This window comes from Oncorhynchus tshawytscha, linkage group LG06 (genome assembly GCF_018296145.1).
Source record: "Oncorhynchus tshawytscha isolate Ot180627B linkage group LG06, Otsh_v2.0, whole genome shotgun sequence".
In the NCBI taxonomy this organism is placed as follows: domain Eukaryota; kingdom Metazoa; phylum Chordata; class Actinopteri; order Salmoniformes; family Salmonidae; genus Oncorhynchus; species Oncorhynchus tshawytscha.
Window position 1 is genome coordinate 7995220 of NC_056434.1, and position 70724 is coordinate 8065943.

Below are 70724 nucleotides of genomic sequence, written 5' to 3' on the forward strand. Positions count from 1 at the left end.
TGAAATGCTGAATACAACAGGTGTAGTAGACCTCACAGTGAAATGCTGAATACAACAGGTATAGTAGACCTCACAATGAAATGCTGAATAGAACAGGTGTAGTAGACCTCACAGTGAAATGCTGAATACAACAGGTGTAGTAGACCTCACAGTGAAATGCTGAATACAACAGGTGTAGTAGACCTCACAGTGAAATGCTGAATACAACAGGTGTAGTAGACCTCACAGTGAAATGCTGAATACAACAGGTGTAGTAGACCTCACAGTGAAATGCTGAATACAACAGGTGTAGTAGACCTCACAGTGAAATGCTGAATACAACAGGTGTAGTAGACCTCACAGTGAAATGCTGAATACAACAGGTGTAGTAGACCTCACAGTGAAATGCTGAATACAACAGGTGTAGTAGACCTCACAGTGAAATGCTGAATACAACAGGTGTAGTAGACCTCACAATGAAATGCTGAATACAACAGGTGTAGTAGACCTCACAGTGAAATGCTGAATACAACAGGTGTAGTAGACCTCACAGTGAAATGCTGAATACAACAGGTGTAGTAGACCTCACAGTGAAATGCTGAATACAACAGGTGTAGTAGACCTCACAGTGAAATGCTGAATACAACAGGTGTAGTAGACCTCACAGTGAAATGCTGAATACAACAGGTGTAGTAGACCTCACAGTGAAATGCTGAATACAACAGGTGTAGTAGACCTTACAGTGAAATGCTGAATACAACAGGTGCAGACCTCACAGTGAAATGCTGAATACAACAGGTGTAGACCTCACAGTGAAATGCTGAATACAACAGGTGTAGTAGACCTCACAGTGAAATGCCGAACACAGCAGGTGTAGTAGACCTCACAGTGAAATGCCGAACACAGCAGGTGTAGTAGACCTCACAGTGAAATGCTGAATACAACAGGTGTAGTAGACCTCACAGTGAAATGATGAATACAACAGGTGTAGTAGACCTCACAGTGAAATGATGAATACAACAGGTGTAGTAGACCTCACAGTGAAATGCTGAATACAACAGGTGTAGTAGACCTCACAGTGAAATGCTGAATACAACAGGTGTAGTAGACCTCACAGTGAAATGCTGAATAGAACAGGTGTAGTAGACCTCACAGTGAAATGCTGAATACAACAGGTGTAGTAGACCTCACAGTGAAATGCTGAATACAACAGGTGTAGTAGACCTCACAGTGAAATGCTGAATACAACAGGTGTAGTAGACCTCACAGTGAAATGCTGAATACAACAGGTGTAGTAGACCTCACAGTGAAATGCTGAATACAACAGGTGTAGTAGACCTCACAGTGAAATGCTGAATACAACAGGTGTAGTAGACCTCACAGTGAAATGCTGAATACAACAGGTGTAGTAGACCTTACAGTGAAATGCTGAATACAACAGGTGTAGTAGACCTCACAGTGAAATGCTGAATACAACAGGTGTAGTAGACCTCACAGTGAAATGCTGAATACAACAGGTGTAGTAGACCTCACAGTGAAATGCTGAATACAACAGGTGTAGTAGACCTCACAGTGAAATGCTGAATACAACAGGTGTAGTAGACCTCACAGTGAAATGCTGAATACAACAGGTGTAGTAGACCTCACAGTGAAATGCTGAATACAACAGGTGTAGTAGACCTCACAGTGAAATGCTGAATACAACAGGTGTAGTAGACCTCACAGTGAAATGCTGAATACAACAGGTGTAGTAGACCTCACAGTGAAATGCTGAATACAACAGGTGTAGTAGACCTCACAGTGAAATGCTGAATACAACAGGTGTAGTAGACCTCACAGTGAAATGCTGAATACAACAGGTGTAGTAGACCTCACAGTGAAATGCTGAATACAACAGGTGTAGTAGACCTCACAGTGAAATGCTGAATACAACAGGTGTAGTAGACCTCACAGTGAAATGCTGAATACAACAGGTGTAGTAGACCTCACAGTGAAATGCTGAATACAACAGGTGTAGTAGACCTCACAGTGAAATGCTGAATACAACAGGTGTAGTAGACCTCACAGTGAAATGCTGAATACAACAGGTGTAGTAGACCTCACAGTGAAATGCTGAATACAACAGGTGTAGTAGACCTCACAGTGAAATGCTGAATACAACAGGTGTAGTAGACCTCACAGTGAAATGCTGAATACAACAGGTGTAGTAGACCTCACAGTGAAATGCTGAATACAACAGGTGTAGTAGACCTCACAGTGAAATACTGAATACAACAGGTGTAGTAGACCTCACAGTGAAATGCTGAATACAACAGGTGTAGTAGACCTCACAGTGAAATGCTGAATACAACAGGTGTAGTAGACCTCACAGTGAAATGCTGAATACAGCAGGTGTAGTAGACCTCACAGTGAAATGCTGAATACAACAGGTGTAGTAGACCTCACAGTGAAATGCTGAATACAACAGGTGTGGTAGACCTCACAGTGAAATACTGAATACAACAGGTGTAGTAGACCTCACAGTGAAATGCTGAATACAACAGGTGTGGTAGACCTCACAGTGAAATACTGAATACAACAGGTGTAGTAGACCTCACAGTGAAATGCTGAATACAACAGGTGTGGTAGACCTCACAGTGAAATGCTGAATACAACGGGTGTAGTAGACCTCACAGTGAAATGCTGAATACAACGGGTGTAGTAGACCTCACAGTGAAATGCTGAATACAACGGGTGTAGTAGACCTCACAGTGAAATGCTGAATACAACGGGTGTAGTAGACCTCACAGTGAAATGCTGAATACAACAGGTGTAGTAGACCTCACAGTGAAATGCTGAATACAACAGGTGTAGTAGACCTCACAGTGAAATGCTGAATACAACAGGTGTAGTAGACCTCACAGTGAAATGCTGAATACAACAAGTGTAGTAGACCTCACAGTGAAATGCTGAATACAACAGGTGTAGTAGACCTCACAGTGAAATGCTGAATACAACAGGTGTAGTAGACCTCACAGTGAAATGCTGAATACAACAGGTGTAGTAGACCTCACAGTGAAATGCTGAATACAACAGGTGTAGTAGACCTCACAGTGAAATGCTGAATACAACAGGTGTCGTAGACCTCACAGTGAAATGCTGAATACAACAGGTGTAGTAGACCTCACAGTGAAATGCTGAATACAACAGGTGTAGTAGACCTCACAGTGAAATGCTGAATACAACAGGTGTAGTAGACCTCACAGTGAAATGCTGAATACAACAGGTGTAGTAGACCTCACAGTGAAATGCTGAATACAACAGGTGTAGTAGACCTCACAGTGAAATGCTGAATACAACAGGTGTAGTAGACCTCACAGTGAAATGCTGAATACAACAGGTGTAGTAGACCTCACAGTGAAATGCTGAATACAACAGGTGTAGTAGACCTCACAGTGAAATGCTGAATACAACAGGTGTAGTAGACCTCACAGTGAAATGATGAATACAACAGGTGTAGTAGACCTCACAGTGAAATGCTGAATACAACAGGTGTAGTAGACCTCACAGTGAAATGCTGAATACAACAGGTGTAGTAGACCTCACAGTGAAATGCTGAACACAACAGGTGTAGTAGACCTCACAGTGAAATGCTGAATACAACAGGTGTAGTAGACCTCACAGTGAAATGCTGAATACAACAGGTGTAGTAGACCTCACAGTGAAATGCTGAATACAACAGGTGTAGTAGACCTCACAGTGAAATGCTGAATACAACAGGTGTAGTAGACCTTACAGTGAAATGCTGAATACAACAGGTGTAGGAGACCTCACAGTGAAATGCTGAATACAACAGGTGTAGTAGACCTCACAGCGAAATGCTGAATACAACAGGTGTAGTAGACCTCACAGTGAAATGCTGAATACAACAGGTGTAGTAGACCTCACAGTGAAATGCTGAATACAACAGGTGTAGTAGACCTCACAGTGAAATGCTGAATACAACAGGTGTAGTGACCTCACAGTGAAATGCTGAATACAACAGGTGTAGTAGACCTCACAGTGAAATGCTGAATACAACAGGTGTAGTAGACCTCACAGTGAAATGCTGAATACAGCAGGTGTAGTAGACCTCACAGTGAAATGCTGAATACAGCAGGTGTAGTAGACCTCACAGTGAAATGCTGAATACAGCAGGTGTAGTAGACCTCACAGTGAAATGCTGAATACAGCAGGTGTAGTAGACCTCACAGTGAAATGCTGAATACAACAGGTGTAGTAGACCTCACAGTGAAATGCTGAATACAACAGGTGTAGTAGACCTCACAGTGAAATGCTGAATACAACAGGTGTAGTAGACCTCACAGTGAAATGCTGAATACAACAGGTGTAGTAGACCTCACAGTGAAATGCTGAATACAACAGGTGTAGTAGACCTCACAGTGAAATGCTGAATACAACAGGTGTAGTAGACCTCACAGTGAAATGCTGAATACAACAGGTGTAGTAGACCTCACAGTGAAATGCTGAATACAACAGGTGTAGTAGACCTCACAGTGAAATGCTGAATACAACAGGTGTAGTAGACCTCACAGTGAAATGCTGAATACAACAGGTGTAGTAGACCTCACAGTGAAATGCTGAATACAACAGGTGTAGTAGACCTCACAGTGAAATGCTGAATACAACAGGTGTAGTAGACCTCACAGTGAAATGCTGAATACAACAGGTGTAGTAGACCTCACAGTGAAATGCTGAATACAACAGGTGTAGTAGACCTCACAGTGAAATGCTGAATACAACAGGTGTAGTAGACCTCACAGTGAAATGATGAATACAACAGGTGTAGTACACCTCACAATGAAATGCTGAATACAACAGGTGTAGGCCTTACAGTGAAATGCTGAATACAACAGGTGTAGTAGACCTCACAGTGAAATGCTGAATACAACAGGTGTAGTAGACCTCACAGTGAAATGCTGAATACAACAGGTGTAGTAGACCTCACAGTGAAATGCTGAATACAACAGGTGTAGTAGACCTCACAGTGAAATGCTGAATACAACAGGTGTGGTAGACCTTACAGTGAAATGCTGAATACAACAGGTGTGGTAGACCTTACAGTGAAATGCTGAATACAACAGGTGTAGTAGACCTTACAGTGAAATGCTGAATACAACAGGTGTAGTAGACCTCACAGTGAAATGCTGAATACAACAGGTGTAGTAGACCTCACAGTGAAATGATGAATACAACGGGTGTAGTAGACCTCACAGTGAAATTATGAATACAACGGGTGTAGTAGACCTCACAGTGAAATGCTGAATACAACAGGTGTAGTAGACCTCACAGTGAAATGCTGAATACAACAGGTGTAGTAGACCTCACAGTGAAATGCTGAATACAACAGGTGTAGTAGACCTCACAGTGAAATGCTGAATACAACAGGTGTAGTAGACCTCACAGTGAAATGCTGAATACAACAGGTGTAGTAGACCTCACAGTGAAATGCTGAATACAACAGGTGTAGTAGACCTCACAGTGAAATGCTGAATACAACAGGTGTAGTAGACCTCACAGTGAAATGCTGAATACAACAGGTGTAGTAGACCTCACAGTGAAATGCTGAATACAACAGGTGTAGTAGACCTCACAGTGAAATGCTGAATACAACAGGTGTAGTAGACCTCACAGTGAAATGCTGAATACAACAGGTGTAGCCCTCACAGTGAAATGCTGAATACAACAGGTGTAGTAGACCTCACAGTGAAATGCTGAATACAACAGGTGTAGTAGACCTCACAGTGAAATGCTGAATACAACAGGTGTAGTAGACCTCACAGTGAAATGCTGAATACAACAGGTGTAGTAGACCTCACAGTGAAATGCTGAATACAACAGTTGTAGTAGACCTCACAGTGAAATGCTGAATACAACAGGTGTAGTAGACCTCACAGTGAAATGCTGAATACAACAGGTGTAGTAGACCTCACAGTGAAATGCTGAATACAACAGGTGTAGTAGCCCTCACAGTGAAATGCTGAATACAACAGGTGTAGTAGACCTCACAGTGAAATGCTGAATACAACAGGTGTAGTAGACCTCACAGTGAAATGCTGAATACAACAGGTGTAGTAGACCTCACAGTGAAATGCTGAATACAACAGGTGTAGTAGACCTCACAGTGAAATGCTGAATACAACAGGTGTAGTAGACCTCACAGTGAAATGCTGAATACAACAGGTGTAGTAGACCTCACAGTGAAATGCTGAATACAACAGGTGTAGTAGACCTCACAGTGAAATGCTGAATACAACAGGTGTAGTAGACCTCACAGTGAAATGCTGAATACAACAGGTGTAGTCACCTCACAGTGAAATGCTGAATACAACAGGTGTAGGCCTTACAGTGAAATGCTGAATACAACAGGTGTAGTAGACCTTACAGTGAAATGCTGAATACAACAGGTGTAGTAGACCTCACAGTGAAATGCTGAATACAACAGGTGTAGTAGACCTCACAGTGAAATGATGAATACAACAGGTGTAGTAGACCTCACAGTGAAATGCTGAATACAACAAGTGTAGTAGACCTCACAGTGAAATGATGAATACAACAGGTGTAGTAGACCTCACAGTGAAATGCTGAATACAACAAGTGTAGAAAGACCTCACAGTGAAATGCTGAATACAACAGGTGTAGTAGACCTCACAGTGAAATGCTGAATACAACAGGTGTAGTAGACCTCACAGTGAAATGCTGAATACAACAGGTGTAGTAGACCTCACAGTGAAATGCTGAATACAACAGGTGTAGTAGACCTCACAGTGAAATGCTGAATACAACAGGTGTAGTAGACCTCACAGTGAAATGCTGAATACAACAGGTGTAGTAGACCTCACAGTGAAATGCTGAATACAACAGGTGTAGTAGACCTCACAGTGAAATGCTGAATACAACAGGTGTGGTAGACCTTACAGTGAAATGCTGAATACAACAGGTGTAGTAGACCTCACAGTGAAATGCTGAATACAACAGGTGTAGTAGACCTTACAGTGAAATGCTGAATACAACAGGTGTAGTAGACCTCACAGTGAAATGCTGAATACAACGGGTGTAGTAGACCTCACAGTGAAATGATGAATACAACGGGTGTAGTAGACCTCACAGTGAAATGATGAATACAACGGGTGTAGTAGACCTCACAGTGAAATGCTGAATACAACGGGTGTAGTAGACCTCACAGTGAAATGCTGAATACAACAGGTGTAGTAGACCTCACAGTGAAATGCTGAATACAACAGGTGTAGTAGACCTCACAGTGAAATGCTGAATACAACAGGTGTAGTAGACCTCACAGTGAAATGCTGAATACAACAGGAGTAGTAGACCTCACAGTGAAATGCTGAATACAACAAGTGTAGTAGACCTCACAGTGAAATGCTGAATACAACAGGTGTAGTAGACCTCACAGTGAAATGCTGAATACAACAGGTGTAGTAGACCTCACAGTGAAATGCTGAATACAACAGGTGTAGTAGACCTCACAGTGAAATGCTGAATACAACAGGTGTAGTAGACCTCACAGTGAAATGCTGAATACAACAGGTGTAGTAGACCTCACAGTGAAATGCTGAATACAACAGGTGTAGTAGACCTCACAGTGAAATGCTGAATACAACAGGTGTAGTAGACCTCACAGTGAAATGCTGAATACAACAGGTGTAGTAGACCTCACAGTGAAATGCTGAATACAACAGGTGTAGTCACCTCACAGTGAAATGCTGAATACAGCAGGTGTAGTAGACCTCACAGTGAAATGCTGAATACAACAGTTGTAGTAGACCTCACAGTGAAATGCTGAATACAACAGGTGTAGTAGACCTCACAGTGAAATGCTGAATACAACAGGTGTAGTAGACCTCACAGTGAAATGCTGAATACAACAGGTGTAGTAGACCTCACAGTGAAATGCTGAATACAACAGGTGTAGGCTTTACAGTGAAATGCTGAATACAGCAGGTGTAGTAGACCTTACAGTGAAATGCTGAATACAACAGGTCTAGTAGACCTCACAGTGAAATGCTGAATACAACAGGTGTAGTAGACCTCACAGTGAAATGCTGAATACAACAGGTGTAGTAGACCTCACAGTGAAATGCTGAATACAACAGGTGTAGGCTTTACAGTGAAATGCTGAATACAGCAGGTGTAGTAGACCTTACAGTGAAATGCTGAATACAACAGGTCTAGTAGACCTCACAGTGAAATGCTGAATACAACAGGTGTAGTAGACCTCACAGTGAAATGCTGAATACAACAGGTGTAGTAGACCTCACAGTGAAATGCTGAATACAACAGGTGTAGTAGACCTTACAGTGAAATGCTGAATACAACAGGTGTAGTAGACCTCACAGTGAAATGCTGAATACAACAGGTGTAGTAGACCTCACAGTGAAATGCTGAATACAACAGGTGTAGTCACCTCACAGTGAAATGCTGAATACAACAGGTGTAGTAGACCTCACAGTGAAATGCTGAATACAACAGGTGTAGTGACCTCACAGTGAAATGCTGAATACAACAGGTGTAGTCACCTCACAGTGAAATGCTGAATACAACAGGTGTAGTCACCTCACAGTGAAATGCTGAATACAACAGGTCTAGTAGACCTCACAGTGAAATGCTGAATACAACAGGTGTAGTAGACCTCACAGTGAAATGCTGAATACAACAGGTGTAGTAGACCTTACAGTGAAATGCTGAATACAACAGGTGTAGTAGACCTCACAGTGAAATGCTGAATACAACAGGTGTAGTCACCTCACAGTGAAATGCTGAATACAACAGGTGTAGGCCTTACAGTGAAATGCTGAATACAACAGGTGTAGTAGACCTCACAGTGAAATGCTGAATACAACAGGTGTAGTAGACCTCACAGTGAAATGATGAATACAATAGGTGTAGTAGACCTCACAGTGAAATGATGAATACAACAGGTGTAGTAGACCTCACAGTGAAATGCTGAATACAACAAGTGTAGTAGACCTCACAGTGAAATGCTGAATACAACAGGTGTAGTAGACCTCACAGTGAAATGCTGAATACAACAGGTGTAGTAGACCTCACAGTGAAATGCTGAATACAGCAGGTGTAGTAGACCTCACAGTGAAATGCTGAATACAACAGGTGTAGTAGACCTCACAGTGAAATGCTGAATACAGCAGGTGTAGTAGACCTCACAGTGAAATGCTGAATACAGCAGGTGTAGTAGACCTCACAGTGAAATGCTGAATACAACAGGTGTAGTAGACCTCACAGTGAAATGCTGAATACAACAGGTGTAGTAGACCTCACAGTGAAATGCTGAATACAACAGGTGTAGTAGACCTCACAGTGAAATGCTGAATACAACAGGTGTAGTAGACCTCACAGTGAAATGCTGAATACAACAGGTGTAGTAGACCTCACAGTGAAATGCTGAATACAACAGGTGTAGTAGACCTCACAGTGAAATGCTGAATACAACAGGTGTAGTAGACCTCACAGTGAAATGCTGAATACAACAGGTGTAGTAGACCTCACAATGAAATGCTGAATACAACAGGTGTAGGCCTTACAGTGAAATGCTGAATACAACAGGTGTAGTAGACCTCACAGTGAAATGCTGAATACAACAGGTGTAGTAGACCTCACAGTGAAATGCTGAATACAACAGGTGTAGTAGACCTCACAGTGAAATGCTGAATACAACAGGTGTAGTAGACCTCACAATGAAATGCTGAATACAACAGGTGTAGGCCTTACAGTGAAATGCTGAATACAACAAGTGTAGTAGACCTCACAGTGAAATCCTGAATACAACAGGTGTAGTAGACCTTACAGTGAAATGCTGAATACAACAGGTGTAGTAGACCTTACAGTGAAATGCTGAATACAACAGGTGTAGTAGACCTTACAGTGAAATGCTGAATACAACAGGTGTAGTAGACCTCACAGTGAAATGCTGAATACAACAGGTGTAGTGACCTCACAGTGAAATGCTGAATACAACAGGTGTAGTAGACCTCACAGTGAAATGCTGAATACAACAGGTGTAGTAGACCTCACAGTGAAATGCTGAATACAACAGGTGTAGTCACCTCACAGTGAAATGCTGAATACAGCAGGTGTAGTAGACCTCACAGTGAAATGCTGAATACAACAGTTGTAGTAGACCTCACAGTGAAATGCTGAATACAACAGGTGTAGTAGACCTCACAGTGAAATGCTGAATACAACAGGTGTAGTAGACCTCACAGTGAAATGCTGAATACAACAGGTGTAGTAGACCTCACAGTGAAATGCTGAATACAACAGGTGTAGGCTTTACAGTGAAATGCTGAATACAGCAGGTGTAGTAGACCTTACAGTGAAATGCTGAATACAACAGGTCTAGTAGACCTCACAGTGAAATGCTGAATACAACAGGTGTAGTAGACCTCACAGTGAAATGCTGAATACAACAGGTGTAGTAGACCTCACAGTGAAATGCTGAATACAACAGGTGTAGGCTTTACAGTGAAATGCTGAATACAGCAGGTGTAGTAGACCTTACAGTGAAATGCTGAATACAACAGGTCTACTAGACCTCACAGTGAAATGCTGAATACAACAGGTGTAGTAGACCTCACAGTGAAATGCTGAATACAACAGGTGTAGTAGACCTCACAGTGAAATGCTGAATACAACAGGTGTAGTAGACCTTACAGTGAAATGCTGAATACAACAGGTGTAGTAGACCTTACAGTGAAATGCTGAATACAACAGGTGTAGTAGACCTCACAGTGAAATGCTGAATACAACAGGTGTAGTCACCTCACAGTGAAATGCTGAATACAACAGGTGTAGTGACCTCACAGTGAAATGCTGAATACAACAGGTGTAGTCACCTCACAGTGAAATGCTGAATACAACAGGTGTAGTCACCTCACAGTGAAATGCTGAATACAACAGGTGTAGTGACCTCACAGTGAAATGCTGAATACAACAGGTCTAGTAGACCTCACAGTGAAATGCTGAATACAACAGGTGTAGTAGACCTCACAGTGAAATGCTGAATACAACAGGTGTAGTAGACCTTACAGTGAAATGCTGAATACAACAGGTGTAGTAGACCTCACAGTGAAATGCTGAATACAACAGGTGTAGTCACCTCACAGTGAAATGCTGAATACAACAGGTGTAGGCCTTACAGTGAAATGCTGAATACAACAGGTGTAGTAGACCTCACAGTGAAATGCTGAATACAACAGGTGTAGTAGACCTCACAGTGAAATGATGAATACAATAGGTGTAGTAGACCTCACAGTGAAATGATGAATACAACAGGTGTAGTAGACCTCACAGTGAAATGCTGAATACAACAAGTGTAGTAGACCTCACAGTGAAATGCTGAATACAACAGGTGTAGTAGACCTCACAGTGAAATGCTGAATACAACAGGTGTAGTAGACCTTACAGTAAAATGCTGAATACAGCAGGTGTAGACCTCACAGTGAAATGCTGAATACAACAGGTGTAGTAGACCTTACAGTGAAATGCTGAATACAACAGGTGTAGACCTCACAGTGAAATGCTGAATACAGCAGGTGTAGACCTCACAGTGAAATGCTGAATACAACAGGTGTAGTAGACCTTACTGTGAAATGCTGAATACAACAGGTGTAGTAGACCTCACAGTGAAATGCTGAATACAACAGGTGTAGTAGACCTCACAGTGAAATGCTGAATACAACAGGTGTAGTAGACCTCACAGTGAAATGCTGAATACAACAGGTGTAGTAGACCTCACAGTGAAATGCTGAATACAACAGGTGTAGTAGACCTCACAGTGAAATGCTGAATACAACAGGTGTAGTAGACCTCACAGTGAAATGCTGAATACAACAGGTGTAGGCCTTACAGTGAAATGCTGAATACAACAGGTGTAGTAGACCTCACAGTGAAATGCTGAATACAACAGGTGTAGTAGACCTCACAGTGAAATGCTGAATACAACAGGTGTAGTAGACCTCACAGTGAAATGCTGAATACAACAGGTGTAGTAGACCTCACAGTGAAATGCTGAATACAACAGGTGTAGGCCTTACAGTGAAATGCTGAATACAACAGGTGTAGTAGACCTCACAGTGAAATGCTGAATACAACAGGTGTAGTAGACCTTACAGTGAAATGCTGAATACAACAGGTGTAGTAGACCTTACAGTGAAATGCTGAATACAACAGGTGTAGTAGACCTTACAGTGAAATGCTGAATACAACAGGTGTAGTAGACCTCACAGTGAAATGCTGAATACAACAGGTGTAGTCACCTCACAGTGAAATGCTGAATACAACAGGTGTAGTCACCTCACAGTGAAATGATGAATACAACAGGTGTAGTAGACCTCACAGTGAAATGCTGAATACAACAGGTGTAGTAGACCTCACAGTGAAATGCTGAATACAACAGGTGTAGTAGACCTCACAGTGAAATGCTGAATACAACAGGTGTAGTCACCTCACAGTGAAATGCTGAATACAACAGGTGTAGTAGACCTCACAGTGAAATGCTGAATACAACAGGTGTAGTAGATGTAACGATGCGGTGACCTTATCAAATTCCCAGGTGTATATTGAAGATGTTAGAATTACTGCAAAAATCACTAGTCTATGTCAATCTGCTATCCCCCATGGTACAATAGTTGACCTATTCTATTGTTGAGCTTGTCCTTCTGTGCGAGAAATAAATATTCCAAATATCCTCTGGGACAGTTGTGGGACATCGATCCCTAATGAACACACCCACTCGCTGTACATAAGAATAAAAAAATGTTTAAAAGCAAATGAGGCTGATGCAACAGATTAGAATGTTTAGCTGAAACTGTTGACAAACTATTAGGCTATTTCTTCACATTATACTCGCAGCAATGAGCACCGTGCTCACGCACATTGCTCACGCAGTACGATATAAAAGCAAATATTCTAAAATGCAATAAGCGGGAAAACACCATTTGTATGGGTTGTTAACAAGACCAGGATAGTGTCTTTGGCTGCTTAAAGCCCTGCTACAGAGCTATCTGAATATGCTATAGAGCCCTGCTACAGCACTAACTGAATATGCTATAGAGCTAACTGAATGTGCTATAGGGCGCTGCTATAGAGCTAACTGAATATGCTATAGAGCCCTGCTACAGTGCTAACTGAATATGCTATAGAGCTAACTGAATATGCTATAGAGGTAACTGAATATGCTATAGAGCTAACTGAATATGCTATAGAGCGCTGCTATAGAGCTAACTGAATATGCTATAGAGCTAACTGAATATGCTATAGAGCTAACTGAATATGCTATAGAGGTAACTGAATATGCTATAGAGCTAACTGAATATGCTATAGAGCGCTGCTATAGAGCTAACTGAATATGCTATAGAGCCCTGCTACAGCGCTAACTGAATATGCTATAGAGCTAACTGAATATGCTATAGAGTGCTGCTATAGAGCTAACTGAATATGCTATAGAGCCTTGCTACAGCGCTAACTGAATATGCTATAGAGCTAACTGAATATGCTATAGAGCCCTGCTACAGCGCTAACTGAATATGCTATAGAGCTAACTGAATATGCTATAGAGCCCTGCTACAGCGCTAACTGAATATGCTATAGAGCTAACTGAATATGCTATAGAGCTAACTGAATATGCTATAGAGCTAACTGAATATGCTATAGAGCCCTGCTACAGCGCTAACTGAATATGCTATAGAGCTAACTGAATATGCTATAGAGCGCTGCTATAGAGCTAACTGAATATGCTATAGAGCCCTGCTACAGCGCTAACTGAATATGCTATAGAGCCCTGCTACAGCGCTAACTGAATATGCTATAGAGCTAACTGAATATGCTATAGAGCAAACTGAATATGCTATAGAGCAAACTGAATATGCTATAGAGCTAACTGAATATGCTATAGAGCATTGCTATCAGGCCTGGAATTTCGAGATTTTAGAGGGAAGGCCATTTGCCTTCAAGAGGTACCCGCTCTGCCAGGCCACGAAGGTCATCTGCCAGGGAACCAAGGTCACCTGCCAGGGCACCAAGGTCATCTGCCAGGGCACCAAGGTCATCTGCCAGGGCACCAAGGTCATCTGCCAGGGAACCAAGGTCACCTGCCAGGGCACCAAGGTCATCTGCCAGGGCACCAAGGTCATCTGCCAGGGAACCAAGGTCACCTGCCAGGGCACCAAGGTCATCTGCCAGGAAACTACGGCCAATAACCAAAATAGCCCATTTAAATTGATTTGAAAACTGAAAGGATTATGAGACATGTCTTACCTATTCCGACTAATCACATTAGCACACGTTAGCTCAACCGTCCCGCGGGTGGGGACACCGAACCTGTAGAGGACCACTAGGCTACCTGCCATATTCAGTTAGCTCTATAGCAGGACTTACCGGAGAAACTCGGAGGAAGTTGTGTTTCAACTGTACTGTGAAAGTGACAGCCATCTACAGTAGCTAACGACTCCATCCCAACTAATAGCCCTGCTATAGAGCTAACTGAGTCTGCATGAATTATTGTTGTGACAAAACAATTTATTGATGTGGGAGAAACATAACTATTCACAGTTCGAGAGAGAGAGCTTTCTTAATGATCTGACTAGGGCTAAATCTCTATTGATTTCTTGTTAAATATACGGCTCAATTAAAGAGACCATTGATTAAAGATGACTACAAATTTCCAAGCAGGGATGTGAGCAGTGTGATTATTGCACACCAGGGTAGACCGCACACCAGGGTAGACTGCAATCAGAGAATAACTCTTCTCTCTCACAGCCAAGCAAGATAAATTCAGTTACACTGGAATTAAGTCCTGGGCACAATACCCGATAAAACCTAACAAAACCTAACAAAATACCTTATTTCACTGTATAAAAAATACTGAATCCAATATCAGGCTGTGGTAAATTTGACTGAAAACAGCAAATTATTCACCTAATAAAAAAATTAAAATGTATATTTTTATATCAATTATTTTCACCAACATGTATTTAATGACAAAAGAAAAAAAACAAGAACACAACTGCCAATCAAAATGCCAGCCTGTAAATGTTGTAGTATCTCATGAAACGATTTTGTACATTTGCACTTTCATTTATAAACACTAGCACCTGTTTAACACAAGCAGAGCGCTACTCATTTCCTGTCAAAGTCAACCTTGTCTCCAAGAAATACAAACGGAAACCTTGAGAGTTTGTTGCTCTCTTTCAGGGTGAGAATAAGAGAAGGTATAATGGAAAAGCTTTCTGATTTAACAGAAGAAGAAAATGGGATGTTTATGAAGTCCTTCAAAAAAAAAAAAAAAAAAATATATTATTTCCCACAAATATTGATTGCGTGTCTTTTTTTCCTCGTTTCATCTGGGAGTTTGGTTCAAACACGGCACCACATTATATTCACAAAAAAAAAACAGAGGCTGTTCAAAGAACAACAGTCTCAACTGAAACTTGAGTCAGTTCGTCTTCCATTGGTGACTAGTGGTCTTGCAATCCCTGTAAATTCTCCAATCAACATCCACAACACAGTTTGTACCTCTACTGGGTAGGCTTCCATTGAAATAGGCCTATAGTGAATAATCACACAGCCCAATACAGCCATTCTCGTATAACACATTGAAAGAGGTGGTGTTCTCAGTGAACGAGAGTGCAGAGGGGGAGAGGAAAAGAAAGACAAAAATATATAGGAGAAAGAGAGAGAATGACGGGGTGCAGAGAGAGAGAAAAGAGAGAGGGAGAGTGGAGAAGGAGTGAAATATCAACTGAAAGAGAGAATGGAAGAAAGAGAGAGAATGACGGGGTGCAGAGAGAGAGAAAAGAGAGAGGGAGAGCGGAGAAGGAGTGAAATATCAACTGAAAGAGAGAATGGAAGAAAGACAGAAAGAGAGAGAATGACGGGGTGCAGAGAGAGAGAAAAGAGAGAGGGAGAGTGGAGAAGGAGTGAAATATCAACTGAAAGAGAGAATGGAAGAAAGAGAGAGAATGACGGGGTGCAGAGAGAGAGAAAAGAGAGAGGGAGAGTGGAGAAGGAGTGAAATATCAACTGAAAGAGAGAATGGAAGAAAGAGAGAGAATGACGGGGTGCAGAGAGAGAGAAAAGAGAGAGGGAGAGCGGAGAAGGAGTGAAATAACAACTGAAAGAGAGAGAATGGAAGAAAGTGAGAAAGAGAACAGAGTGAGAGAAAGACAGCGAGAAGGAAGTCACGTTTTTTTTAGATTAGAGTATGTGGCGGCCCGTACACGCAGTGAGTTGAGGAGGATGAAGACATAGGCCATGCCTCAGGAGAAGGGCACCAGGATGAGACAGAGCCAGTTCAGGCCCAGGATTGGCAGTAGCACCAGCAACGCTTTCACAGCAGTCCTGAGAGAAAGCAAACACAAGCCACTTGACACAAAATGAAGGACTGGGCACCCTGCTAGGACACATAGCTTCCCCATTACCCACCCAACCCAAGCACCTCACACGGAAACTCCCTGTCCATCACTCCTTAATTCTGTTTACGATGAAATTAACTTCCAGTTCAGGTGGCCGCTAAACCGCACCAGCTGTGGGGTGGGCAAGGGCTCTAGTTTATTCAGCGGAGGAATGTGTTTTAGTTACCACCCGGACTGCCATCGGGAGTCAACGCCAACATACCCCTCCACAGAGTTCCTATTGTGACCCGTGCAGCCGAGTTGCTGCGTTTCTGCGTCGAAATGATTTCCCCTCTGATCGATAGTAAACAGCACTTCAGGGAATAGATAATATACTGTATTTACTTACTGTAGGTATCATTCAAACTCATGTCACAAAATCAAAATGGCAACAAGGTGTTAAGTGACAACGACCAGTCTATAAAAATGATTGAAGCAGCCTTGGACAGAGTACACTCATATTTCACTGTATTATATATTGTATTATATACAGTGAAACAAAAACAACGTAGGGAAAAACCACCAACCCTTACACACTATCCACTAAGCCTACATTTTAAAAGATATAAAATATTCTGTAGAAGGACAGAGCAAATACTGGAACAGAACTGGGATACCAAATTCTATTTCATCGGAATGCTCAAATACTTATTTAAAATGCTGTTTTCAAATACCTAGGTTAAATGGGAGTGTATTTGAGTTTTTCAAAATACTTTCACAACTCTATTTCCAAATGCATAAAAATATTGAACTACTTTGTCTTTTCAAAAAAAACCTCTCTCTATATATATCCGCATATATATATATATATATTTATATATATATATATATATTTATATATAATATATATATATATATATATATATATGAATACTTACTTTAAATGTATGTGAAAGTAACTGTCTAAGTATTGTAACAGCATTAATAGTAATGGTAGTGAAATGGTGCCCCTGTGTGGTGACTACCTGATCTGCACGTAGGCCAGTTCCACAGGACCGCAGTCCGTCATGGGCAGCATTATAGACCTCCTCTTCAATGTGGAGATGGTAATGACCACCACACATGGTCAGAACCATGATGCTTACATGACCAGAGAACACAAATAAACTTTATGTTAGTGCCTGAGAAATACTATGGGGATGTTGGGGGAATAATATCCGAAAATGGTTGCAGGGTACTTTGGGTAATGGTTGAGTGTTCACCATAACGGTGAAGATGATGGGAGGGACCTGCGAATTCTCAGATGACCCCGTTGTGCACACTGAGCCAACAATGGCCATCAGAAGAATTCTTCCTTAAGGCAGAGGTGATGGTGACTGTAGTGGCTTAACACTTAGTACTTATTTATGTAATAAGAAAGACTCTGAATACAAGCAATTGAACAGGAGCTTCACATTTACTCAAACGAGTTAGTACCAGAATAACATAGAACACTGCGCATGACCAAGGGTGCTCCATCCTTAAAGGGGACATCAGTAATTAACAGAACATAAGTGACTATCAGCACTGGCAGACCTGGGAGGGAGAGAGAGAAATCAATACTTCATGAGTGTATACATATACAGTAGCAGTCAAAAGTTTGGACACACCTACTCATTCAAGGGTTTTTCTTCATTTTTACTATTTTCTACGCTGTAGAATAATAGTGAAGACATCAAAACTATGAAATAACACATATGGAACCATTAGTAACCAAAAAACTGTTCAATCAAAATATATTTTAGATTCTTCAAATTAGCCACCCTTTGCCTTGATGACAGCTTTACACACTCTTGGCATTCTCTCAACCAGCTTCATGAGGAATGCTTTTCCAACAGTCTTGAAGGAGTTCCCACATATGCTGAGTACTTGTTGGCTGCTTTACCTTCACTCCGCAGTCCAACTTATCCCGAACCATCTCAATTGGGTTGAGGTTGGGTGATTGTGGAGGCCAGGTCATCTGATGCAGCACTCCATCACTATCCTTCTTGGTAAAATAGCCCTTACACAAACTGGAGGTGTGTTGGGTCATTGTCCTGTTGAAAAACAAATAACAGTCCCACTAAGAGCAAACCAGATGAGATGGCATATGGCTGCAGAATGCTATGGTAGCCATGCTGGTTAAGTGTGCTTTGAATTCTAAATAAATCACTGACAGTGTCACCAGTAAAGCACCCCCTACACCATCACACCTCCTCCTCCATGCTTCATGGTGGGAACTACACATGCTGAAATCATCCGATCACCTATATTGCATCTCACAAAGACACAGCAGTTTAAATCAAAAATCTCAAATTTGGACTATTCAGATCAAAGGACAGATTTCCACCGGTCTAACGTCCATTGCTCGTCCATTGCTCATCGGCCCAAGCAAGTCTCTTCTTCTTATTGGTGTCCTTTAGTAGTGGTTTCTTTGCAGAAATTTTGACTGACCTTCATGCCTTAAACTAATGATGGACTGTCGTTTGTCTTTGCTAATTTGAGCTGTTCTTTCCATAATATGGACTTTGTCTTTTACCAAATAGGGCCATCTTCTGTATACCACCCCTACCTTGTCACAAAACAACTGATGGGCTCAAACGCATTAAGGAATGAAATTCCACTAATTAACTTTTAACAAGGCACACCCGTCAATTGAAATGCATTCCTGGTGACTACTTCATGAAGCTGGTTGAGAGAATGACAAGAGTGTGCAAAGCTGTCAATAATGCAAAGGGAAGAATTTTGGAAGAATCTCAAATATAAAATCTATATATTTGATTACACTTTTTTGGTTACTACATGATTCCATAAGTGTTATTTCATAGTTTTGATGTCTTCACTATTATTCTACAACATAGAAAATAGTAAAAATAAAGAAAAACCCTTGAATGAGTAGGTGTGTCCAAACTTTTGGCTGGTAGTGTACATAAACTTCTTAGTAAGTAAAGAAGCAACTGCTACAATCTGAGCATATTTAATAACCACAAAACATTTATTTTATTTTATTTTACCTTCATTTAACTAGGCAAGTCAGTTGAGAACATATTCTTATTTTCAATGACGGCCTAGGAACAGTGGGTTAACTGCCCTTTTCACATATTTCCTAAATGGGATTTTCTGGTTGTAAACTGGTCATACTGTATAACCAGAATACAACAAACTGATTAAAGACGTATTTTCACGACAGCATCAAGATGTCATGGAAAATACATATTTTCATTGTTATCTGGTCACAACAAGTATTTACTTTTACAACCTGTATACACGCTGACCGTGGGATCGTTCCATAAACATAAAGATTTAAGAGATAAAGGTGCTCAAAGTTGACTTGTTGCATAGCCCACCATACCATGAGACATCCATGTTTTCATCACTGAAAAAATATATAAAAAGGTTGAGTCTTATATCATTAGGAAGCTTACAAAAACAGGGTTGTCATAATAAAAATAATGTACATTTTTTTTAGGCTATAACGTAAATGGTCAAAATGCATAAACTCAGATTTTTCGTTCATGTTCAGACGTTGTAGCTTAGGCCCTATTCACATGAAGTGTTTTTGTTGTGCCTGCCATTGGTTGAGACAAAGCATACATTTAAATATCTGATAAATGTACTAAAATGTGAATAAAGTAGCAATGTCAACTTTCAAATGTACTACAAAGATGGTTAGCGGTCCACACGTCAAAGAATGTTGACTTGAGTGGGAATATTCATTATTATATATTAAACTGTCAATCCTCCATAAGAAATAAATCAATCCATCAAATGTATTTATGAAGCCCTTTTTATATCAGCTGATATCTCAAAGTGTTGTACAGAAACCCAGCCTAAAACCCCAAACAGCAAGCAATGCAGATGTAGAAGCACGGTGGCTAGGAAAAACTCCCTAGAAAGGCCAGAACCTAGGAAGAAACCTAGAGAGGAACCAGGCTATGTGGGGTGACCAGTCCTCTTCTGGCTGTGCCGGGTGGAGATTATAACAGAACATGGCCAAGATGTTCAAATGTTCATAGATGACCAGCAGGGTCAAATATTAATAATCACAGTGGTTGTAGAGGGTGCAACAGGTCAGCACCTCAAGAGTAAATGGTAGTTGGCTTTTCTTAGCCAAGCATTCAGAGGTCGAGACAACAGGCGCGGTAGAGAGAGTTGAAAACAGCAGGTCCGGGACATGGTAGCATGTCCGGTGAACAGATCAGGGTTCCATAGCCGCAGGCAGAACAGTTGAAACTGGAGCAGCAGCACAACCAGGTGGCCAGGATCCAGTTGCAGAGGGAGGTGTTTAGTCCCAGGGTCCTTAGCTTAGTTATGTGCTTCGTGGGCACTATAGTGTTGAACGCTGAGCTGTAGTCAATGAACAGCATTCTCACATGGGTGTTCCTTTTGTCCAGGTGGGAAAGGGCAGTGTGGAGTGCGATTGAGATTGCGTCATTTGTGGATCTGCTGGGGCAGTATGCGAATTGGAGTGGGTCTAGGGTTTCTGGGATAATGGTGTTGATGTGAGCCATGACCAGCCTTTCAAAGCACCTCATGGCTACAGGCGTGAGTGCTACGGAGCGGTAGTCATTTAGGCAGGTTACCTTCGCTTCCTTGGGCACAAGGACTATTGTGGTCTGCTTGAAACATGTAGGTATTACAGACTCGGTCAGGCAGAAGTTGAAAATGTCAGTGAAGACACTTGCCAGTTGGTCGTACATGTCCCGCTAATCCGTCTGGCCCGTTGCTTTGTGAATGTTGACCTGTTGAAAAGGTCTTGCTCACGTGCAAGCTTCAGTGTTGCTTGACTCGAAGCGAGCATGAAAAACATTTAAATCCACAATATTTATTCCACGGGACAAACTAGATCCAGGGTAATGACTGTGAAAATGAGAAGGTCAGCAGACGTTGGAAAAAAACCTGTTGGCTCCGAAAGCCTTTTGGAGTGGGTCTGTGGAATTTCCATGTGAATATTGAAGTCACCAAAATGGTGAATATGGTCTGCCATGACTACAAGGTCCGATAGGAATTCAGGGAACTCAATGAGAAATGCTGTATAAGGCCAAGGAGGCCTGTAAACAGTAGCTATAAAAAGTGATTGAAAAAGCTGCATAGAATTCATGACTAGAAGCTCAAAAGGACAAAAAGTTATTTTCTTTTCTTTAAATTTGCTGTAAATGTTAGCAACACCTCCACCTTTGCTGGATGTGCAGGGGAATATAGTCACTGGTGTAACCAGGAGGAGCCATGTTTCAGTCAGGTCAATCACATCAAGATTATGATCAGTGATTAGTTCATTGACTTACAACCGTCTTGGACGTGAGGGATCTAACATTAAGTAGCCATATTTTGAGTTGTGCGATATCACAATCTCTTTCAATAATAACAAAAGGAGGTTTTTATTCCAGTGAGATGTCTAAAGCGAACACCGCCATGTATAGTTTTGCCCGACCTAGATCAAGGGCACAGACACGGTCTCAATGGTGATAGCAGAGCTACACGGACTGCTGGGAACATTTGATATCGAATGTCTATAAGGCTAAGGCAATCTAATTAAATATACATTTAAGTTGCAAAGGCATAAGCTACATGTCCAGATATGGAATTCTGACTTTACTTTTTGAGTAATTTATCTTAAACGTTAAAGTTTCCACCTACCCAAGGTTGAGTAAATGGATGGTGTCCAAAGTTTGTGCGTTTTCTTCAGCCTTCGAAGATGATTTAAATATTTATAAATTAGTCCTCCTGCGCCACATTTTTCTAAACATAAACAGGTTCATGGTGTTGTTTGTAACCCTGAAATAGTCTTCGTTCAATGTACATTTCATAGACTTGAGGGAACCTCAAGTGAAATCGGCATTTATGAAGTGATGTAGAACCTGGGAGCAGGAGAGGAGTAATGTACAGGGGTTTCTACTCTTTCTATTTCTGCTCGACAGAGAGACATAATGATCTTTACTTACTACTGTAGCTATTGCACATTTCAGGATACTAAAATACACATTTATGGAGTCCAGGAGAAAAAGATAAACACAAGTAGAGAAATATAAATGTATTGTCCTCACTCGTAATGTGACATGATTGTGAGGTATCGAAATCTTTACCAAGAGACAAAAAGTGTCATGAATGAGAAGCCAAAAATGACTTTGTGCAAGGTTTTAAGTGAATATAGTTGACGCACTGATAGCCTCCCAAGGATAGCCTGACCATAACACCTCTAACCACTGAGTGAGCTACAGTAAGTTGTGCCTTCACCTACATATGTTTTAATGCAACAATATGAAAAACAGACGTTTACACATAAAAGGAACCAAGAATGAGGAGATCTAACCGAAATGGCAAACAAATCCACTGCTGTACAATTTAATTACCAAGTACTTTACAATCTAATTAAATCTTTAATGGCCAAAATAAAGCATTCAACAGGGAACCTTGGGTTTTAGTGCAATAGGATAGACTGTTGACGTAAACATTCTCACTGTAGGTTCTTTCTATCAATGGCATTGAACCAGTATCTTTTTTTACATTGATCATCTGGGTCATGTTCATTAGGGCACACCTTAGCAAAAATGTTTTGCAACAGAAACCAAAAAAACAAGTGTTCCTTATTGGACAAGTTCAGATCTCACTACCTCCCCATTTACCAGTTTTTTTCTGCAGTTACATGCCTACAGAAACACGACCCGGATCAGCTCATCGCGCCTGTGCATCAAACATCATCATCGTTAGACGAAGACACCCCTGAAGAGAGAGAATAAACTATCTTAGGGGCTCCTCTGTTCATTCCCATGGCTGAAGCCACCATGGGCCCCTCCTCCACCAGACTCATTTCTACTAAGCTTTTCTCTGAACCAAAATACCCTGTCTTCTCCTCCTTATGTCCCTGGGGGTTGAAGACGTTACTCGGGGACTGCAGGGCAGCGTGGAGCTCATCCCGGGCCGCCATGACGGTCTGCACGCAGGGCAGACGGAGGCTGAAGTTGTTGGCGCCACTGGGGAGGCTGTTGATGACCTCGTCGATGGTCTTGGACGAGAAGACAGTTTCTCGGCAGGCGATGAGGCTGGTGTCACTTTACCTGGGCACGGAAACAACATTCTTTATATAATATATTACATTTATAGACACACACACGCATCCAACTTACTGGTCATTTCATCTGTCCGGGTCCCTACAGTCCAAAAAAAATCATCTTTCTCTTGTCTCCTTCCCTTGATGATTACTGGTTGATAAGAATATATAATTGCTCAAACCTTTCCAGCACATAAGTTGAAGTCACAATGAAATAAATACAAGGAAAATAAGGTATTTAGGTCAGTTACATCTTAGGACATTGGCCTTTATGTTTTGGGGGTAATACTGAGGAAACTGTAGCCTTTTCTCTCCTAGTCCAAACAAGGTACTTGGGAGGGAGAGAGCAGAGTGGAGCTGCCTGACGGGATCAGTATCTATTTGACTGAAGTGAGGAGCGAGCTTCCCCAAAAGGCTGGAGTGTCGGTCTTCTCACCCGCTTCAATTTCACTCCAGTAGCGCTCACGTCACCAGCTCAGGGCATTCCCGGCCCAGCATGCATTTGTAGTCCACTTGTGTGCTGCCAATAGCCCCTTGCTTTAGTTACTGTTCACAAAATATCTTCATAAACAAACTGATAAAACACACGGAGCAAGAGATGGAGCGCGGTGACGCGTCCACAACTAAAGAGCCATTGTGGATTCTGAAAATACACGTATCCTGAAAGCATGATGGTATACATACTACGTGGACATGCTAACGGAAAGGAACGAGGTGGGTAGCTAGCTAAGTGTGTCATTGAATAAATACTTTTTCTGCACAAAACTATTTGACCTCTTATTAATTTTTTAAAAAGTTGTGTTGATTTTCATTCTACTATCTATATATAATGATTTTGGCCCAATAAGCCTGGCATTTCCACTTTCAAGGTGCTTTGTGTTTTGATAGTTATTCTCCCCCCTTGTAGACTATAATGATTTAATAGAACAACATTTTTAAAATGCTGCCAAGCCCAGTGTCCCTGCCAGCTTAGTGTGTTGTGTTCGCAAATGCATTTCTTTGTAGGCTATAGCCTTGAAATAGGCTAATAATATAGCCAAAATAATTCATTTTTGTTCCTTCTTAGGTTCTCTGTCTGGCTCCTGACCCATTTAGAGTGTTTATATGCTGTTTAATATGACAAATAAAATAATATGCTCTTCTTACATTCACTGTTTCATGTTTATTCAAATACTTTTCATTCAAATCATATGGTTCAGTGTCGATACTTCAAAAACAAATGGTAGGTTCAGGTAGTCACAACAATAGATGGATGTTGGTTAAATTGTGATTTTAATGAATGGAGCAAATTTGGAGCAGAAGATGTTTTTTTTCTTCCTTTGAGCGAGGAGAGGTTTGGAAAAGACTGGAGTGAGATTTCCAACCACTAGGTTCACATACTCTGATCAGAGAGAGCGAGAGCTAAGTGGAACTGCCTGCTGGCCAGACTGAGTACGTCGGAGGGCGAGTGAGAGAGAGCGCAGCTGCCTGATTGCTAGACTGTGATTATCTCGGACGGTGAGAAAGAGAGGAGTGGAAATGCCTGATGGCCAGACTGTGCGAGTACCTCGGAGGACGAGAGAGAGAGAGAAGCAGAGTGGGGCTGCCTGATGGCCAGACTGTGCGAGTACCTCAGAGGACGAGAGAGAGAGAGAGCAGAGTGGGGCTGCCTGATGGCCAGACTGTGCGAGTACCTCGGAGGACGAGAGAGAGAGCAGAGTGGGGCTGCCTGATGGCCAGACTGTGCGAGTACCTCGGAGGACGAGAGAGAGAGCAGAGTGGGGCTGCCTGATGGCCAGACTGTGCGAGTACCTCGGAGGACGAGAGAGAGAGCAGAGTGGGGCTGCCTGATGGCCAGACTGTGCGAGTACCTCAGAGGACGAGAGAGAGAGCAGAGTGGGGCTGCCTGATGGCCAGACTGTGCGAGTACCTCAGAGGACGAGAGAGAGAGCAGAGTGGGGCTGCCTGATGGCCAGACTGTGCGAGTACCTCGGAGGACGAGAGAGAGAGAGCAGAGTGGAGCTGCCCGATGGCCTTGTTGAGCTGGAACAGTTTGGCTGCCGTGTTCTTCACTCTGTGCAGGTGTGACGGATCAAGGTCCTCACCGTTCCTCTCCTTCATCCCTCTCTTGTGTACACACACACACACACACACACACAACCTTACAGTTGATGTTATTGGAAAATGGTGCCTTTCCAAGGGGATACAATATACTTTATTGTCCATTTAGGACTAAATTCATTTTATGAAGCCACCATACAAATACACACAAATAAAACACGCTTTTTATGCCTTTGGGGGGGCTGCCTCGGTGCCTTTGGGGGCTGCCTCGGTGCCTTTTGGGGGCTGCCTCGGTGCCTTTTGGGGGCTGCCTCGGTGCCTTTTTGGGGGCTGCCTCGGTGCCTTTTGGGGGGCTGCCTCGGTGCCTTTTGGGGGCTGCCTCGGTGCCTTTGGGGGGCTGCCTCGGTGCCTTTTGGGGGGCTGCCTCGGTGCCTTTTGGGGGCTGCCTCGGTGCCTTTTGGGGGCTGCCTCGGTGCCTTTGGGCGGGCTGCCTCGGTGCCTTTTGGGGGGGCTGCCTCGGTGCCTTTTGGGGGGTCTGCCTCGGTGCCTTTGGGCGGGCTGCCTCGGTCCACAAGTTATTTTTAGACATTATCGGGATGGAAAAACAAAACGACTAAAACCAGATATAGAAAAGATCAAATGGACCTATATTGTTTTGAGAACTAACAAATCACACAATTAAGCGATACAGTCTGGGAGAATAGAAATGGAAAATTCCCAAAACAATGAATTTAGCTGTATTTATTTGTATTATGTTTGAGCAAAATAACAGCATTAGCCATGGCAAAATGCATAGAACTGCAGGAAACTAGCTTTAAAACGGCAACATTTTCTGTATAATTGCAGGAATTTGGCTTCAAAATTAAGAAATTAAAAAAATAAAATACATCTACACTGCGAAGATGAAGCCTCTAATTTTTTATTTAAGAATAAATAAATAGCCAACGGGCCGACCGCGCTCATTGCCATGCTCCACGTCACGTCCCCTGCCACCTAAGACCCTTTTCAATTCAGAGAAACCTTGCACTTTAAACCATTCAATATGGAAAACCCTGGAAAAAGATTATGATTAAGCGGTTTGCTCTGACAAACCTATTAAAGCCCTTCCTCCATCCACTACAGTGGTGCAGAAACACTCGATTCCAATCAAATAGTTTCACTGCAACGACATTATAAAACATATGACAATTTCAAGACTTCTGTCATTGTCATGAAAACAAAAATGAAAACCACCCTCTCTCTCTCTCTACAATCTCTGGAAAGAGGCCCACAGAGATTCAACGTGTCTGGTTTTTGTCCGTCCGACCCCTTTTGTTTGACGACAATGGGGAGTCGGGAGGGGAATTTAGCCCAGCCGATGATCAACACTGACAAAGGCGATAGTCTGTGCACAGCAGATAACAGCAAACAAGCACGTTAAAAAGGTTCTGACGGACGGCATTTCATTCAACGCATCCATTTACCTGAACGACTGGCCCAACGTGAGACCGTAGCGTCAAGACGATAGCTTTTTAGTAGAGCTTTCCCTTTACCGAGCTGGCTGTGGGAGGGGCTACTAATCTGAAGCTTTTAAACACGTGACTGACAGGGCTGGTTGGGTTTGTGTTGCTCAGTGCTCACTGTCATGTGGCAGTGGATATAACTCTGGAGAGGGCAGGACAGGTCGAGCATCTTTGACTTGAGGCTCTGCAAAACCTGCCAGAAACACAGGCCATATGGTATCTTGTTGGAAGACGAATGGTTGATAAGAGAAAAATAGGTGTTCTGAAGAAATAATATTGTAATCATATTCCAGATTATCTCCTATGCAAGTCATTATTGCCATTCGTGGCTTTAAAAATGTTTATTTTTATTTTTTTACATTACATTTCATTGATGATCCCTCTCAAAGTATATCAAAACAACTCCTATAGATAAATGGTGACTAGGTACCGGAGTCCTGGGGTAGGTCAGCTGAGTATCGCTCAGCTTCTCCTTGGAGATAGTCAGGCCCTCCTCCAGGAGATAGTCAGGCCCTCCTCCAGGAGATAGTCAGGCCCTCCTCCAGGAGATAGTCAGGCCCTCCTCCAGGAGATAGTTAGGCCCTCCTCCAGGAGATAGTTAGGCCCTCCTCCTGGAGATAGTTAGGCCCTCCTCCTGGAGATAGTTAGGCCCTCCTCCTGGAGATAGTTAGGCCCTCCTCCTGGAGAGAATGGCCCTCCTCCTGGAGAGAATGCACCCCTCCTGGAGAGAATGCACCCCTCCTGGAGAGAATGCACCCCTCCTGGAGAGAATGCACCCCTCCTGGAGAGAATGCACCCCTCCTGGAGAGAATGCACCCCTTTACAGGTCCCCACCCAACAGAGACAGGACCACAGACCGCTGGGGGGAAAATAGAGAGAGAGAGTGGGAAAATAGAGAGAGAGAGTGGGAAAAGAGAGACACAACCTTTAACAAAAAAAACCTTGAACTGACTAAGCCTAGTGTTCATAGAGTCAGTAGGCCTCTGCACTATCTTGAAAGCTTTTCTGGCCCGTTCTAGCCTCTACGAGCAATTTGGAGGGTGGTATCAGAATGAAACCACAACATTTGACCCCCCCACAAACAAATGTGGTAGAGCACCCAGGCATCTATACACAACTACTACACTCACCGGACAGTTTATTAGGTACACCCATCGAGTACTTCGGGACATTCTACAAGGTGTGGGAAACGGTCCATTCTGACTCGATGGCATCACGCAGTTGCTGCAGATTGGACTGTGAACAACCCGTTTCATCTCATCCCAAACTCTCTCTCTCTCTCTCTATGAGGTTGAGGTCTGGGGACTGACCAGGCTGCGCTCAAGTCAACTGAACTCGCTGTCATGTTGCAGGCGTTTTTTTCTTCCACTCAATGGTCCACTGTTGGTGACGGCGTGCCCACTGGACGCCGCTTCTTCTTCTTTATGTTTTTATCTGATCGGAACCCGTTGTGGTCGTCTGCTGCAATAGAACCATCCGTGACGAGGTTCCACCAGTTTCCCGAGGTGCTGCTCTGCACACCACTGTTGTACCGTCTGTTTATGGCCCTCCTGTTAGCTTGTACGATTCTTGCCATTCTTCTTCGACCTCTCATCAACGAGCTTTTCCACACCATTCTCCCAGGACAGTCATGCATGAAAAGCCCAGGAGGGCGTCCGTTTCTGAGATACTGGATCTGGTACGACGGCGATCATACCCACACTCAGTCACTTAGGTCACTCGCTGTGCCCATTCTAACGTTCAATAGAGCAGTAACTGAATGTCTTGATGCCTGTCTGCCTGCTTTATATAGAAAGCCACGTAACTCACTGTCTGTTGGACAGATCCTTTTTGGTGAACGGGGTGGTGTACCTAATAATCTGAGATTTACACACGTTTTTTTTGTTGTTATTTTTTGCTATTCCCACTAAAACAGCCCAGTCATTTTCAATCATTATGAAAGGCAGTAGTATATGGTGGGTGAGTGAGCGCGAGAGAGAGAGAGAGGTTGAGCGCGAGAGAGAGAGAGAGGTTGAGCGAGAGAGAGAGAGAGAGAGAGAGAGGTTGAGCGAGAGAGAGAGAGGTTGAGCACGAGAGAGAGAGAGAGAGGTTGAGCGAGAGAGAGAGAGAGAGAGAGGTTGAGCGCGAGAGAGAGAGAGAGAGAGAGAGAGGTTGAGCGAGAGAGAGAGGTTGAGCGAGAGAGAGCGAGAGAGAGAGAGGTTGAGCGCGAGAGAGAGAGAGGTTGAGCGCGAGAGAGAGAGAGGTTGAGCGCGAGAGAGAGAGAGGTTGAGCGCGAGAGAGAGAGAGGTTGAGCGCGCGAGAGAGAGAGAGAGAGGTTGAGCGCACGAGAGAGAGAGAGGTTGAGCGCGAGAGAGAGAGAGAGGTTGAGCGCGAGAGAGAGAGAGAGGTTGAGCAAGAGAGAGAGAGAGAGGTTGAGCGAGAGAGAGAGAGAGAGAGGTTGAGAGAGAGAGAGGTTGAGCGCGAGAGAGAGAGAGAGAGGTTGAGCGCGAGAGAGAGAGAGGTTGAGCGTGCGAGAGAGAGAGAGGTTGAGCGCAAGAGAGAGAGAGAGAGAGAGAGGTTGAGCGCGAGAGAGAGAGAGAGGTTGAGCGCGAGAGAGAGAGAGAGAGGTTGAGCGCGAGAGAGAGAGAGGCTGAGCGAGAGAGAGAGAGAGAGAGGATGAGCGCAAGAGAGAGAGAGAGAGAGAGAGAGAGGATGAGCGCAGAGAGAGAGAGAGAGAGGTTGAGCGCGAGAGAGAGAGAGAGAGAGAGGTTGAGCGCGCGAGAGAGAGAGAGAGAGAGAGGTTGAGCGCGCGAGAGAGAGAGAGGTTGAGCGAGGAGAGAGAGAGAGAGAGGTTGAGCGCGCGAGAGAGAGAGAGAGGTTGAGCGCGCGAGAGAGAGGTTGAGAGAGAGAGGTTGAGCGCGAGAGAGAGAGGTTGAGCGCGCGAGAGAGAGAGAGAGGTTGAGCGCGCGAGAGAGAGAGAGAGGTTGAGCGCGAGAGAGAGAGAGAGGTTGAGCGCGCGAGAGAGAGAGAGGTTGAGCGCGCGAGAGAGAGAGAGAGAGGATGAGCGGGCGAGAGAGAGAGAGAGAGGCTGAGCGCGAGAGAGAGAGAGAGAGGTTGAGCGCGCGAGAGAGAGAGGTTGAGCGCGCGAGAGAGAGGAGAGAGAGGTTGAGCGCGCGAGAGAGAGAGAGAGGTTGAGCGCGCGAGAGAGAGAGGTTGAGCGCGCGAGAGAGAGGGAGAGAGGTTGAGCGCGCGACAGAGAGAGAGAGGCTGAGAGGTTGAGCGCGCGCGAGAGAGAGAGAGAGGTTGAGCGCGCGAGAGAGAGAGAGGTTGAGAGAGAGAGAGGGAGAGAGAGGGAGAGAGGTTGAGCGCGCGAGAGAGGTTGAGGCTGAGCGCGAGAGAGGTTGAGCGCGCGAGAGAGAGGTTGAGCGCGCGAGAGAGAGAGGTTGAGCGCGCGAGAGAGAGGTTGAGCGCGCGAGAGAGAGGTTGAGCGAGAGCGAGAGAGAGGTTGAGCGAGCGAGAGAGAGGTTGAGAGAGAGAGGTTGAGCGCGCGAGAGAGAGGTTGAGCGCGTGAGAGAGAGGTTGAGCGTGAGAGAGAGGTTGAGCGCGAGAGAGAGAGGTTGAGCGCGAGAGAGAGAGAGAGGTTGAGCGCGCGCGAGAGAGGTTGAGCGCGCGAGAGAGAGAGAGGTTGAGCGCGCGAGAGAGAGAGAGAGAGAGGTTGAGCGAGTGAGAGAGAGAGAGAGTTTGAGCGCGAGAGAGAGAGAGTTTGAGCGAGAGAGAGAGAGAGAGAGGTTGAGCGCGAGAGAGAGAGAGAGGTTGAGCGAGAGAGAGAGAGAGAGGTTGAGCGAGAGAGAGAGAGAGGTTGAGCGAGAGAGAGAGGTTGAGCGCGCGAGAGAGGTTGAGCGCGAGAGAGGTTGAGCGCGAGAGAGAGGTTGAGCGCGAGAGAGAGGTTGAGCGCGAGAGAGAGAGAGAGGTTGAGCGCGCGAGAGAGAGAGAGAGGTTGAGCGCGCGAGAGAGAGGTTGAGCGCGAGAGAGAGAGAGGTTGAGCGAGAGAGAGAGAGGTTGAGCGCGAGAGAGAGAGAGAGAGAGGTTGAGCGCGAGAGAGAGAGAGAGAGAGGTTGAGCGAGAGAGAGAGAGGTTGAGCGCGAGAGAGAGAGAGGTTGAGCGCGAGAGAGAGAGAGGTTGAGCGCGAGAGAGAGAGAGAGAGGTTGAGCGCGAGAGAGAGAGAGAGAGGTTGAGCGAGAGAGAGAGAGAGGTTGAGCGCGAGAGAGAGGTTGAGCGCGAGAGAGAGAGAGGTTGAGCGCGAGAGAGAGAGGTTGAGCGCGAGAGAGAGAGAGAGGTTGAGCGCGCGAGAGAGAGGTTGAGCGCGCGAGAGAGAGAGAGAGGTTGAGCGAGAGAGAGAGAGGTTGAGAGAGAGAGAGAGGTTGAGAGAGAGAGAGAGAGGTTGAGCGAGAGAGAGAGAGAGAGAGAGAGAGAGAGGTTGAGCGCGCGAGAGAGAGAGAGGTTGAGCGCGAGAGAGAGAGAGAGAGGTTGAGCGCGAGAGAGAGAGAGAGAGAGAGGTTGAGTTGCGCGAGAGAGAGAGAGAGAGGTTGAGCGCGCGAGAGAGAGAGAGGTTGAGCGCGAGAGAGAGAGGTTGAGCGCGCGAGAGAGAGAGAGAGAGGTTGAGCGCGAGAGAGAGAGAGAGAGAGAGGTTGAGCGCGAGAGAGAGAGAGAGAGAGGTTGAGCGCGAGAGAGAGAGAGAGAGAGAGAGGTTGAGCGCGAGAGAGAGAAAGAGAGAGGTTGAGCGCGCGAGAGAGAGAGAGGTTGAGCGCGCGAGACAGAGAGAGGTTGAGCGCGAGAGAGAGAGAGAGAGAGGTTGAGCGCGCGCGAGAGAGAGGTTGAGCGCGCGAGAGAGAGGTTGAGCGCGCGAGAGAGAGGTTGAGAGAGAGAGAGAGGTTGAGCGCGCGAGAGAGAGAGAGAGAGTTTGAGCGCGAGAGAGAGAGAGAGAGGTTGAGCGAGAGAGAGAGGTTGAGCGCGAGAGAGAGAGAGGTTGAGCGAGAGAGAGAGAGAGAGAGGTTGAGCGCGAGAGAGAGAGGTTGAGCGCGAGAGAGAGAGGTTGAGCGAGAGAGAGAGAGAGGTTGAGCGAGAGAGAGAGAGAGAGGTTGAGCGCGAGAGAGAGAGGAGAGAGAGGTTGAGCGCGCGAGAGAGAGAGAGAGAGGTTGAGCGCGCGAGAGAGAGAGAGAGAGGTTGAGCGCGCGAGAGAGAGAGAGAGAGAGGTTGAGAGCGCGAGAGAGAGAGAGAGAGAGAGGTTGAGCGCGCGAGAGAGAGAGAGAGAGAGGTTGAGCGTAGAGAGAGAGAGAGAGAGGTTGAGCGCGAGAGAGAGAGAGAGAGGTTGAGCGCGCGAGAGAGAGAGAGAGAGAGGTTGAGCGCGAGAGAGAGAGAGAGGTTGAGCGCGAGAGAGAGAGAGAGAGGTTGAGCGCGAGAGAGAGAGAGAGAGAGGTTGAGCGAGAGAGAGAGAGGTTGAGCGCGAGAGAGAGAGAGGTTGAGCGCGAGAGAGAGAGAGAGGTTGAGCGCGAGAGAGAGAGAGAGGTTGAGCGAGAGAGAGAGAGAGAGAGAGGTTGAGCGCGAGAGAGAGAGGTTGAGCGCGAGAGAGAGAGGTTGAGCGCGAGAGAGAGAGAGGTTGAGCGCGAGAGAGAGAGAGGTTGAGCGCGAGAGAGAGAGGTTGAGCGAGAGAGAGAGAGAGGTTGAGCGAGAGAGAGGTTGAGTTGAGAGAGAGAGAGAGGTTGAGCGAGAGAGAGAGAGAGGTTGAGCGAGAGAGAGAGAGAGGTTGAGCGAGAGAGAGAGAGAGGTTGAGCGAGAGAGAGAGAGGTTGAGAGAGAGAGAGAGAGAGGTTGAGCGCGCGAGAGAGAGAGGTTGAGCGCGCGAGAGAGAGAGAGAGGTTGAGCGCGAGAGAGAGAGAGAGGTTGAGCGCGAGAGAGAGAGAGAGGTTGAGCGCGCGAGAGAGAGAGAGAGGTTGAGCGCGAGAGAGAGAGAGGTTGAGCGCGCGAGAGAGAGAGAGAGAGAGGTTGAGCGCGCGAGAGAGAGAGAGAGAGAGGTTGAGCGCGAGAGAGAGAGAGAGAGAGAGAGGTTGAGCGCGAGAGAGAGAGAGAGAGGTTGAGCGTGCAGAGAGAGAGAGAGAGAGAGAGGTTGAGCGCGAGAGAGAGAGAGAGAGAGGTTGAGCGCGCGAGAGAGAGAGAGGTTGAGCGAGAGAGAGAGGTTGCGAGAGAGAGAGAGAGGTTGAGCGCGCGAGAGAGAGAGGTTGAGCGCGAGAGAGAGAGAGGTTGAGCGCGAGAGAGAGAGAGGTTGAGCGCGCGAGAGAGAGAGAGAGGTTGAGCGCGAGAGAGAGAGAGAGAGGTTGAGCGAGAGAGAGAGAGAGAGAGGTTGAGCGAGAGAGAGAGAGAGAGGTTGAGCGCGAGCGAGAGAGAGAGGTTGAGCGAGAGAGAGAGAGAGAGAGAGGTTGAGCGAGAGAGAGAGAGAGGTTGAGCGCGAGAGAGAGAGAGAGAGGTTGAGAGAGAGAGAGAGAGGTTGAGCGCGCGAGAGAGAGAGAGAGAGGTTGAGCGCGCGAGAGAGAGAGAGAGAGAGGTTGAGCGCGCGAGAGAGAGAGAGAGAGGTTGAGCGCGCGAGAGAGAGAGAGAGAGGTTGAGCGCGAGAGAGAGAGAGAGGTTGAGCGCGAGAGAGAGAGAGGTTGAGCGCGAGAGAGAGAGAGAGGTTGAGCGCGAGAGAGAGAGAGAGAGAGAGGTTGAGCGCGCGAGAGAGAGAGAGAGAGGTTGAGCGAGAGAGAGAGAGGTTGAGCGCGCGAGAGAGAGAGAGAGAGGTTGAGCGCGCGAGAGAGAGAGAGAGAGAGAGAGGTTGAGAGAGAGAGAGAGGTTGAGCGCGAGAGAGAGAGAGGTTGAGCGCGAGAGAGAGAGAGAGGTTGAGCGAGAGAGAGAGAGGTTGAGCGCGAGAGAGAGAGAGAGGTTGAGCGCGAGAGAGAGAGAGAGAGGTTGAGCGCGAGAGAGAGAGAGGTTGAGCGAGAGAGAGAGAGGTTGAGAGAGAGAGAGGTTGAGCGCGAGAGAGAGAGAGGTTGAGCGAGAGAGAGAGGTTGAGCGAGAGCGAGAGAGAGAGAGGTTGAGCGAGAGAGAGAGAGAGGTTGAGCTGAGAGAGAGAGAGAGGTTGAGCGAGAGAGAGAGAGGTTGAGCGAGAGAGAGAGAGGAGAGAGAGAGAGGTTGAGCGCGAGAGAGAGAGAGGTTGAGCGAGAGAGAGAGAGAGAGAGGTTGAGCGCGAGAGAGAGAGAGAGGTTGAGCGCGCGAGAGAGAGAGGTTGAGCGCGAGAGAGAGAGAGGTTGAGCGCGAGAGAGAGAGGTTGAGCGCGAGAGAGAGAGAGAGAGGTTGAGCGCGCGAGAGAGAGAGAGAGAGGTTGAGCGCGCGAGAGAGAGAGAGAGAGGTTGAGCGTGCGAGAGAGAGAGAGAGAGAGGTTGAGCGTGCGAGAGAGAGAAAGAGAGAGGTTGAGCGAGAGAGAGAGAGAGAGGTTGAGCGCGCGAGACAGAGAGAGGTTGAGACAGAGACAGAGAGAGGTTGAGCGCGCGAGAGAGAGAGGCTGAGCGCGCGAGAGAGAGGTTGAGCGCGAGAGAGAGAGGTTGAGCGCGAGAGAGAGAGAGAGAGGTTGAGCGAGAGAGAGAGAGAGTTTGAGCGCGAGAGAGAGAGAGAGAGAGAGGTTGAGCGAGAGAGAGAGGTTGAGCGAGAGAGAGAGAGAGAGGTTGAGCGCGAGAGAGAGAGGTTGAGCGCGAGAGAGAGAGGTTGAGCGAGAGAGAGAGAGAGGTTGAGCGAGAGAGAGAGAGAGAGGTTGAGCGAGAGAGAGAGGTTGAGCGCGCGAGAGAGAGGTTGAGCGCGAGAGAGAGAGAGAGAGGTTGAGCGCGAGAGAGAGAGAGAGAGAGGTTGAGCGCGCGAGAGAGAGAGAGAGAGAGGTTGAGCGCGAGAGAGAGAGAGAGAGAGAGAGAGGTTGAGCGCGAGAGAGAGAGAGAGAGAGGTTGAGAGAGAGAGAGAGAGAGGTTGAGCGTGCGAGAGAGAGAGAGAGAGGTTGAGCGTGCGAGAGAGAGAGAGAGAGAGGTTGAGCGCGCGAGAGAGAGAGAGGTTGAGCGCGCGAGAGAGAGAGAGGTTGAGCGCGAGAGAGAGAGAGAGGTTGAGCGCGCGAGAGAGAGAGAGAGGTTGAGCGCGAGAGAGAGAGAGAGAGAGGTTGAGCGCGCGAGAGAGAGAGAGAGGTTGAGCGCGAGAGAGAGAGAGGTTGAGAGAGAGAGAGAGGTTGAGCGCGAGAGAGAGAGAGAGGTTGAGCGCGCGAGAGAGAGAGAGAGGTTGAGCGAGGTTGAGAGAGAGAGAGGTTGAGCGTGCGAGAGAGAGAGAGAGAGGTTGAGCGCGAGAGAGAGAGAGAGAGAGAGAGAGGTTGAGCGAGAGAGAGAGAGAGAGAGAGGTTGAGCGCGAGAGAGAGAGAGAGGTTGAGCGCGAGAGAGAGAGAGAGAGAGAGGTTGAGCGAGAGAGAGAGAGAGGTTGAGCGCGCGAGAGAGAGAGGTTGAGCGCGAGAGAGAGAGGTTGAGCGTGCGAGAGAGAGAGAGGTTGAGCGCGAGAGAGAGAGAGAGAGGTTGAGCGCGAGAGAGAGAGAGGTTGAGCGAGAGAGAGAGAGAGAGGTTGAGCGAGAGAGAGAGGCTGAGAGAGAGAGAGAGAGAGAGGATGAGCGCGAGAGAGAGAGAGAGAGAGAGAGAGAGAGAGAGGATGAGCGCAAGAGAGAGAGAGAGAGAGGTTGAGCGCATGAGAGAGAGAGAGAGGTTGAGCGAGAGAGAGAGAGAGAGAGAGGTTGAGCGAGAGAGAGAGAGAGGTTGAGCGCGCGAGAGAGAGAGAGAGAGGTTGAGCGCGAGAGAGAGAGAGAGAGGTTGAGCGCGCGAGAGAGAGAGAGAGAGGTTGAGCGCGAGAGAGAGAGGTTGAGCGCGAGAGAGAGAGAGAGAGAGGTTGAGCGCGCGAGAGAGAGAGAGAGAGGTTGAGCGCGAGAGAGAGAGAGAGGTTGAGCGAGAGAGAGAGAGGTTGAGCGCGCGAGAGAGAGAGAGAGAGAGAGGATGAGCGGGCGAGAGAGAGAGAGAGAGGTTGAGCGCGCGAGAGAGAGAGAGAGAGAGAGGTTGAGCGCGCGAGAGAGAGAGAGAGAGGTTGAGCGCGCGAGAGAGAGAGAGAGAGGTTGAGCGCGCGAGAGAGAGAGAGAGAGGGTGAGCGCGAGAGAGAGAGAGAGGTTGAGCGCGCGAGAGAGAGGAGAGAGGTTGAGCGCGCGAGAGAGAGAGAGAGAGAGGTTGAGCGCGCGAGAGAGAGAGAGAGAGGTTGAGCGCGCGAGAGAGAGAGAGGTTGAGCGCGCGAGAGAGAGAGAGAGAGAGAGAGAGGTTGAGCGCGCGAGAGAGAGGTTGAGCGCGCGAGAGAGAGAGGTTGAGCGCGCGAGAGAGAGGTTGAGCGCGAGAGAGAGAGAGAGAGGTTGAGCGCGAGAGAGAGGTTGAGCGCGAGAGAGAGGTTGAGCGCGCGAGAGAGAGGTTGAGCGCGCGAGAGAGAGGTTGAGCGCGCGAGAGAGAGAGAGGTTGAGCGAGAGAGAGAGGTTGAGCGCGTGAGAGAGAGGTTGAGCGAGAGAGGTTGAGCGCGCGAGAGAGAGGTTGAGGTTGAGCGAGAGAGAGAGGTTGAGAGAGAGAGAGAGGTTGAGCGCGAGAGAGAGAGAGAGGTTGAGCGCGAGAGAGAGAGAGGTTGAGCGCGAGAGAGAGAGAGAGGTTTGAGCGCGAGAGAGAGAGAGAGGTTGAGCGCAAGAGAGAGAGAGAGGCTGAGAGGTTGAGCGCGAGAGAGAGAGAGAGGTTGAGCGAGAGAGAGAGAGGTTGAGCGAGAGAGAGAGAGAGGTTGAGCGCGAGAGAGAGAGAGGTTGAGCGCGAGAGAGAGAGAGAGAGAGAGGTTGAGCGAGAGAGAGAGAGAGAGGTTGAGCGCGCGAGAGAGAGAGAGGTTGAGAGAGAGAGAGAGAGAGGTTGAGCGCGCGAGAGAGAGAGGTTGAGAGAGAGAGAGAGGTTGAGCGAGAGAGAGAGAGAGAGAGAGGTTGAGCGCGCGAGAGAGAGAGAGAGAGAGAGAGGTTGAGCGGGCGAGAGAGAGAGAGAGGTTGAGCGAGAGAGTGTGAGCGAGAGAGAGAGAGAGAGGCTGAGCGCGCGAGAGAGAGAGAGGTTGAGCGAGAGCGAGAGAGAGAGAGGTTGAGCGCGCGAGAGAGAGAGAGGTTGAGCGAGAGAGAGAGAGAGGTTGAGCGAGAGAGAGAGAGAGAGGTTGAGCGCGCGAGAGAGAGAGAGAGGTTGAGCGAGAGAGAGAGAGAGAGTTTGAGCGCGAGAGAGAGAGAGAGAGAGGTTGAGCGAGAGAGAGAGGTTGAGCGCGAGAGAGAGAGAGAGAGGTTGAGCGCGAGAGAGAGAGAGAGAGAGGTTGAGCGAGAGAGAGAGAGGTTGAGCGAGAGAGAGAGAGAGAGGTTGAGCGAGAGAGAGAGAGAGGTTGAGAGAGAGAGAGAGAGGTTGAGCGAGAGAGGTTGAGAGAGAGAGGTTGAGCGCGAGAGAGAGAGAGAGAGAGAGGTTGAGCGCGCGAGAGAGAGAGAGAGGTTGAGCGCGAGAGAGAGAGAGAGAGGTTGAGCGCGAGAGAGAGAGAGAGAGAGAGGTTGAGCGTGAGAGAGAGAGAGAGAGAGAGGTTGAGCGTGCGAGAGAGAGAGAGAGAGGTTGAGCGTGAGAGAGAGAGAGAGAGAGGTTGAGCGCGAGAGAGAGAGAGAGGTTGAGCGCGAGAGAGAGAGAGAGGTTGAGCGCGCGCGAGAGAGAGAGAGAGGTTGAGAGCAGAGAGAGAGAGAGAGGTTGAGCGCGCGAGAGAGAGAGAGAGAGGTTGAGCGCGAGAGAGAGAGAGAGAGAGAGGTTGAGCGCGAGAGAGAGAGAGAGGTTGAGCGCGCGAGAGAGAGAGGGTTGAGCGAGAGAGAGAGGTTGAGCGAGAGAGAGAGAGGTTGAGCGCGAGAGAGAGAGAGAGGTTGAGCGCGCGAGAGAGAGAGAGAGGTTGAGCGCGAGAGAGAGAGAGAGAGGTTGAGCGTGCGAGAGAGAGAGAGAGGTTGAGCGTGCGAGAGAGAGAGAGAGAGAGGTTGAGCGTGCGAGAGAGAGAGAGAGAGAGGTTGAGCAGAGAGAGAGAGAGAGGTTGAGCGAGAGAGAGAGAGAGAGAGGTTGAGCGCGAGAGAGAGAGGTTGAGCGCGCGAGAGAGAGAGGTTGAGCGCGAGAGAGAGAGAGGTTGAGCGCGAGAGAGAGAGAGGTTGAGCGCGAGAGAGAGAGAGAGAGAGGTTGAGCGAGAGAGAGAGAGAGGTTGAGCGCGAGAGAGAGAGAGAGAGGTTGAGCGCGAGAGAGAGAGGCTGAGCGAGAGAGAGAGAGAGAGGATGAGCGCAAGAGAGAGAGAGAGAGAGAGAGGATGAGCGCAAGAGAGAGAGAGAGAGAGGTTGAGCGCGAGAGAGAGAGAGAGGTTGAGCGCGAGAGAGAGAGAGAGGTTGAGCGCGCGAGAGAGAGAGAGAGGTTGAGCGCGAGAGAGAGAGAGAGAGAGGTTGAGCGCGAGAGAGAGAGAGAGAGAGAGGTTGAGCGCGAGAGAGAGAGAGAGAGGTTGAGAGAGAGAGAGGTTGAGCGCGAGAGAGAGAGAGAGAGGTTGAGCGCGCGAGAGAGAGAGAGAGGTTGAGCGCGAGAGAGAGAGAGGTTGAGCGCGCGAGAGAGAGAGAGGTTGAGCGCGCGAGAGAGAGAGAGAGAGGATGAGCGGGCGAGAGAGAGAGAGAGAGGTTGAGCGCGCGAGAGAGAGAGAGAGAGAGGTTGAGCGCGCGAGAGAGAGGTTGAGCGCGCGAGAGAGAGAGAGGAGAGAGGTTGAGCGCGCGAGAGAGAGAGAGAGGTTGAGCGCGCGAGAGAGAGAGAGGTTGAGCGCGCGAGAGAGAGAGAGAGGTTGAGCGACAGAGAGAGAGAGAGAGAGGGTTGAGCGCGCGAGAGAGAGAGAGGCTGAGCGCGAGAGAGAGAGGTTGAGCGCGAGAGAGAGGGAGAGAGAGGGAGAGAGGTTGAGCGCGAGAGAGAGAGGTTGAGCGCGAGAGAGAGGTTGAGCGCGAGAGAGAGAGGTTGAGCGCGCGAGAGAGAGGTTGAGCGCGAGAGAGAGGTTGAGCGCGCGAGAGAGGTTGAGCGCGCGAGAGAGAGGCTGAGCGCGAGAGAGAGAGAGGTTGAGCGCGAGAGAGAGGTTGAGCGCGCGAGAGAGAGAGAGGTTGAGCGCGAGAGAGAGGTTGAGCGCGAGAGAGAGGTTGAGCGTGAGAGAGAGAGAGGTTGAGCGCGCGAGAGAGAGGTTGAGCGCGCGAGAGAGAGAGAGAGGTTGAGCGCGCGAGAGAGAGGTTGAGCGCGAGAGAGAGAGAGAGAGGTTGAGCGCGCGAGAGAGAGAGAGGTTGAGCGCGAGAGAGAGAGAGAGGTTGAGCGCGAGCGAGAGAGAGAGAGGTTGAGCGCGAGAGAGAGAGAGGTTGAGCGCGAGAGAGAGAGAGGTTGAGCGCGAGAGAGAGAGAGAGGTTGAGCGCGAGAGAGAGGAGAGGTTGAGCGCGGGCGAGAGAGGTTGAGCGCGCGAGAGAGGTTGAGCGCGCGAGAGAGGTTGAGCGCGCGAGAGAGGTTGAGCGCGCGAGAGAGGTTGAGCGCGCGAGAGAGAGGTTGAGCGCGCGAGAGAGAGAGAGGTTGAGCGCGCGAGAGAGAGAGAGAGGTTGAGCGCGCGAGAGAGAGAGAGAGAGGTTGAGCGCGTGCGAGAGAGAGGCTGAGCGCGCGCGCGAGAGAGAGAGGTTGAGCGCGAGAGAGAGAGAGAGGTTGAGCGCGAGAGAGAGAGAGAGAGGTTGAGCGCGAGAGAGAGAGAGAGAGAGGTTGAGCGAGAGAGAGAGAGGTTGAGGCGCGAGAGAGAGAGAGGTTGAGCGAGAGAGAGAGAGGAGGTTGAGCGAGAGAGAGAGAGGTTGAGCGCGAGAGAGAGAGAGGTTGAGAGAGAGAGAGAGGTTGAGCGCGAGAGAGAGAGGTTGAGCGCGCGAGAGAGAGAGAGAGGTTGAGCGCGAGAGAGAGAGGTTGAGCGAGAGAGAGAGAGGTTGAGCGCGCGAGAGAGAGGTTGAGCGCGAGAGAGAGAGAGGTTGAGCGAGAGAGAGAGAGAGGTTGAGCGAGAGAGAGAGAGAGGTTGAGCGAGAGAGAGAGAGGTTGAGCGAGAGAGAGAGAGAGAGAGAGAGAGAGAGGTTGAGCGCGAGAGAGAGAGAGAGGTTGAGCGCGCGAGAGAGAGAGAGGTTGAGCGCGAGAGAGAGAGAGGTTGAGCGCGAGCGAGAGAGAGAGAGGTTGAGCGCGCGAGAGAGAGAGAGGTTGAGCGCGCGAGAGAGAGGTTGAGCGCGCGAGAGAGAGAGAGAGGTTGAGCGCGCGAGAGAGAGAGAGAGGTTGAGCGCGAGAGAGAGAGAGAGAGGTTGAGCGTGCGAGAGAGAGAGAGAGAGGTTGAGCGTGAGAGAGAGAGAGAAAGAGAGAGGTTGAGCGCGCGAGAGAGAGAGAGAGGTTGAGCGCGCGAGACAGAGAGAGGTTGAGCGCGCGAGAGAGAGAGAGGTTGAGCGCGCGAGAGAGAGGTTGAGCGCGCGAGAGAGAGGTTGAGCGCGCGAGAGAGAGGTTGAGCGCGCGAGAGAGAGAGAGAGGTTGAGCGCGCGAGAGAGAGAGAGAGGTTGAGCGAGAGAGAGAGAGAGTTTGAGCGAGAGAGAGAGAGAGAGAGGTTGAGCGAGAGAGAGAGGTTGAGCGAGAGAGAGAGAGAGAGGTTGAGCGCGAGAGAGAGAGAGAGAGGTTGAGCGAGAGAGAGAGGTTGAGCGCGCGAGAGAGAGAGAGGTTGAGCGAGAGAGAGAGAGAGAGGTTGAGCGAGAGAGAGAGAGAGGTTGAGCGCGAGAGAGAGAGAGGTTGAGCGCGCGAGAGAGAGAGAGAGAGGTTGAGCGCGCGAGAGAGAGAGAGAGGTTGAGCGCGAGAGAGAGAGAGAGAGAGAGGTTGAGCGCGCGAGAGAGAGAGAGAGAGAGAGGTTGAGCGCGCGAGAGAGAGAGAGAGAGAGGTTGAGGTTGAGCGTGAGAGAGAGAGAGAGAGAGGTTGAGCGTGCGAGAGAGAGAGAGAGAGAGGTTGAGCGCGCGAGAGAGAGAGAGGTTGAGCGCGAGAGAGAGAGAGGTTGAGGGCGCGAGAGAGAGAGAGAGGTTGAGCGAGAGAGAGAGAGAGAGAGAGGTTGAGCGAGAGAGAGAGAGAGGTTGAGCGAGAGAGAGAGAGAGGTTGAGCGAGAGAGAGAGAGGTTGAGTTGAGCGAGAGAGAGAGAGAGGTTGAGCGCGAGAGAGAGAGAGAGGTTGAGCGCGAGAGAGAGAGGTTGAGCGCGCGAGAGAGAGAGAGAGAGGTTGAGCGAGAGAGAGAGAGAGGTTGAGCGCGAGAGAGAGAGGTTGAGCGCGCGAGAGAGAGGTTGAGCGCGAGAGAGAGAGAGGTTGAGCGAGAGAGAGAGAGAGGTTGAGCGAGAGAGAGAGAGAGGTTGAGCGAGAGAGAGAGAGAGAGAGAGAGAGAGAGGTTGAGCGCGCGAGAGAGAGAGAGGTTGAGCGCGAGAGAGAGAGAGGTTGAGCGCGCGAGAGAGAGAGAGGTTGAGCGCGCGAGAGAGAGAGAGGTTGAGCGCGCGAGAGAGAGAGAGAGAGGTTGAGCGCGCGAGAGAGAGGTTGAGCGCGCGAGAGAGAGAGAGAGAGAGGTTGAGCGCGAGAGAGAGAGAGAGAGAGGTTGAGCGTGCGAGAGAGAGAAAGAGAGAGGTTGAGCGCGAGAGAGAGAGGAGAGGTTGAGCGAGAGAGAGAGAGGTTGAGCGCGCGAGACAGAGAGAGAGAGGTTGAGCGTGCGAGAGAGAGAGAGAGAGGTTGAGCGTGCGAGAGAGAGAGAGAGAGAGAGGTTGAGCGCGCGAGAGAGAGAGAGGCTGAGCGCGCGCGAGAGAGAGAGGCTGAGCGCGCGCGAGAGAGAGAGAGGTTGAGCGCGAGAGAGAGAGAGAGAGGTTGAGCGCGCGAGAGAGAGAGAGAGAGGTTGAGCGCGAGAGAGAGAGAGAGGTTGAGCGCGAGAGAGAGAGAGAGGTTGAGCGCGAGAGAGAGAGAGGTTGAGCGCGAGAGAGAGAGAGAGGTTGAGCGCGAGAGAGAGAGAGAGAGAGGTTGAGCGCGCGAGAGAGAGAGAGAGAGAGGTTGAGCGTGCGAGAGAGAGAGAGAGAGGTTGAGCGTGCGAGAGAGAGAGAGAGAGAGAGAGAGGTTGAGCGTGCGAGAGAGAGAGAGAGAGGTTGAGCGCGCGAGAGAGAGAGAGAGGTTGAGCGCGAGAGAGAGAGAGAGAGAGGTTGAGCGCGCGAGAGAGAGAGAGGTTGAGCGCGAGAGAGAGAGGTTGAGCGCGCGAGAGAGAGAGGTTGAGCGCGCGAGAGAGAGAGAGAGAGAGAGGTTGAGCGCGCGAGAGAGAGAGAGGTTGAGAGGCGCGAGAGAGAGGTTGAGCGCGCGAGAGAGAGGTTGAGCGCGCGAGAGAGAGGTTGAGCGCGCGAGAGAGAGGTTGAGCGCGCGAGAGAGAGGTTGAGCGCGCGAGAGAGAGGTTGAGCGCGCGAGAGAGAGGTTGAGCGCGAGAGAGAGGTTGAGCGCGAGAGAGAGGTTGAGCGCGAGAGAGAGGTTGAGCGCGCGAGAGAGAGGTTGAGCGCGCGAGAGAGAGGTTGAGCGCGAGAGAGAGGTTGAGCGCGAGAGAGAGAGGTTGAGCGCGCGAGAGAGAGGTTGAGCGCGCGAGAGAGAGAGGTTGAGCGCGAGAGGTTGAGAGAGAGAGAGGTTGAGCGCGAGAGAGAGAGAGGTTGAGCGCGCGAGAGAGAGAGAGAGGTTGAGCGCGCGAGAGAGAGAGAGGTTGAGCGCGAGAGAGAGAGAGGTTGAGTGCGAGAGAGAGAGAGAGGTTGAGCGAGAGAGAGAGAGGTTGAGCGAGAGAGAGAGAGAGAGAGAGGTTGAGCGAGAGAGAGAGAGAGAGAGAGGTTGAGTGCGAGAGAGAGAGAGAGGTTGAGCGAGAGAGAGAGAGAGGTTGAGCGAGAGAGAGAGAGAGGTTGAGCGAGAGAGAGAGAGAGGTTGAGCGAGAGAGAGAGAGGTTGAGCGAGAGAGAGAGAGAGGTTGAGCGAGCGAGCGAGAGAGGTTGAGCGAGCGAGAGAGAGAGGTTGAGCAAGAGAGAGAGAGTTGAGCGAGCGAGAGAGAGGTTGAGCGAGAGAGAGAGGTTGAGCGAGAGAGAGAGAGAGGTTGAGCGCGAGAGAGAGAGAGGTTGAGCGCGAGAGAGAGAGGTTGAGCGCGAGAGAGAGAGAGGTTGAGCGCGAGAGAGAGAGAGGTTGAGCGCGAGAGAGAGAGAGGTTGAGCGAGAGAGAGAGAGGTTGAGCTAGAGAGAGAGAGAGAGGTTGAGCGAGAGAGAGAGAGAGGTTGAGCGAGAGAGAGAGAGGTTGAGCGCGAGAGAGAGAGAGGTTGAGCGCGAGAGAGAGAGAGAGGTTGAGCGCGAGAGAGAGAGAGAGAGGTTGAGCGCGAGAGAGAGAGAGGTTGAGCGCGCGAGAGAGAGGTTGAGCGCGCGAGAGAGAGAGAGGTTGAGCGAGAGAGAGAGAGAGGTTGAGAGAGAGAGAGAGAGGTTGAGCGAGAGAGAGAGAGAGAGAGAGAGAGAGAGAGGTTGAGCGCGCGAGAGAGAGAGAGGTTGAGCGGTTGAGAGAGAGAGAGAGAGGTTGAGCGCGAGAGAGAGAGAGAGGTTGAGCGCGCGAGAGAGAGAGAGGTTGAGCGCGCGAGAGAGAGGTTGAGCGCGAGAGAGAGAGAGAGAGGTTGAGCGCGCGAGAGAGAGAGAGAGAGAGAGGTTGAGCGCGAGAGAGAGAGAGAGAGAGAGGTTGAGCGTGAGAGAGAGAGAGAGAGAGAGAGGTTGAGCGTGCGAGAGAGAGAAAGAGAGAGGTTGAGCGCGCGAGAGAGAGAGAGGTTGAGCGCGCGAGAGAGAGAGAGGTTGAGCGCGCGAGAGAGAGAGAGGTTGAGCGCGCGCGAGAGAGAGGTTGAGCGCGCGAGAGAGAGAGAGGTTGAGCGCGAGAGAGAGAGAGAGGTTGAGCGCGAGAGAGAGAGAGAGAGTTTGAGCGCGAGAGAGAGAGAGAGAGAGGTTGAGCGAGAGAGAGAGAGGTTGAGCGCGAGAGAGAGAGGTTGAGCGCGAGAGAGAGAGAGAGTTGAGGTTGAGCGAGAGAGAGAGGTTGAGCGCGCGAGAGAGAGAGAGGTTGAGCGAGAGAGAGAGAGAGGTTGAGCGAGAGAGAGAGAGAGAGAGGTTGAGCGCGCGAGAGAGAGAGAGAGGTTGAGCGCGCGAGAGAGAGAGAGAGGTTGAGCGCGAGAGAGAGAGAGAGAGGTAGAGCGCGAGAGAGAGAGAGAGAGAGAGGTTGAGCGCGCGAGAGAGAGAGAGAGAGAGGTTGAGCGCGCGAGAGAGAGAGAGAGAGAGGTTGAGCGTGCGAGAGAGAGAGAGAGAGAGAGAGGTTGAGCGTGAGAGAGAGAGAGAGAGGTTGAGCGTGCGAGAGAGAGAGAGAGAGAGGTTGAGCGTGCGAGAGAGAGAGAGAGAGAGAGGTTGAGCGCGCGAGAGAGAGAGGTTGAGCGCGCGAGAGAGAGAGAGGTTGAGCGCGCGAGAGAGAGAGAGGTTGAGCGCGAGAGAGAGAGAGAGAGGTTGAGCGCGAGAGAGAGAGAGAGAGGTTGAGCGCGCGAGAGAGAGAGAGAGGTTGAGCGCGAGAGAGAGAGAGAGAGAGGTTGAGCGCGCGAGAGAGAGAGAGAGAGGTTGAGCGCGAGCGAGAGAGAGAGAGGTTGAGCGCGCGAGAGAGAGAGAGAGGTTGAGCGCGCGAGAGAGAGAGAGAGAGAGAGGTTGAGCGTGAGAGAGAGAGAGAGAGAGGTTGAGCGTGCGAGAGAGAGAGAGAGAGAGAGAGAGGTTGAGCGTGAGAGAGAGAGAGAGAGAGAGGTTGAGCGCGCGAGAGAGAGAGAGAGGTTGAGCGCGAGAGAGAGAGAGGTTGAGCGCGAGAGAGAGAGAGAGGTTGAGCGCGCGAGAGAGAGAGGTTGAGCGCGCGAGAGAGAGAGGTTGAGCGCGCGAGAGAGAGAGAGGTTGAGCGCGCAGAGAGAGAGAGAGAGAGAGAGGTTGAGCGCGCGAGAGAGAGGTTGAGCGCGCGAGAGAGAGAGAGAGGTTGAGCGCGCGAGAGAGAGGTTGAGCGCGCGAGAGAGAGGTTGAGCGCGCGAGAGAGAGGTTGAGTTGAGCGCGAGAGAGAGGTTGAGCGCGCGAGAGAGAGGTTGAGCGCGCGAGAGAGAGGTTGAGCGCGCGAGAGAGAGGTTGAGCGCGCGAGAGAGAGGTTGAGCGCGCGAGAGAGAGGTTGAGCGCGCGAGAGAGAGGTTGAGCGCGCGAGAGAGAGGTTGAGCGCGCGAGAGAGAGGTTGAGCGCGCGAGAGAGAGGTTGAGCGCGCGAGAGAGAGGTTGCGCGCGCGAGAGAGAGGTTGAGCGCGAGAGAGAGAGGTTGAGCGCGCGAGAGAGAGAGGTTGAGCGCGCGAGAGAGAGAGGTTGAGCGCGCGAGAGAGAGAGGTTGAGCGCGCGAGAGAGAGAGGTTGAGCGCGCGAGAGAGAGAGAGGTTGAGCGCGCGAGAGAGAGAGAGGTTGAGCGCGCGAGAGAGAGAGAGGTTGAGCGCGAGAGAGAGAGAGAGAGAGGTTGAGCGAGAGAGAGAGAGAGAGGTTGAGTGCGAGAGAGAGAGAGAGGTTGAGCGAGAGAGAGAGAGAGGTTGAGCGAGAGAGAGAGAGGTTGAGCGAGAGAGAGAGAGAGAGGTTGAGCGAGAGAGAGAGAGAGAGAGGTTGAGCGAGAGAGAGAGGTTGAGCGAGAGAGAGAGAGAGGTTGAGCGAGCGAGCGAGAGAGGCTGAGCGAGCGAGCGAGAGAGAGGTTGAGCAAGCGAGAGAGAGTTGAGTTGAGCGAGAGAGAGAGTTGAGCGAGAGAGAGAGAGAGTTGAGCGAGAGAGAGAGAGAGAGAGGTTGAGCGAGAGAGAGAGAGAGAGGTTGAGCGAGAGAGAGAGAGGTTGAGCGCGAGAGAGAGAGAGGTTGAGCGCGAGAGAGAGAGAGGTTGAGCGCGAGAGAGAGAGAGGTTGAGCGCGAGAGAGAGAGAGAGGTTGAGCGCGAGAGAGAGAGAGGTTGAGCGCGAGAGAGAGAAAGGTTGAGCGCGAGAGAGAGAGGTTGAGCGAGAGAGAGAATGAGCGCAAGAGAGATTAATGGCGAGAGAGAGGTTGAGAGAGAGAGGGTGAGCGAGAGAGAGAAGAGGGTGAGCGCGAGAGGGTGAGCGCGAGAGAGAGAGGGTGAGTGTAAGTGAGAGACCGATGAGGTGTGGTATCAGTAGTGTTACCTTGCCCGTGGCCTCGGCCCACAGCTCGGTCATGTGGAGCTGGGTCCCGGTCAACGCTGCCAGGTAGCTGATGACCTGCAGGGCCGAGTCCAGACACTGAGCACTTGTTCACCATGGACGAGTGGGACACTGGGCCTCGTTCACCATGGACGAGTGGGACACTGGGCCTCGTTCACCATGGATGAGATCGCAGAGTCACAGCCCTGGGGAAATGGAAACACGGGAAATGGACATTAAATAAATAAATAATGAATTAAAACCCTCTATTTATTTTAATGTATTCTGAGTACTTGTGAATGTGAAGCCATATTATATTTTTGCTATATTGTATTTACTTCGCCATCGTGGCCTTTTTTGTTGTTGTCTTTACCTCCCTTATCTCACCTCATTTGCTCACATTGTATATAGACTTGTTTATACTGTATTATTGACTGTATGTTTGTTTTACTCCATGTGTAACTCTGTGTTGTTGTATGTGTCGAACTGCTTTGCTTTATCTTGACCAGGTCGCAATTGTAAATGAGAACTTGCCTACCTGGTTAAACAAAAGTAAAATAAATAAATAGAACAATATTAAGGAGAGGGTGGAGAAGGTTAAAAAATATGTTTAGTGCTGGTACTGGATTGGAATTTTGTATATATTTATTTGACTCAAGGTTGAGAATTCCCCGTATGCTCGTACATTTCCATACGAGCAGTGAAACAGCTCAAAGCTAAAACCTGTCAATCACAGATGTGAATTTTGATAGAGCCAGTAAGGTGTCAAAACTGAAAGGATTTGCCTTCTAGTACCTTTGAGTCTTTTCAAATAAACTGAGACAAAATCAGAGATTTTTCTAGAATGTATTTTACTGTAATTCACCATGAAATGATTTGCACTAAACCAGTCAACAATGCATATGTTGTGCTGTACAAAAGGTGCATATGAATGTAGCTGGTGCAAAGCTCCGTCTGTATGTTGCACAGCCACAACCAGCTGCTACTCTACTGAATCATTTCAAGGCTCCGATGGGTGACGGGGTCTTTGTCTACATTTATTCAATTCAAAACTTTATCCAACCTATGGCTATTTACCCAGGATAACATCGTCAGTAGCTTTACAAAGAATGAAACATGAAAAAACAAAACAAGGATGTTTAACCTGGATGAGAAGCTGAAAGTAGCCTCCCGTTCTCTTGACTTGGGGTCATTTTGTTGCGCGACAGCCTAAATCCATTAAAAAAAAATTAAATAGGAGGTTTTTCCCCCTCTCACCCATCTCCACACTATACCCTATCATGACAACGTGAAAACATGTTTTTAGAAATGTTTTGAGAATGAAATACAGAAATCTAATTTACATAAGTATTCACACCGCTTTGCTGTGATGCTCCAAATTGAGCTCAGGTGCATCCACTTCCATTTGATCATCCTTGACAAGTCACTACAACTTGGACTCCACTTGTGGCCAATTCAATTGCTTGGACATGATTTAGAAATAACCGTTTGTCTATATAAAAAGGTCCCACAGTGGATGTCTGAGTAGAAACTGTACCATGAAGTTCAAGGAACTGACCGTAGATCTCAGAGATAGAATTGTGTTGACGAAAATATATGGGGAAGGTTATGAAACAATTTCTAGAGTGTTGAAAAGTTTCCGAGAGGACAGTGGTCTCCAACATTGGGAAGAAAATATGGAACTACCCAGACTCTGACTAGAGCTGGCTGTCCGACCAAACTAGGCAACAAAGACCTTGGTCAGGGAGGTGGCCAAGAACCCAATGACCACTCTGATAGTTCCTTGGCTGAGACGGGATAACCTGCCAGAAGGACAACAGTCTCTTCACCAATCTGGACTTTATGGGAGAGTGGCCTGATGGAAGCTCTGTCAAGTTGACTGTTGATCATTGCCAGACAAACATTTAAGTCTTGCCATAGGTTTAAGGAGATAAGTCAAATCTAACTAGGCCACTGGGGAACACTCCATTTTGTCCTGGTAAGCAACAACAGTGTGTATTTAACCTTGTGTTTTAGGTTATTGTCTTGCTGAAAGGTGAATTTGTGTCTGTAGGAAAGCAAACAACCAGGTTATCCTCTAGGATTTTGCCTGTTCTTAGCTCCATTCCATACAAAAATAAAATAATAAATCATCCAGAAAACTCCACAGTCCTTAATCGATGACAAGCATACCCATAACATGATGCAGCCACCACCATGCTTGAAAATATGAAGCGTAGTCAGCTTTGTATTCAGGGCATAAAATGTATTTCTTTGCCACATTTTTTTACAGTTTTACTTTAGTTCCTTATTACAAAAAGGATGCATGTTTTCGGAATATTTTTTATTTTGTACAGGCATCCTTATTTGAACTGTCTATTAGGTTAGTATTGTGGAGTAACTACAATGTTGTTGATCCATCTTCAGTTCTCCTATCACAGCCATTAAAAACTCTGTTTTAAAGTCACCATTGGCCTCATGGTGAAATCCCTGAGTGGTTTCCTTCCTCTCTGGCAACTGAGTTAGGAAGGACGCCTGTATCTTTGTAGTGACTGGGTGATTGATACATCATCTAAATTGCAATTAATAACTCCACCATGCTCAAAGGGATATTCAATGCTTCCCACAGTTGTGTCAAGTTGGCTGGATATCCTTTAGGTGTGGAACCCTTCTTGATAGACACGGGGGAACTGCGTGGAAAAACCCAGCAGCGTTGAAGTTCTCGACTCAAACTGGTGCGCCTGGCACCTACTACCATACCCTATTCAAAAGGCACTTAAAATCTTTCGTCTTGCCCATTCACCCTCAGAATGGCACACATACACAATCCATGTCTCAATTTAACCCGTCTCCTCCCTTTCATCTACACTGATTGAAGTGGATTTAACAAGTGACATCAAGAAGGGATCATAGCTTTCACCTGGTCATCTATGGTCACTCAGTGTATACTTCCATAAAAACATTTAAAATGGTACATTCAGACGAGTCTTGCGAGCGTCCTAGACCAAAACAACCAACATGTGCATGTTCATGAGAGTCTCACCCTTCCACAGAGGAGTCATATTAGTTTGTAGGCCAAACCGTTTGGACGCTACAGACGTCCTTGTGAGAAGACCGATTTTCATGATGTGTCAAAGTGTGATAAACACCGTTGTCGCGCCGACCACCTTCTACCACAGATGTGGTGGATTGAGCCGCAGCCCATGCACAAAAATGAAATAATGTCAAATGCCCATTCCTAGTCGCAACGCAGACCTACTGTTCTCCTGACTGTCAACGTCCAGGCCGTCATACAGGTCGGAGATGGTCGTCACGGCCGTGTACACGCAGCAGAGGTCAGAGGTCGGCTTGTCTGCCATGCTCTCCTCGTGGCTATGACAGTCGCGCAGCCGCCCTACCGTCTGACCAATCAGATCTTTGCAGATCCCCGGCAGGACGGAGTCTGAGGAGATGCAGAGAGGGTGGTTTGGCCACAACAGACCTGGAACAAAACAAATACAGACAAGTTAGGTGAAATATAACGGAATCTTCATGTGACTATGAGGAAGTGATTTCTAACAGCTAACGATATACTGTCCTATATGTGGTAGTCTGTCTTTTTTTTACCAAAGTCCTTCCCTCACACACGCCGACCAGAGGACTGTGACAAGTTGCTATAATGAAGGCCCTGAATAGGGTGCACTCTGATTTCATAGAGACGCCCTGAAATCCTCCTGCTCTTCAACAGGATTCTGCTCCTATAGGGAACAAAAAAACAAACAAACAAAAAACACATGACTAATGTGTCTTGGAAAGGATCCCAACAGTCTAAAGCAGTTCATGATGATTGACAAGCACCAGCCACATCTCATTCAACTGTCCTATCTTCTCAGAGCAGATGGAGGAGAGGACAGACATACAGAGAGAACCACAGAGACGGCTGCCAAGTTTCATTTGGCCTTCTCTCCGTCAGCAACCAGGCCCATAAACATGGCCGACAAGGAAAATAATGATGTAGGGTAAAGTATCCTGAAGGTTTGCGGGCAGCGGCGGTTGGAGAGAACATAGGTACGCTGACTAGCCTTTTTATAGAACTCTAGGAGCTACACGCATTACATTATGAAAACAGAGGCTCTGTGAAGAAATGAGTGAAAAATGATTGTGTGGTTATTTCATATTGAGGAAGAAGATATGGACAGATTGAACTTCCAGGGCGTGCCAGGTAGTAAATAAAACTGTGGAAATATCAACACTAGTGCGTTTCAAATGTTTGTATGACTTTTGAGGTCACCTCAAAAACAGGGTTTTTCCACATTCATCATGTTCGATTTCGTTCCAACTTCTGTCACATTTGTGCTTGGGCTCAATCGAGGACAGAGACACTGAAAAGAGGAGAGACTAGGCTTGTGTCCCCAAAGTACACTACTGTTGAGGGTGCCACTTGGAGGGAATAGGGTGCCACTTGGAGGGAATAGGGTGCCACTTGGAGGGAATAGGGTGCCACTTGGAGGGAATAGGGTGCCACTTGGAGGGAATAGGGTGCCACTTGGAGGAATAGGGTGCCACTTGGAGGGAATAGGGTGCCACTTGGAGGGAATAGGGTGCCACTTGGAGGGAATAGGGTGCCACTTGGAGGGAATAGGGTGCCACTTGGAGGGAATAGGGTGCCACTTGGAGGGAATAGGGTGCCACTTGGAGGGAATAGGGTGCCACTTGGAGGGAATAGGGTGCCACTTGGAGGGAATAGGGTGCCACTTGGAGGGAATAGGGTGCCACTTGGAGGAATAGGGTGCCACTTGGAGGGAATAGGGTGCCACTTGGAGGGAATAGGGTGCCACTTGGAGGGAATAGGGTGCCACTTGGAGGGAATAGGGTGCCACTTGGAGGGAATAGGGTGCCACTTGGAGGAATAGGGTGCCACTTGGAGGGAATAGGGTGCCACTTGGAGGGAATAGGGTACCACTTGGAGGGAATAGGGTGCCACTTGGAGGGAATAGGGTGCCACTTGGAGGGAATAGGGTGCCACTTGGAGGGAATAGGGTGCCACTTGGAGGGAATAGGGTGCCACTTGGAGGGAATAGGGTGCCACTTGGAGGGAATAGGGTGCCACTTGGAGGGAATAGGGTGCCACGCACTTCTGCGTGAAAAGGAGGCGGGGGTTGAGGAGGCAGATATATCTTGCTCCCACTCATCATTGGGGTCGTAAAACACGTCGTCATCTTCAGAGGTGCTGCGGTCCCCCTGGGGAGGGAGAAAACATTTTAATTAACCCCCGGTCATTTATTCAGCTTCATGAGAAACGACAGGAACGGCCCTCTTTCATGCACAAATAAGTGTTTTGTAAATTAGATGAGCACCGGTAAAATCCTCAGAGGACTGACATACTGTTGTTCTTGCTGCGAGCGGGAGACGGACAGGGAGGGAGAGGGACAGGGAGGGAGAGGGACAGGGAGGGAGAGGGACAGGGAGGGAGAGGGACAGGGAGGGAGAGGGACAGGGAGGGAGAGGGACAGGGAGGGAGACGGACAGGGAGGGAGACGGACAGGGAGGGAGAGGGACAGGGAGGGAGAGGGACAGGGAGGGAGAGGGACAGGGAGGGAGACGGACAGGGAGGGAGAGGGACAGGGAGGGAGACGGACAGGGAGGGAGAGGGACAGGGAGGGAGACGGACAGGGAGGGAGAGGGACAGGGAGGGAGAGGGACAGGGAGGGAGAGGGACAGGGAGGGAGTGGGACAGGGTGGGAGAGGGACAGGGAGGGAGACGGACAGGGAGGGAGACGGACAGGGAGGGAGACGGACAGGGAGGGAGAGGGACAGGGAGGGAGACGGACAGGGAGGGAGACGGACAGGGAGGGAGACGGACAGGGAGGGAGAGGGACAGGGAGGGAGAGGGACAGGGAGGGAGAGGGACAGGGAGGGAGAGGGAGGGAGAGGGACAGGGAGGGAGAGGGATAGGGAGGGAGAGGGATAGGGAGGGAGAACACACAGTCTAAATCTATCTGATAGCGGTATGTTAACTACCAACTACATTAAACAGCTGTCCAAAAGGCTTCATAAATATATAATTACTGTAACTAATCTGTATAACACAACATGATTACTGTAACTAATCTGTATAACACAACATGATTACTGTAACTAATCTGTATAACACAACATGATTACTGTAACTAATCTGTATAACACAACATGATTACTGTAACTAATCTGTATAACACAACATGATTACTGTAACTAATCTGTATAACACAACATGATTACTGTAACTAATCTGTATAACACAACATGATTACTGTAACTAATCTGTATAACACAACATGATTACTGTAACTAATCTGTATAACACAACATGATTACATAACACAACATGATTACTGTAACTAATCTGTATAACACAACATGATTACTGTAACTAATCTGTATAACAACATGATTACTGTAACTAATCTGATTACATGATTACTGTAACTAATCTGTATAACACAACATGATTACTGTAACTAATCTGTATAACACAACATGATTAACTGTAACTAATCTGTAACACAATGATTACTGTAACTAATCTGTATAACACAACATGATTACTGTAACTAATCTGTATAACACAACATGATTACTGTAACTAATCTGTATAACACAACATGATTACTGTAACTAATCTGTATAACACAACATGATTACTGTAACTAATCTGTGTAACACAACATGATTACTGTAACTAATCTGTATAACACAACATGATTACTGTAACTAATCTGTGTTACACAACATGATTACTGTAACTAATCTGATTACTTAACTAATCAACATGATTACTGTAACTAATCTGTGTTACACAACATGAACTGTAACTAATCTGATAACACAACATGATTACTGTAACTAAACACAACATGTGTAACTAATCTGTGTTACACAACATGATTACTGTAACTAATCTGTGTTACACAACATGATTACTGTAACTAATCTGTGTTACATAACACAACATGATTACTGTAACTAATCTGTATAACACAACATGATTACTGTAACTAATCTGTATAACACAACATGATTACTGTAACTAATCTGTATAACACAACATGATTACTGTAACTAATCTGTATAACACAACATGATTACTGTAACTAATCTGTATAACACAACATGATTGACATAGACGGCATTCACAATACAATAAACACACCAAACACAGCTCTTTAAAGTCAGATGGACAACATATGTATTAGTGGTATGAAACAACTGTCACTGACCTGGTCGAGTTCCCTCAGGGGCGGGCCAGGTTGTCACTGACCTGGTCGAGTTCCCTCAGGGGCGGGCCAGGTTGTCACTGACCTGGTCGAGTTCCCTCACGGGCGGGCCAGGTTGTCACTGACCTGGTCGAGTTCCCTCAGGGGCGGGCCAGGTTGTCACTGACCTGGTCGAGTTCCCTCAGGGGCGGGCCAGGTTGTCACTGACCTGGTCGAGTTCCCTCACGGCGGGCCAGGTTGTCACTGAACTGGTCGAGTTCCCTCAGGGGCGGGCCAGGTTGTCACTGACCTGGTCGAGTTCCCTCAGGGGCGGGCCAGGTTGTCACTGACCTGGTCAAGTTCCCTCAGGGGCGGGCCAGGTTGTCACTGAACTGGTCAAGTTCCCTCAGGGGCGGGCCAGGTTGTCACTGACCTGGTCGAGTTCCCTCAGGGGCGGGCCAGGTTGTCACTGACCTGGTCGAGTTCCCTCACGGGTGGGACAGGTTGTCACTGACCTGGTCGAGTTCCCTCAGGGGCGGGCCAGGTTGTCACTGACCTGGTCGAGTTCCCTCAGGGGCGGGCCAGGTTGTCACTGACCTGGTCGAGTTCCCTCACGGCGGGCCAGGTTGTCACTGACCTGGTCAAGTTCCCTCAGGGGCGGGCCAGGTTGTCACTGACCTGGTCGAGTTCCCTCAGGGGCGGGCCAGGTTGTCACTGACCTGGTCGAGTTCCCTCACGGCGGGCCAGGTTGTCACTGACCTGGTCGAGTTCCCTCACGGGCGGGCCAGGTTGTCACTGACCTGGTCGAGTTCCACTGCTATTCCACACCTGTTGTTTCCAAACCATTTGAGGTATAAAATGTGATTTGTTTGCTACCACAATAAGTTATGCCTCTCCTATTATTGTAATAACATCTCATCTTTGATTCATACTTCACACCTGGTTTGTATTCATTAGTGCACGCTGTTGCAACGGTTTCTTATTGGACAAGTTCAGGTAGTCCCTCCTCATTTCGGACCGTTTTCTCATGAATACGGCCCAGAAGATGACAATCCTTAACAATGTTGTACCATTTCTCGGAGTCCTGCTTCCTTTCAACGCCAGTTTCCTCTGCATCTCCTCGAGGTCTTTGTCGATCTTCCACTTCTCTGCCTCGAGGGCCTCCACCACCTTGGCCTGTCGGACACCGTGGCCGGCCATGGCCCGCCATGCGGCCTGGGCCTCCATATGGGAGGCGGAGACGTGTCTTGTGCGTGTCCATCTCCTGCTCCAGCTCCACCTTGGCCGACTGCAGCTCCTCCATCTTGGAGGCTACCTGCTGCTGGTCCATCTCCCAATGCCGCTTCCTCTCGCTCTCCTCCTCCTGGGGGAAGGAAAGCACCGTTGCACAGTGTAAACTACAAAAACACTGCTAGCCAAACAATGGTCTTTTGCTGTGTTAAATTTTATTAAAAGGACAACTACAACCTCCCAAAAATTCAGGCAGAATTTTTCAAGACTCCAAAAGTGGTGTTCTAATGTGATTTAAGCACTACTGTGGATTTGGCTGTTCAAATTTTGGTAGTTTTTCCCATGAAAATATAAATAAAATCAGATGAGTGAAATCCTGAAAAAAAAAAAAGAACTGGGAAAATGGAATTTACCCAAAATAATTTAACTGATATTATAGGGCTGTAAACTGTAGACTGACTGTTCAAAATCGCTAACAATAACACCCTTTCCTTCTTTAGAATGCGCAAAAAGGTTTTATTTCCTCCCCGTCAAACAGTCAATGTAAATATGATATTGTAACGTTGAAGTGTAATTATTTGTGTATGGAGAGTAGTTCATTGTAGGCTACTTGCTCAGCCCACAAATTAAAATATAAAATTTGAAAATATGTTTCGCAAATCATTCGCCAGTATTATTTTACTTCCAGCCAAAAGCTTTCAGTTGGCCCTGGCCCGTTATGCCACTGGCAAATCATGCTAGTCATTATTAGCCTAATTCTGTGTGGAATGTCGGTTCATTAAGGGACAGGAAGTCAGGTCATTATCTTTGTGCGGCGGCAGAAGATTTGTGAGCGACCAAACCATCAACTGAAAAGGTTAGAGGAAAACATTACAGAACCCTGACATATGATATACTTTAAAAAACTTTTTTTTTTTACAATGAGTCTGATTTAGCTAGTCGTTATACAATACAGTTAACATTACACCATAACACCAAACGACTCCCTTTAACAGACAGTGAAGACACTATTGTATTGTTAAAAAAAGAAAAGAAAAATGTTCTGATGTGAACATGAGGTCATCAACCTCGATTTGTCAGTGTTTTCATTTCACACATTATGTTGGTAAAGCCATAGTGGACGTACCAGTTCTCTATCCAAGGCTTTGATCCTGTTCTCATAACGAGCCTTCTGGTCCGACAGCTCCTCCTGGGCCATCTCTTTGGCCACCTGGATTCCCTGCATCATCTCCTCTTTGGCCTTCAGACGGGCCTCCTCGATCTCCTCTTCCAGTCTACACGGAAACAAAATGGACGCCTAGATGCATTAATGAGTTTCAGAAGGAGTGCCGTTTGTTTTTCTTCCCAGTATCACACATTAATAATGTGAGCATCCACACATCTTTCCACAGAGTACAAATGTGAGGTATTCACATTGATGTGTGATAGGAATCATATCATTTCCCGAATCTTGCGATCAACTCACTGTGCTCTTTGAGCGGAGAGCAGCTCGTTTTCGGCAAACTCAAAGTCTTTCTGGCCATCGCCCGCTCCCGTCCAGCATGACACGCGTTTCCCAGACTGCACCTCTGCCGGGTGGTTGAAGCGGAAGTAGTGGTCTCCGACCAAGATCACCCTGTTGCCCTGGAAACCACTAAGAGAAAGATCCCCAAAACATAAGTGATCTCAGTCAGGTTTCTAATACTGTGAGTTTTTATTATTAATTTCATGTGTACGCAATACGTACAAGACTCAAGACAATACGTACAAGACAATACGTACAAGACAATACGTACAAGACGCAAGACAATACGTACAAGACAATACGTACAAGACAATACGTACAAGACAATACGTACAAGACGCAAGACAATACGTACAAGACAATACGTACAAGACGCAAGACAATATGTACAAGACAATACGTACAAGACGCAAGACAATATGTACAAGACGCAGGACAGTGGTGTCAGAGACCAGGTTCCCGTTGACAAAGGTGTTTTCCATGGGAGTGATGCCGTCCTCACCGTTTACATTGGAAACGACACTGAAAAGGACGATGTTAGTCAATTCATAACAAAACTGAAACATGTAAGAATGACAAAAGAGTACTGGAATGGGGGAGTTTCCTGTATGAATGTTTTTAAAAAAGCAGCAACAAGTGAGACAACCGGGAGTCATTAGAAGGCTAAACGAGGCTATGGTTTTTGAGGTGGTGGTGGGTCAGTCCTTCTCACCAGAGGTGGTCGGCGATCAGGGCCCCAGACAGCTGGATGTCGTGGGGGGACTCGGACTTGTGCTGGCCGACCTTGGTCTGTCCCTCCTTAAAACATGTATAACAGCATCTCCGACAGCTGTGGGTCCTCGTTCAGGTTCATCAAGTTGGGTAGTCGGTTGTCCACAGCAAACGTGACGCCCACTTCCTGATGGGGAGAAGAGAGGGAAGCAGATGAATTTAGGCGGGGAAATGATATTCTGAAATGTGCCAAAGGAATGTGGAAGGTAGGTCGATACAGTAGAGTGAAACACTGGTTTTGAAGATAAAGGTCGCTTTTAGTTAGGTTATAAGCTGACCTGTAATTCTTTGGTTTCCTCACGTTTGTGTTTCTCTGCCTGCTCCAGCTTCTCTCTCCACGCTCTGACAAGAGGTGAAGGAATCAGATTCAAGTTGAACTAAAAACAGTTGTAGTATTTGTTGCCACAGAGCCTCTCTGGGACAAGATGTGTGCAGATTTTATGGTTGTCACCTGTGGGCCTCGGCCATCTCCCTCTCCTGCTGCGTCATCTGGCTCTTCAGAGCCAAGATCTCTTGCTGGAAGAGGCCCATCTTCTCCGGCTCGTTGCCCTGAGAGCTCATCTGAGCCGCCTGTAACTTCTCTACCTCAGCTTTCAGCTCGAGTAACAAAGTCCCACACAAATTATATTATTAAATTGCTGCTGAAACAGAAAAAAAAAGTTAGGTGCCATTTTGTATGAGCTTTTGTTACATTACATGATTGACTGTCAAACACTAACCTACCTTTTTGATACCAGTGGAGGCTGGTGGGAGGAGCTATAGGAGGACGTGCTCATTGTAATGACTGGAATAAACATGGTTCCCATACGTTTGATACAGTTCCATTTAAGCAATTACAAATGAGCCCGTCCTCCTATACCTCCTCCCACCAGCCTCCTCTGTTTAATACACATATGGTACTAAACCATAAAAAAAGGTAGATGGTCACAATATCTGCACCGTTTCCTCTTCCCATGTAAAATAGAGCCTTTGCAAGAGCTCCCCCTAGCGCCAAAAGAACAGGAAATGTGGAGTAGCAATTTCCAAAGACCGGCGGGCTCAGGCTCTCCTCTACGTTGCTGCCCGGCGGGCTCAGGCTCTCCTCCACGGTGCTGTGACCGCCGGGCTCAGGCTCTCCTCCACGGTGCTGTGACCGCCGGGCTCAGGCTCTCATCTACGTTGCTGTGACTGCTGGGCTCAGGCTCTCCTCCACGTTGCTGTGACTGCTGGGCTCAGGCTCTCCTCTACGTTGCTGTGACTGCTGGGCTCAGGCTCTCCTCTACGTTGCTGTGACCGCTGGGCTCAGGCTCTCCTCTACGTTGCTGTGACTGCTGGGCTCAGGCTCTCCTCTACGTTGCTGTGACCGCTGGGCTCAGGCTCTCCTCCACGTTGCCGCCCGGCGGGCTCAGGCTCTCCTCTACGTTGCTGTGACCGCTGGGCTCAGGCTCTCCTCTACGTTGCTGTGACCGCTGGGCTCAGGCTCTCCTCCACGTTGCTGCCCGCTGGGCTCAGGCTCTCCTCTACGTTGCTGTGACCGCTGGGCTCAGGCTCTCCTCCACGTTGCTGCCCGCCGGGCTCAGGCTCTCCTCTAAGTTGCTGTGACCGCTGGGCTTAGGCTCTCCTCTAAGTTGCTGTGACCGCTGGGCTCAGGCTCTCCTCTAAGTTGCTGTGACCGCTGGGCTCAGGCTCTCCTCTAAGTTGCTGTGACCGCTGGGCTCAGCCTCTCCTCTAAGTTGCTGTGACCGCTGGGCTCAGGCTCTCCTCCACGTTGCTGTGACCGCTGGGCTCAGGCTCTCCTCCACGTTGCTGCCCGGCGGGCTCAGGCTCTCCTCCACGTTGCTGCCCGGAGGGCTCAGGCTCTCCTCCACGTTGCTGTGACCGCTGGGCTCAGGCTCTCCTCCACGTTGCTGCCCGGCGGGCTCAGGCTCTCCTCCACGTTGCTGTGACTGCTGGGCTCAGGCTCTCCTCCACGTTGCTGTGACTGCTGGGCTCAGGCTCTCCTCCACGTTGCTGCCCGGCGGGCTCAGGCTCTCCTCCACGTTGCTGTGACCACTGGGCTCAGGCTCTCCTCTACGTTGCTGTGACCGCTGGGCTCAGGCTCTCCTCTACGTTGCTGTGACCACTGGGCTCAGGCTCTCCTCTACGTTGCTGTGACCGCTGGGCTCAGGCTCTCCTCCATGTTGCTGTGACCGCTGGGCTCAGGCTCTCCTCCACGTTGCTGTGTCCGGCGGGCTCAGGCTCTCCTCCACATTGCTGCCCGCCGGGCTCAGGCTCTCCTCTAAGTTGCTGTGACCGCTGGGCTCAGGCTCTCCTCTAAGTTGCTGTGACCGCTGGGCTCAGGCTCTCCTCTAAGTTGCTGTGACCGCTGGGCTCAGGCTCTCCTCTAAGTTGCTGTGACCGCCGGGCTCAGGCTCTCCTCTAAGTTGCTGTGACCGCCGGGCTCAGGCTCTCCTCTACGTTGCTGTGACTGCTGGGCTCAGGCTCTCCTCTACGTTGCTGTGACTGCTGGGCTCAGGCTCTCCTCCACGTTGCTGTGACCACTGGGCTCAGGCTCTCCTCTACGTTGCTGTGACCGCTGGGCTCAGGCTCTCCTCCACGTTGCTGTGACCGGCGGGCTCAGGCTCTCCTCCACATTGCTGCCCGCCGGGCTCAGGCTCTCCTCTAAGTTGCTGTGACCGCTGGGCTCAGGCTCTCCTCTAAGTTGCTGTGACCGCTGGGCTCAGGCTCTCCTCTAAGTTGCTGTGACCGCTGGGCTCAGGCTCTCCTCTAAGTTGCTGTGACCGCCGGGCTCAGGCTCTCCTCTAAGTTGCTGTGACCGCCGGGCTCAGGCTCTCCTCTAAGTTGCTGTGACCGCTGGGCTCAGGCTCTCCTCCACGTTGCTGTGACCGGCGGGCTCAGGCTCTCCTCCACGTTGCTGTGACCGGCGGGCTCAGGCTCTCCTCCACGTTGCTGCCCGGCGGGCTCAGGCTCTCCTCTACGTTGCTGTGACTGCTGGGCTCAGGCTCTCCTCCACGTTGCTGCCCGGCGGGCTCAGGCTCTCCTCTACGTTGCTGTGACTGCTGGGCTCAGGCTCTCCTCCACGTTGCTGTGACCGCTGGGCTCAGGCTCTCCTCCACGTTGCTGTGACTGCTGGGCTCAGGCTCTCCTCCACGTTGCTGTGACCGCTGGGCTCAGGCTCTCCTCCACGTTGCTGTGACCGCTGGGCTCAGGCTCTCCTCCACGTTGCTGTGACTGCTGGGCTCAGGCTCTCCTCCACGTTGCTGTGACCGCTGGGCTCAGGCTCTCCTCCACGTTGCTGTGACCGCTGGGCTCAGGCTCTCCTCCACGTTGCTGTGACCACTGGGCTCAGGCTCTCCTCTACGTTGCTGTGACCGCTGGGCTCAGGCTCTCCTCCACGTTGCTGTGACTGCTGGGCTCAGGCTCTCCTCTACGTTGCTGTGACTGCTGGGCTCAGGCTCTCCTCTAAGTTGCTGTGACCACTGGGCTCAGGCTCTCCTCTACGTTGCTGTGACCACTGGGCTCAGGCTCTCCTCCATGTTGCTGTGACTGCTGGGCTCAGGCTCTCCTCCACGTTGCTGTGACCACTGGGCTCAGGCTCTCCTCCACGTTGCTGTGACCACTGGGCTCAGGCTCTCCTCCACATTGCTGTGACCGCTGGGCTCAGGCTCTCCTCACGTTGCTGTGACCACTGGGCTCAGGCTCTCCTCCACGTTGCTGTGACCACTGGGCTCAGGCTCTCCTCCACGTTGCTGTGACCGCTGGGCTCAGGCTCTCCTCCACGTTGCTGTGACTGCTGGGCTCAGGCTCTCCTCCACGTTGCTGTGACCACTGGGCTCAGGCTCTCCTCCACGTTGCTGTGACCACTGGGCTCAGGCTCTCCTCCACGTTGCTGTGACCGGCGGGCTCAGGCTCTCCTCCATGTTGCTGTGACCGCTGGGCTCAGGCTCTCCTCTACGTTGCTGTGACCGGCGGGCTCAGGCTCTCCTCCACGTTGCTGTGACCGGCGGGCTCAGGCTCTCCTCCACGTTGCTGTGACCGGCGGGCTCAGGCTCTCCTCTACGTTGCTGTGACCGGCGGGCTCAGGCTCTCCTCCACGTTGCTGTGACCGGCGGGCTCAGGCTCTCCTCTACGTTGCTGTGACCACTGGGCTCAGGCTCTCCTCTACGTTGCTGTGACCGCTGGGCTCAGGCTCTCCTCCACGTTGCTGCCCAGCGGGCTCAGGGTGGCGATCACGGCCGTCTTGGAGTTTCCGCCCAGGCTCTCCTTCAGCAGCCTGGACAACAAGGCCACAGGAAAGGCTATTCGGACACGGTGGAGATGCAAACGCTATTCACGCAAAGCTCTCGACAAAATCACTTCACAAACCAAAACAAAACAAATCTCGCAATGTTATATGAATCCAGGATGAAATGTAGCTTCACAGTGAGTTGCAAGATGATCTGATATTAGGTGCATGTTTAACAAAAACTTTTCCTACATTTATTTATTTTATTTTATGTGGGGCGGTGCTTTTCCCAGTCACACACACACCCCGCTCCCCATCTATACAAAAATGACTATTTGTGGATGCTCAGGTTGAGTTTCCCACAGAATCACTATTTCACAGGCTTGATGATACTGTAGTGTGGCAGGGTTGGGGTCCATTCCATTTCAATCCAATCTCTCAACTGACTATATTATAATGGAATGGAGCCCATCCCATATGTCTGTATAAGAGGCATTTATCTCTTTTGTCAGTGAAGCATCTTTCACTCACCACGTGAGCACAGCCTCCCTGTAGGGGTAAAGACGTTCCATCTAGTCTGGGCCTGCTCTGACAGGGCAGAGATCACATTCCCCAGGCTCAGTAGGGGGTAAAGACGTTCCTCCTAGTCTGGGCCTGCTCTGACAGGGCAGAGATCACATTCCCCAGGCTCAGTAGGGGGTAAAGACGTTCCTCCTAGTCTGGGCCTGCTCTGACAGGGCAGAGATCACCTTCCCCAGGCTCAGTAGGGGGTAAAGACGTTCCTCCTAGTCTGGGCCTGCTCTGACAGGGCAGAGATCACCTTCCCCAGGCTCAGCAGGGACTTGTTGATGCTGGCACCTTCCTAGGATACAGACAGGGGAATAGGACGCACAATGCATCACTGGGGGAGAGGGGGGCAAACTACCTGCCCTCCATGACACCTACAACATCCGATGTCTACACGGTGTCTATGACCATTGAAAATGTGGATGAGTAAAAGAAAGCCGTGGAAACACAGCACAGCGGTGTACTGAGCGTGCTCACCATGAGGCGGTTACCGCTGGTCTGGGCTGAGGAGCAGCGCTCGCTGCCGGCCAAGTCCACCAGGTTGATCCTGCTGGTGATTCTGTGGTCATGTTCTTCCCTCTCCACAAACTCATTCTATCTATATATATATATATATATACACACACACGATATGCTCCCTAGAGGTAGATTGTAAAGATGCACTGGACAGTGAGGCTAAAACACAAAGACAGAGGGCCGGCGAGGTTCACCATGGTCTGGGTCATACCCAGGGTGAAGACCGAGTGGGATCGGGAGCTCTTGTCCTTCATGCCTGTGGCAGCAGACGCTCGCTGCTTGTTCCCAAGCTCCAGCCAACCCTGGAAACAGAAGGGGGAAAATAATTCACAACACACAGACTTCATCACTTTGCTAAGTGTTCAAAAAGTGGTAATCAGTGTTCAGAAAGTATGTCTGTAAAGCACCTTACCTGAATGTCTTCATAGGAGCTCACCATGTTCCTGAAGAAAACATACAGTCACTGAGCGAATCCTTAAGACTAGCAAGCCATCATTACATCTGACAAGACATTCATGGAAGCCAAAGGTTTGCTCACGTGGACAGCTCAGCAACATAAGTCCCGTCGACTGGATGTTCCCTCACCCTCAGCTAGAAACAGAGAACATTGTCATTGCTAAGATCATTTAGTAGAATGGAAGTAAAAATGGCTTTGAAAATCATTTTGTCCTACTCACAGCTAACCTCTTGTGGTTTTGTTCGTCCCTGACGACGAGCAAGTCATGGGTTTTCTCATTGTACACCTCGAAGTAGCTCATCCCCAGATGACATGTGACCTGTTATACAACAGCCAAGTTGTGGTGAGCGCTTGATTGAGTCAGATTTCTAATGTATTCATTTCACATGGCAAATAAACAAAAAGCAAATGCTTTACAACTGGACAGAATCAACTGGACAGAATCAACTGGACAGAATCAACTGGACAGAATCAACTGGACAGAATCAACTGGACAGAATCAACTGGACAGAATCAACTGGACAGAATCAATAGGACAGAATCAACAAAGTGCATATCTTGGTATGAAAAAAATATATTATATAAAAAAAAACACCTCCCGATTGTCAACTGCAGACAATTTTACACATTTGGATTCAACCATTTACTTACTAACTTCAAAAGGAGACTCGTGATAACACAAAATCAGCTAGTGTGTGTGTGTGTGTGAATAGAAAAGCAGTGAGAAAGAAAGAACAGAGTGAGACGTCCGTGTAGGACTTCCCCGACCCAGTATGACTGTAAGCAAACAGGCAGGTGTTGAACCCCTCAAAGGCCCTCTCCAGAAGAGGCTTGTTGCAGTTAAAGAAGGGGGCCATATTAGAGCTGGGTGAATGCTGAATTCATCTGATTTCAATGAACAACAAAATAAATCAAATAGATATAAATCTCTTTTTTTACCTGGTGTTGAATGGCCACAGCCGGGACACAACTGTCACAGCACTGTTCTCCATCTTCAGGGTATCTGGTTTGGATCGGACCAAAGGCTCGGTCGAGACATAGGATGTTAGTGCAGGGGTAGAGGACCTTGCCACGCTTACATCGCTATGGATTGACGGAAAGGTCGAGGCCACGTTTGTTCCTTGACTACTGAGCAGAAACGTCTTAGAACTGTGAGTTGCACCAGGTGTCGCGGTCTCCAGGTGTCGCGGTCTCCAGGTGTCGCGGTCTCCAGGTGTCGCGGTCTCCAGGTGTCGCGGTCTCCAGGTGTCGCGGTCTCCTGGTCTCCAGGTGTCGCGGTCTCCAGGTCTCCAGGTGTCGCGGTCTCCAGGTGTCGCGGTCTCCAGGTCTCCAGGTGTCGCGGTCTCCAGGTCTCCAGGTGTCGCGGTCTCCAGGTGTCGCGGTCTCCAGGTCTCGCGGTCTCCAGGTGTCGCGGTCTCCAGGTGTCGCGGTCTCCAGGTGTCACGGTCTCCACGGTCACCGGTGTGTGCTTCTTTAGCCTCTCTGGGCTTGCCATTTTTACAGCCACCACTTTTTGGCCCTTTTCCCCCAGCCAATCTCTCAAAGGCATCCTTCTTTGCCGTGATTTTCTCGAAAGGAGTCTTTCTCGTGGGTGTTGAAAAAGTTTTGGTCTGGTCCTCTGGTTTTGTCACGTCTACTTTACCCGGGGTTGCTGGTTGTTTTGGTGCAAATCTAGGCGGAAACCTTTCAACTCCTTTAGTTGGAGTGTTTAAAAGGTTAACAGCTTCTCTCGATTTACTTTTAGATGAGGTGTCCCTAAGACTAAATGACCGTAATACAGCTGCATTTCCTGTCGTTCGGGGGTTTGTTCAGAGAGAACTTTAGACTGATTAGAGTCGGTACCGCTGACCCAGCGTTGTCTGGAGCCCTCTGCGTTGCCGACGTCTTTAAACTGCGCTTTGGTCAAATGAACCTGTTCTGGTTCTGTGTTGCAAAGACAGTGTTTTCTCAGATGCGCTATTTGGAGTGATTTCCATAGTGTTGTCACTTGTCGTTTTCCCTCATCTGAAGGGCAAGAGCGGGTGACAGGCCAGAGATAAGACAGGTCGTGTTTAACTCCTTGGTTTTATCCAATGATCTCGTATTTTATATTTTCTCGCGGAACTTCAACGCTGATCTTTGAAGATTTTCGGGCGTCAGGGTCCCTTGGTGTCAAGACATTATCATAAAAAGCTGTGTGCTTTTTCCTTTGGTATCGAGTATAAAGTACATGGTACAGTTAAAAAATATATACAAATCCTTCGTCAATTAAATGTTTCCAACGTTATCCGTAGACACGTCTATTAAAATTGCACATCTTCCCCTGCAAAAAGTTGAAAGTTAACGGGATAATTCGGACATGTAATGAAACAGGAACTATTAGGTTAGTTGGCGACGTTAGGTTAGCTGTCTAAAAACACACATTACAAAGCTGAGAATGATAATCGGATCAGTTTACTTCAAATATAATTTCGGCATTCAATATATGCCAGCTACCTCTTCATCAAGACAGGAGATTCAACTCAGTTGTGTTTGTTTACCGTTTCACTGTCGTGGTTGTCTTCGCTTCGGCGCCGCGTCGATTTCAAACCCCGATCAGCGATTTGCTATTGACTAGACAGAAATTACGTTTCCATCCACAGCAAAAAATCCAAAACATGCCGTGCCCGTGTTTGACAAGTAGATGGCAGTATTTCCAAAATGCACAACTATATAAAAGTGTCAACTCGAAATTACAACTCAATCAAGTTCATATAAATTTATTCAAAATGGACAAATTACCCAGATATACACACACAAACACAAAGTAGCATAATCTGTCTATCTCTTTGAGCTCCTGTTGTGTTTCCGGATGATGCTGAGGAGGTTGTTCTTGGTGACCATGATGTCATCCTCCCCCCTTTGCTTGGCTTTCTGTTTGTCCCTCCTCTGCTGCTCATGGAGGTGGGGGGAGTTGAGAAGCTGGGGGGGAAGCTGGGAACCTGTGGGCTTCACCCGGTTCACCACCTCCAGGAACAGACGCTTGTTGTCATTGTTGACAAAGGTGATGGCCGTGCCCCGGTGGCCCAGTCTGCCTGCTCTGCCCACCTGGGAGGAAGGAGTGTAAAAGTCACACTGGACAGAACCATTTGCAATGTCACCTGAGTAGCTAAAACCTGAGACAATACTATACAGAAAAGATTCTGTGCCAGATGCTACCCCCCAAGACGCAAGAAGATATTGTCTCAGACATTGATTTTGTATGACAAAAGCACACCAGATTTTCCCCATTCACAACAATAGCAAATTGACCCACCTGATGAACATACTCATCCATGTTGGGCGGCATGTCAAAGTTGACCACCAGTTTGACATTGACCAGATCGAGCCCTCTGCCCAGTACGCCAGTGCTGACCACCACTTCAAAGTCCCCTTCGAGTAGACCCTGAGGAGGTACAAAACAGCTTAACGGTTGAATACTCTTTATGGATGTACACTGCCTGTGACTAGCTTTTCTGTTTGAGCCATAATAGCCAGACCTGGGCCCGTATTCATAAAGAATCTCAGAGTAGGAGCACGGATCTAGGATCAGGTCTTATCCATGTAATCCAATTCATTATGATATTTAAAAAGGCTAAACTGATCCTGGTGCTGTGGTAACCAAACTTTTGAGTCGAGACCACTTTCTGAGTCAAAATGAGATCTACCGCTCAGACTTAAAAACGTATTCAACATTAGCCTATTAAAAAAAAAACAGTTCTGTAACCATGAGGTTTGTGCAGTAAGCTATAGGTCTAATACAGTATCACTGCAAATTGTCTATACTTGAAATGCCCTGACAATGTTCTTCTCAGACCATTATACCAATTATAATTGGTATACCAATTATATAAACAAACAAACAAAAATTGTGGGTATATGATCACACTGGTAATAGATTATTTGTTGTATAGGCACAGATGAATGAGAAGAAAAGTAAATAATTTGCTGTCTTTCTGTTACTGGACTGATGATGCCTGCCACTGATGGTCAGTCTCAACGAAGGGAGGGCATCAGTGGGGCCTCCTCTCACCATTGGATCTAGTGTGTATTGGTACGGTACTGTCCAGTATCCAGAAAACCCTTTAAACATTACACTGAATACACCTCGAGGGTACGACGCAAATGACAACATTTCTTAATGTTTTAAATCTGTAAATGCAAATGAGTGTTTCTTATTGGACAAGTCCTGGCATTCCCTTTCCTTGTTCCAGTCTGTCATATTCCGTTTGGTGCTAATGAACAAAGAAATAGCTGGCTGCCACAGGCCTCACCTTGAGGATGCGGTTACGTTCCCACTGGGTCTTGTCTGAGTGGATGGCCACCGTGTTGAGGCCCATGATCTTCTTCACGGCCTCACACAGTAGGTCCGCCCCAAGTTTACAGTCCACAAACACAACCACCGGAGGCTGGTACAGCTTTCCGTCCTGGGTGGGCAAAACAAACACACAGGTAATGAGGAAATACACTACATTACATTGAACATCTTATAATATTGAGTTGGTCACCTATTTGCTGCTATAACAGCCTCCACTCTTCTGGGAAGGCTTTCCACTAGACGTTGGAACATTGCTGCTATAACAGCCTCCACTCTTCTGGGAAGGCTTTCCACTAGATGTAGGAACATTGCTGCTATAACAGCCTCCACTCTTCTGGGAAGGCTTTCCACTAGATGTAGGAACATTGCTGCTATAACAGCCTCCACTCTTCTGGGAAGGCTTTCCACTAGATGTTGGAACATTGCTGCAGGGACTTGCTTCCATTCAGCCACAAGAGCATTAGTGAGGTTGGGCTCTGATGTTGGGCGATTAGGCCTGGCTTGCAGTCGACGTTCCAATTCCCAAAGGTGTTCGATGGAGCTGAGGTCAGGTTCTTCCACACCGATCTCGACAAACCGGTTAATTCTCTGGCAACAGCTCTGATGGACATTCCTGCAGTCAGCATGAAATTGCACGCTCCCTTAAAACTTGAGACATGTGTGGTATTGTGTTGCGTGACAAAACTGCACATTTTAGAGTGGCCTTTTATTGTCCCCAGCACAAGGTGCACCTGTGTATTGACCATGCTGTTTAATCAGGTTCTTCATATGCCACAGCTGTCGGGTGGATGGATTATCTTGGCAAAGGAGAAATGCTCACTAACACGGAAGTAAACAAATTTGTGCAGAAACTTTTAGAGGTAAGCTTTTTGTGCGCAATAAACATTTTCTGTTATTTTTTATTTCAGCACATATTGGGTTTATATTTTTGTTCAGTATAGAAGAAAACAAGTATTTAAATTGTTGGAAAATAGACTGTGGGTTGCAGGTCAAATATAGGAGTACAAGTCAACATCCCCCTGGATGGTAACATTGATCTAAGCAGATCTAATGCCATTTCGCCAACGGGTCTGTGAAAGCACAGCCTCTTCCCGCTCCCTACCTTATATAAATGGTATGAACCGTTTCTCAGTTTCCTGGAGCAAAGCCATGGCTGAGGGCCCACCCATTTCCTCTGGAGAGGGGGGCAGGGCTGCAGCGACAGCTGTCTTAATATCGTCCAGTGGGAGTCTTCAGGATACTGCAGGAATTCCCACTTTTGACAGAGTTAAGAGATTCTCTAGTACTTTGTATAATTTTTTAGCCAGTAGCACTCACAAGCTACAAGTGGTTGCAGAAAATTGCGTACTGCATCACATGCAGATATGTGCACCACGTCATTGCTCTTTCTCACTATGCTGTGTGTGAGTCTTGCTAGCTGTCACTCAAATGCAGAGAGACGGAAGCTCATTGGCTAGAACTCGATTTGCTAGGGGGCTGGCCCACATGGGGGGAAAATGTAAGGTAAATGGCACAGCACAGATTCAAGAAAAACAGTTGCTTTCAAACTAGGGATTACACATTGACACATCCAGCCCAAAGCGGGAGGTTTAAAAAATACGTATTAGTTGCCAAAGTTTCAGAGCAGGTCTTTAATAACACTCCGTGCTGAGAGCATATGCTTTATGACACTATACAGAAAATGCCAGTAACCTGTCATTAAAATTCCCAAATTAACATTAAAATGTCATTTACACCTGGGTCGTGTTCATGAGGCCACTCAACGGATAACATTTATAAATCATTTTACAACAGAAAACAAGAACTCCCTGTTTCAGTCTGTTTTCTTCCGTTTGCTGCCTAATGAACATAACCCAGTAGACTGAAGAAAAGCTATTGAAAAATCACCTACATTTAAAATCTCAAAGAGCTTCTTCTTCTTGGAGGGCTCCTCCACCCAGAGCACTATCTGCCGGATGTCGGCGCAGGGCTGGTTCCTGTCCCCGATGGCGATACGTACCGGGTCCTGGGTCAGTCGGGCTGCCAGCTGCTCTGTGCCCTTGGGGATGGTGGCAGATGTTAGCAGGGTCTGGTGCTCCTCCGGGATGTTCTCCAGAACCTTCAGGATCTGCTGCTGAAAGCCCATCTTCAGCATGGTGTCTGCCTGCACTCATAAGAGGACAAATGATTTTTCATTCTGCTGAACAATGTCGAAATAGTATTACTGGTACACGGGATGGGGGTCAATCCCATTTCAATTTAAGTCAATCTACAAAAATGTGCTCTTTTGCCAACTCTGGTACATTTACATCGACGTGAATACTGAAATGTTGATTAATTTGCACGGTCTTTGTTAAACAAAAGGGAAGTGGCCTTTTAAATCATTTCAAAATGACTGCACAATAGTGTTCTTCATTAATGCTATGAGAAGACATATTTACCTCGTCAACCACCACAACCCTCACTCCATCCAGCTGCACTGCCTTCTGTTTCAGGATCTCCAGCAGTCGTCCTGGGGTAGCAATTATTATCTAGAAGGCAGTTAAGGTGGCGATTATTATCTAGAAGGCAGTTAAGGTGGCGATTATTATCTAGAGGGCACTTAAGGAGGCGATTATTATCTAGAAGGCAGTTAAGGTGGCGATTATTATCTAGAGGGCAATTAAGAGAAAAGCAAATACAGTTTGGTTAAATCAAACTGTATTAATTAAATAAATTAACGTAATGTTTCTTAAGGCAAGTGGTAACTGTACTTTGCCTAATAGAAAGAATCGAGACAAGTCGATTTGCATCAGTTTGTGAATGGCTGTAGTCTTCCCTTCTCATGGCTAACTGCATAGTATAGCCTGTCATTTGAAATTGTAGCTAAGCTATGGAGGGCCTTCATTGCAAGGTTATGGGAATTTAATATTGACATCATGTAGAAAATGTCTGGTAAACATTGACTTAATATTGTCCAGTACTCTCTTTGAAACATTGACGTAACAATTGTAGACTAATGTACAGCGTCATGGGAAACGTTGAGGTAACGTTGTACACTATTGTACAGTGTCATGAGAAACGTTGAGGTAACGTTGTACCTTGATGGTGCTCTTGAGGCGGTGGAGCTGCGGGGGCAGGGGCATGCCTCCCACCAGCAGGCCAGTCCTCATGTTAGGTAGGCCCATCACCAGCTCCTTGGTCTGCCTCTCGATCTGAATGGCCAGCTCCCTGGTGGGGGTCAGGATGAGAGCTGCCGGACCACCGAGACCACCCTCCACTAGCCTCTGATTGGGGAGGAATCAAGACAATATTTATTAACAATAAATAGCTTTTTGGTCTAAGGGTAGCATAATTCAAGTAACTTCCACACTTTTTAGTTTTCATTTCTGGAAACAACCCTAGAGTTAGGCTCCATAAGGGTTAGGCTCCGTAAGGGTAGGGTTAAGGTTAAAGTTTTACATCAGACTTTTGGTGAGAGAAATTCTGCTACTTCCAGGTTGCTTTGAAGCTGGGCCCAAAAGTGATAATCACACTATCAGGATGTCACAGTCTGCGCCTACCAGACCAATATATCAGCCAATGAATTACATCACGCAAAGCCACGTCAAATTCTTAAAG

At 48.3% G+C, this 70724-nt stretch overlaps 1 protein-coding gene and 1 long non-coding RNA gene across 4 annotated transcripts in view; both read right to left on the minus strand.

The window, feature by feature from the left end:
• Positions 1–22757: 22757 nt before the first annotated feature.
• On the minus strand, positions 22758–50900 carry LOC112251966. 2 transcript variants are annotated; one of them, XR_006083560.1, is made up of 6 exons: positions 50638–50900; positions 49974–50104; positions 49627–49848; positions 46392–46594; positions 27424–27852; positions 22758–23458 (listed from the first exon to the last, which is right to left on the minus strand). It is a non-coding gene; the product is annotated as an uncharacterized LOC112251966 (long non-coding RNA). The 2 variants fall into 2 exon arrangements; XR_006083561.1 differs by lacking the exon at positions 27424–27852.
• Positions 50901–65552: 14652 nt separating this feature from the next.
• Positions 65553–70724, minus strand: part of ddx59 (DEAD (Asp-Glu-Ala-Asp) box polypeptide 59) — an 8912-nt gene continuing 3740 nt past the window's right edge. The window contains exons 2-7 of one of the 2 annotated variants that reach the window (XM_042322899.1): positions 70205–70390; positions 69566–69655; positions 69145–69288; positions 67102–67254; positions 66105–66233; positions 65553–65896 (exon numbers count right to left, since the gene is read on the minus strand). In XM_042322899.1, coding sequence (XP_042178833.1) covers positions 65630–65896; positions 66105–66233; positions 67102–67254; positions 69145–69288; positions 69566–69655; positions 70205–70390 — 969 coding nt within the window. In that variant the 3' untranslated portion in view covers positions 65553–65629. Of the gene's footprint in view, positions 65897–66104; positions 66234–67101; positions 67255–69036; positions 69289–69565; positions 69656–70204; positions 70391–70724 lie in introns of both variants that reach the window. The other variant, XM_042322898.1, reaches the window with a different exon arrangement.